Raw genomic sequence first — 72,089 nt, 5'->3', positions numbered from 1 at the left:
GAGGTGAAACTTGAAACACCATATAAAGACAAACACTGAAGTATTATAATGATATAATCTGGAATCTATATTACATGAATAGTTATTTCTTCCAGGAGAAATTAATGTTATTTTAACGTTCATTACAAAGTTACACTGTAGGAGCATGTGCTTTTAATGGTAGCTTACCGGATTCCCGGCGATCAGTTTATTAAGCTATACTATAGCATAGATTTATGCAATATATCCGTTATATATTTTATTAAATATGTTATGAAGGCTCAAACAGTGGACTTTCACGTAAATTACTTCGAAAAGGCAGCAAGTTCAGTGTTTAGTAGTTTGCGAAGTTCACGTATTTTTTGGTGTGTTATAAATCCAGCTGTCCTTTACTGGCCAATGTATTCTTATAAAATGAGAGTGGTCAAGTGTAAAACCAATACCCTGTGTCGCATAGCATGTTGAAAATGATCACTGATAATAATATATGGTTACTGCATGACCCTCCCGAATGACCACACCCAGATTCTTTGTTTTACTTATTTAATGTTGGGCCACTTGGAACAGATATGAGTAAATGACACGATAGCCCACGTGGATTTATTGAATATAACCCAGCCAGTATGAAGTTTGTTGATTAATAAGATATGTGGGTGTATGGTTATCAGGTAAAAGTGAGAATCTACACACATACACACACACACACAGAATATATATATATATATATATATATATATATATATATATATCTATCTATCTATATATATATATATATATATATATATATATATATATATATATATATAAAATCAGCCATTACAAGTCCACTGCTGAACAAAGGCCTCCCCCAGCCTTCTCCACGAATTCCTTGACTGAGCCAATCTTTGCCACATTTTCCCTGCAAATTTCTCTATCTCATCTCTCCACCTCCTGTCTGGCCTATTTCTGCTACGCTTACAATTTCTTGGTGTCCAGTCAGTCAACCTTTTGCTTCATCAATTATCCCTTATTCTTGCTACATGGCCTGCCCAACTCCATTTCTGTTCTTTTATATCATCATCATCATCATCCGGACCTCCTTTCCCACCCAAGAGCAAGGTGAGGAGTAGCAATGTCCAGACAGCCACAAATTGCCCAATCCAATGGGCCACGATTCCATTTACTTATCATTCAAGCCCCCGGAATCCTGGCTCTATCGGATACGCCAAAAACATTCACCACGTTCTGTAGCTTCACATAATCGTATCCGACAGAGTCAATCCAGACGCTGCCACGTTAAAAAGAGGTGCCAAAAATCCCTGATCATGCACTTCTCCTTACAAAATTCATCCAGCCAGCTCGATCTCCTGTCAGTTCCCTAGCGTTACCGACTTCCAAACCTCTCTTCCTCACACATTCATCCACCATATCTCTCCACCTTCTCCTTGGCGTACCTCGTCTCCTCTCTCCTTCGAATTCGCTCCGATATACCTTCTTCACCACTCTATTGTTATCCATTCTCAGTATACTCTCTTCAATTTTAGTGTCCACCGACTTCCTCACTCCGCATCTTTCACGAATCACATTATTTCGTATCCTACCCACCCTCTGTACTCCACATACATTCCTCAGCAGTCCCATCTCCACCGCTCTTACTCTTGACTTTTCATTTTCATGCCACACCATAGTCTCACATCCATATGTTAAAGTTGGCACTAACACTCCTTCATGTAAGCCTCGTGCAGCTGCAACACTCAAGCCTCTGTTTTTTATCAAGGCCTTCATTGCACCAACTACTTTTCTTCCTTGTGTCACTCTACTTTCAACTTCTTTTGCACATTTTCCTCTCTTTTCTATCACTGTACCCAGGTATTTTAACTCTCTCACCATTTCCAGTCTCTCTCCATTTACTATTACATTGCACTGGGAGTCACCCTCTCTCTCAAAAACCATCACTTCACTCTTTTCTACATTTATCTCAAGGAACGACGCTTGCAGACATCAGCAAAACTCTGCACTAGCCTACCAAGTTCTTGTCCGGTACTTGCAAGCAGTACTGCATCATCAGCATACAACAAAGTTGAGATATTCCATCCATCACCATTCATTACCAATCCCATCCCTCTCTCCATTACTCGTGTTTTCACTTCTCTCATCACCCCATCCATATATACATTGAACAACCATGGGGACATCACACAACCCTGTCGCACGCCCACATTGATCGTGAACCATTCACTTAGATGCCCATTAACCCTGACACATGCTTCACTACCATCATAAAAACTTTTGACGGCACCTAGCAGCTTACCCTTTACACCGTACATGCACAAAACTTTCCACAATCCTTCTCTGTCCATTTTGTCATATGTTTTTTCCAGATCCATGAATGCCATAAACACCTTATGGTCCTTCTCACAAGCCTTCTCTACTATCTGTCTCACTGCAAATATTTGGTCCACACATCCTCTGCCACTCCTAAAGCCACCCTGTTCATCACTCACTAGGACTTCTGATATCTCTCTTACTTTCTCTAGAATAATTCTTCCATATACCATCCCTATCACACTCAGTAAGCTTATGTCACGATAATTCTTGCACTCATTTCGTTCACCTTTGTTTTTGTACAGGGGTACAATCACAGCCTTTTTCTACACTGCAGGCACAGTTTCACTCATCCATGCCTTCTTACATATCTCCAACAAGCACTTCATTCCATTCTCACCACTACATTTAAGCATCTCTTCATACACCTCATCAACCCCAGCTGCTTTCCCATTTTTCAGCCGCTTCACAGCACACTTCACCCCTTCTTTTATAATTTCTATAATATCTTTGACTTTAGTCTGCTCTCTCACCCAAGTTGATCTTTTCCTGCCTCTTAAAGATATTCCCAACATTGACCTTTCCATTACTCTCTGAGAACGAATTTATTTATTTTCCATCGATTCTGTCAGTTTCCAAGTCTCACAACCATACGTCATAGCTGGAATTATACATTCGTTATATACTTTTCGTTTCATACAAACTGGCAAGCTACTTTTCATAATGTCCCTATGTTTACCGAAAGCTTTCCATCCAATTGTAATGCGTCTTTTTATTTCGCTATCATTATCTTTCGTTAATTTTAGTATTTGTCCCAGGTAATTGTACTCCTCGACTTCATCATGAATTTCTCCACTTATTCCGATGACGCTCTTTGGTGTTTGAAGATTAAACATTACTTTAGTTTTACTCCGGTTCCTCTTTAGCCCTACTTTGAGACTTTCTCTGTTCAGGTCATTTAACATTTCTTGCAGTGTCTCAACTGTTTCTGAGATTAGGACAATGTCTTCCTTAAATCTTAAACGGTTTAGCTTTTGTCCATCTATGTTCACTCCTTTGTTTTCCCAGTCTAGCTTTCTGAAAATACTTTCTAGGCATGCTGTAAATAACTTTGGTGAAATTGTATCTCCCTGACGCATGCTCTTCTCAATCTTAATTTTCTCTGAGTCCTTATGTAATTTAACTGTGGCAGTTCCCTCTATATATATGTTTTCGAGCAGTTTTATAATGTCCTCATCCACTCCTTGTTCTCGCAATGAATTTATAATTGCTATGTGCTCCACTGAGTCGAAAGCCTTTTCGTAATCAACAGAACCTAAGCACAGCGGTTCATCATATTCTGTAGTTTTCTCAATTAGCTGATTCATTGTGTGTAGATGATCAATAGTCGAATACCCGCTTCGGAATCCTGTCTGCTCACAAGGTAGGTGTTCCTCCAAATTTGTATTTATTCTGTTTGTAAGGACTTTAGTGAAGAGTTTGTAAATGACTGATAGCAAGCTAATAGGTCGATAGTTACTAAGATCTTTTGAGTCACCTTTTTGTAAAGTAAAATAACTATTGCATTACACCATGTTTTGGAAATTTTCTTCTTTTTCATACATTAAGTAAATAAGTGAGCAAGCCTATTTTGCAGCCTACTTCTACTCCTGCATCCAACAGTAAATCTACTACTATTCCATCTTCTCCCTGAGCTTTCCCTCTTTTCATACTGAGAGAATTATTTACTTCGTCTGGTGTTACCTCATGTAATTCACGTGTCAACTGAGAAGTTAGCTTTTGGTAGTACGGTCTTTGATGCATACTGTGCTTTGTAAAATTCTTCAACTCTTCAGTATCTTATCCCTGCATTTAATGACTTCACCGTTTTTGTCTTAAGTGGTGTAATTTGTTGCTTTCCAAGTGCCATTTTACTTCGGACCTATTTCAGACTTTTTCCTTTTTTGATAGTTTCTTTGACCTGATCCATATTTCTCTTTCTTTTTTCCTCTCTTTGTCTATTGTTGATAAGCTTATTTAATTCCGCTCGTTCTATTTCGTCTTTGTTTTTATTTTCATTTCCTTTCTTTTTTCATAAGCTCGAGTGTCTTTTCTGAATACTTCCCGGCTTTGGTTGTATTAGGGTTTTCAACTACCTCTGCTGGTTCTTTTAGCACTTTTGTTAGTCTGTCATTCAGCTCATCAATGTCACATTCAGCATTACTGACAGCCTGAAATCTGTTCCTTATTTCAACTGAAAGGTTGCTCTGTTTTCGTTTACTTTTATTGGGCATATCTTTTTGTCTTTAATCATCTTCATTCTTCACTTTTGAAATTGAATCTTGCTGTGCAACCCACCATTCTATGGTCACTTCCAATATTTACTTTGTTGATAACTGTGACGTTTGTGATTGTGTTATTCTTATCTGCTATAATGAAGTCGATTTCATTCTTTGTTTCTCCATTTGGGCTTCTCCAGGTCCACTTTCTCCCTGTTCTTTTGTGGAAGAATGTGTTCATTATTCTCATGTTAAACATTTCTGCAAAGTTTACCAGCATTTCTCCTCTTTCATTCCTTTCTCCAACTCCAAATTTTCCCATACATGCTTCTCCATTTTTTGATTTTCCAACTTTTGCTTTGAAGTCTCCCATGAGTATAGTATAGGTGGTGTTTTCCTCTTCCACAATCTAGGAGATGTCATCATAGAATACATATATATATATATATATATATATATATATATATATATATATATATATATATATATATATATATATATATATATATATATATATATATATATTATACTGTATATATGGTGGTGAATTGTAAGAATTATGGTAAACAGACAGGTTGAGGAAAAATTGGAGGGTGTGCAAGAGCAGTAGGTAGATAAAGGCCAGAGTATAGGTGACGTCATCAGGATAGAAGGGAGTTCCATTGCATAAAAATACATTGAAATTTTGCAGGATGTTTTCCTCCCCTCTCTTCAGGAGCGGAACTATCCGTTTCCTCCCGGCCCTATAATTTTTCTTCAGGACCGCTGCCCCATCCACACGGCGAGAAGAGTCTCGGAATGGTTTGGAGGTCGAGACGACATGCCGCTGCTCAACTGGCTCAGTAAGGGAGGAGATATGAACCCCATCGAAAATATATGGGGGAATATGGTTAACTGCTGGGAGCCTGAGAGTGAACAGACACCAGATGAACTACTGGCCCACATCCATGCCTAGTGGGAACAGTTCAGAAGCCATAAACAGCTCATACGGAACCATGTCGCCTCTATGCAAACAGACTGCAAGAGGTGATCGAGAAGGAGGGTGGGTTACTTCCTACTAATGAATGAGTTCCATAGAAATCTTATGTTTTTTTTTATTATCCTCTTATTATAATGGATATTATTCCATGCAGTATAACAATCTAACAGTAACTTTAATAACTTACTATAACTTACCTGACAATATAACTGATACGACATTATCTTATATATTTTGCTCACGAGTGGGAGTGGAAGAAAGGAATGACAGTGGTGAAATGATGGTAAATTTTGCAGAAATGTATGATATGAGAATAATGAACATTCTTTCACAAAAGAACAGGAAGAATGTGGGCCTGGAGAAGTCCAAATGGAGAAACACAGAATGAAATCGACTTCTTTACAGCAGATGTGAATAACACGATCAGAAATGTCACAGTTCTAAACAAAGTAAATACAGGAAGTGACCAAATAATGGTGGGTTGCACAACAAGATTCGATTTCAGAAATGAAAAAAAAAAAATGAATAAAAATCAAAACACATGCCCAATAACAGTAATAAAAATGCAGCCATTCAGGTTGAATTAACAGATTTCAGCCTCAAAGCTATGCTGAGTGTGACACTGATGAGTTGAATAATAGACTAACAAAAGTGCTAAGAGAATCGGCAGATGTAGTAGGGAAAGCTAATACAATCAAAGACAAGAAGTATTTAGAAAAGTCCCTAGAGCACATGAAAAGAAGAAATGAGATGAAAGCAAACATGAAGAGAGATCAAACAGAAAAAAACAGTTAAAAAGCTTATCAACAAGAGACAGAGAGAAGAAGAAGAAAAAAGAGATACATGGATCAGATCAAAGAAACCGTCAAGAAAGAAAAAGTCTGAATCACATCAGAAGTAAATAGGCGCTAGGAAAGCAACAAATTACATCACTGAAAAACAAAAACATTGGTCATTAAATGAGAGATAGAATGATGAAGTGAGCTGAAGAATTATACAAAGAACCATATGCATCAAAGACAACAGTACCAGTAGCTAACTTTTCAGTTGACACAAGTGACATCCCTGAGGCAACATTAGACGAAGTAAACATTTCTCTTAAAAGTGTGAAAAGAAGGAATAGTAGTAGATTTACTGTCGGATGAAGGAGTAGAAATACAAAACAGGCATGCTCACTTATTTACTCAGTGTATAGAGAAAAAGAAAATTCTCAAAACTTGGTGTAATGGAATACGGTAGTTGTTTTGCTTTACAAAAAAGGTGACTCAAAAGGACTCAGTAACTATCGACCCATTAGCTTATTACCAGTTATTTATAAACTCTTCACTAAAGTCCTTAAGACTGGAATAACAACAAATCTGGGAGAAAAACAACCTCGTGAGGAGGCAGGATTCCGAAGCGGGTATTCGACTGCTGATCATCTACACACAAAGAATCAGCTAATTGAGAAAACTACAGAATATAATAAATCACTGTGCTTAGGTGTTGCTGATTATGAAAAAGCTTTCGACTCAGAAGAACACAAACCAATTATAAATTCATCATGGGAACAAGGAGTAAATGAGAACATTGTAAAATTGCACGGAAACATATACAAGTATAAAGAAGAAACTGCTACAGATGAATTACATAAAGACTCTGGAAAAACCAAGATAGAGGGGAATACTTCAAGGAGATACAATTACACCCAAGCTATTTAGAGCATGCCTAGAAGGTAATTTCAGAAAGCTAGACTGGGAAAACAAAAGAGTAAATATAAGACAGAACCTAAACTGTTTAAGATTTGGAGATGGCATTGTCCTAATCTCAGGAACAGCAAAGACATTGCAAGAAGTGTTAAATGACCTCAGAGAAAACCTCAACTTAGGGATAGCTCAAGCAGAGAAAAACTAAAGTAATGTTTAATCCAAAACACCAAAGAGCGTCACCTAAATAAGCAAACAAATTCATGCAGAAGTCGAGATGTGCAAGTACTTGGGGCAGATACTAAGGCTAAAGAAAGACCATGACTGCAGAATAAAAAGATGCATTACAATTGTATGGAAAGTTTTCAGTAAACACAGACATCATCAGTAATACCCTGCCAATATGTATGAAATGAAAAGTATATGACGAATATATAATCCCGGCTATGACATACGGTTGTGAAGCCGGGAAACTGAAAAATGGATGGAAAATCAAATAATACGTTATCAAAGGGCAATGAAAATGTCAAGGTTAAGAACATTTTTAAGTGACAAGAAAAGATCGACCTGGGTGAGACAGCAGACAAAAGTTAATTTCAAAATAATAGTTATAAAATAGGAGAAATTGAGGTGGGCAGGTCATGCAGCAAAAACAAGGGATATCCGATGGAGAAAGAGGCTGAATGACTGGTCTCCAAGGACCGGAAACATAACAGAAAAACACCAGACAGGAGAGATGAGGTTGAGAAGTTTGCAGGCAAACCAGGGCAGATAATAGCTTAATGAAGGAATTCAAGGAAAAGGTTTAGGGAGGCCTTTGTTAGCAGTGTACTTGCAATGGCTGATGATGATGATTGTGTGTGTGTGTGTGTATATATATATAGGTAGAGTGTTATGGGTATATATTACGGTGCACTCCTACCACTTAATTAATCAACAACTAGGGTAAGGTAAAGCTCACAAGAAAACTAACTTTGCTTCACACGGAAACATGCACACCAAAACAAAATCAGGTTCGTATATCGAAAAGGTAGTCACACAGGCCTAACAATACAAATATAAAACAATAAATTATTTCTCTTACTCAACCAAGTTACAATATAGGGAAGCAAATTACTCACAGCTTGAGAGATTAGAACTCGGTGATAAAATCCGCACACCAACATGATATGCAGAGGTAAATCAAAAAGGGAAATGGTACACAAACAGTGTGTTATGTATTTAAAGTAACGTTTCTAGTGATAAACTGTGTGAAAATGTGTCTGGTGATGAAATATGACTCTCTCGCCAGTTCCTCAAGCTTATGTAACATTTTACTCTGTCTTCTTAGATTTAATAAGCCAATGTACGGTCTTAAGTATAATCTCCAGCCTATTACACATACAGAAAGCATGGGCTACCAATTACAAGCTAACTCCTCATAACTCCTAGCCAGTTAAGAGTCGTTAAGAAGGATATCTGGTCAGTTATTAGAAAACATTGTAATTTGCTCCTCTCACACGATATGTCACACACTCTTTTGGTCAAGGACAAAGTAATTCTGCGTAGTATATGAAAAACATTTAATTTTATTCTGCCCAGAAAGGTAAATACATGAAAAAGATTAAGTGAACTTCGTGACAGCTGGGCATATAGTGAAATGATATTTTTTTCCTCTCAGGTGAGGCTAAACAGATAAGAAAAAAGATTTGGTGTTCTTGACCGCTTTTTATCTCTCTCGTTTACCTGGTCACTTCTCATCATTTTTTCATCGAATCCTTTCTGCCCATCTTCAACATTGGGTAACCATGCTAATGACACCTCCTTTGCTGAGGAAAGAAATTTATCAAGGGGAAATTTCTGGATATTGTACAAAATTAAATCCTGGACAGGTAGTCTGCCAGAACATTAGTGACCCCTTTTACATGTCGAACCTCTAGGGAGTGTTCTTGGAGAAACAGGGCCCAGCGGGTTAGCCTAATATTTTTATTTTTAAATCAGGACAAAAATTTCAGAGGGTGGTGATCACAGTGTACACTAATACATCACCGGATCCTGGACCAACATAAAGTGAGAAGTGGTGCAGCGCACGTATTAGCGCAAGTTCTTCCTCAATAGTTGAATGATTTCTCTGGGCCTTATTGAATTTTTTGCTAAAACAGCACAAAGGCATCTCAAAACCTTGATCATTATCCTGAGGCAGAACTGCACCTACCCCTAAGCCACTGGCATCAACAGCTAATTTAAAGGGTTTTTCAAAATTTGGATCTTGAAGCACTAGGTGACATGATAGAATGACTTTGACATTAGAAAAGGCATCCTTATATTGACTTCCACTCCTACTTGACTTCTATCCTTAATAAATCAGTGAAGGGAAGTACAGAACCAGAGAAGTTCAGGACAAAACGTCTATAGTACCGTACCATACACAAAAATTGCTGCAATTCTCTCTTATTTTGGGGTTGGGGGGAATTGACTATGGCCTGAACTTCAACATCAGGTGGGTCCACATGGCCTAATTCTACCACATAGCCGATGTATTGTACATGAGTCTTACAAATTCACATTTAGTTAAATTAAGCACTAAATTAGTTGAGAACAGCCTCTGCAGCAAGGCATCTAGTTGTTTCAAGCATTCCTCCCAAGAGTTACTAAAAACATCACCGATATTAGTGACACATCCTTTAAGATCTCTTGTGAGATCATTCACCAGCCTCTGGATGGTGGCAGGAGCATTCTTCATACTAAAGGGCATGACCTTACATTTATCAGTATTGAGACTGACCACAAAACAGGAAACTTTGGGGGCATTTCCTGTCAGTGAGACTTGCCAATATCCCTTCATCAAATCTAGCTTTGTTATAAACTTTGCACTGCCTATAGCATCTACACGGTCATCCACTCTAGGAAGTGGGTAAGCGTAAGTCTTGGTAAAGGAGTTGATTACGATAATCAATTAAAAAACAATATCATCCACCAGGTTCTGGGACCACTATGACAGGGGAGCACCACTCGCTTTGACATGGCTTGATCAACCTCTGCTGCAGCAAGTAGGTCAGTTCTTCTTTGATTATGGACTGGTTCTGAGGATTAGACTTACAGGGCTAGTGTCTTCAGCATCCACGTCGTGCTGTGCTGCTTCTGTCCATCTTGGGGTGTCTCAGAAGACATCAGGGAACTTCCTGAGAAAGGCAACGAGTTCGGCACACCGCTTTGCTGTCAAATGGGAGAGATTATCAGTTCATGCATATCATGCTATCTGGTTCTCTCTCCAATTAGTCGTCTGGTCCAAAGTCAAAGGGTAGTCCCCGTACTCCACTAACTCGATAGCCAACTCCACACATGCAGCATTAGGGGGGGGGGGATGTCTCTCTTGTTGTACACCTTCAATATATTCAATTGGCACAACCTTCATTCCTTCCTCCGATCTTGGGTTAAGATGACATTATTAACTTCACCTACTCTCTTGTCTACTACATAAGGACCGGCAAACTTGCCAACAGAGGCTGACCATGAATGCAAAGCAAGACAAGAACTTGATCTCCTGGGTGAAACACTCTGTTCCTGACTTTCTTGGAGTGCTCATACCACATCTTCATCTTTTCCTGAGATGACTCCAAGTGTGCCCTGGCTACTTCCATACTGTAGGCCAGCCTTTCTTTAAATTTTGACACATACTCGAGCAAGTTAACTTGGTCATCATCCGTGTCCCATTGTTCTTTAACCCGCCCCGTCCCGTCGACGTATGGGTACATTGCAACGATTTGCATTTGCCAGTCCCGGCGATGTACCAGTACGCCGTGCAATTGCAATGTGCATAATTTCGACAATTTTCAAATTTCGCGCTTGATTTGCGTTACGTACCCTCACCTGACCTTCCCCTACCTGCCACCAGGCGGGGACACTCAGCGACCCCGCACGACCCGCGCTAGACCACCACTCGTCCACTCACCTGGTAGCCACGGTCCTGCTCAGACATGGCTAAGAGAGGTCTCTCAGACAGCGAGATTCAAGTCGCCCTGGACACCTTTACCGGCGACAGTGATTCCCCACTGGACGACGAGGAGATGGACAAAGATTATGTGCAGCCAGAGGAGGAAGAAACCACCAGCAGTGACGAGGAAGTTCTGTCACCCAGGAAGTGGCAGTACGTGACTTACCGTGCTGCTAGAGAGGGGCGGGAGGCAAAGAAGGCACGTGGTATATCCTATCCCTATCCCCAGCGTGATTTGGAAGAAGAATTCGAGGACGAGGACGAGGACGAGGATGGAGCCGTGGGACGTGCTGCCACGTGGTATGGAAGGGAGTTGATTACACATCATGGCCCAGAGCGCACACCACGTCATATGAGCAGGTATGGGCCTAGCATTCTGTTTGGGGAGCTAGGAAGTCAAGTGGAGGGAGTGGGGAGTGAAAGGGAAAGTCCAGGGATTAGGGAAAGTGAGAGTGACGTGAGTGAGTCATTGCTCTCCCTACGTAGTGTGAGGCGGCATAGTGGATCACGTGGGCCAGTGCGGGTGCGTTCCTTATCACGTGGGGTTGTGAGGGAGGGGGAAGGTGGGGAGGAACCACTCCAAAGCAAGTCTTATGCTCCCCAATATCCCCTAACACGTGGTCGAGCTAGGTTGCGTGAGAGAGCACGTGGTGTGGTAATGGAGGGGGAAGGTGGGGAGGAACCACTCCCCAGCACGTCTTCTGCTCCCCAATATTCTCCTATTTCATCCCCACAGCCCCCTAATGTTCCTCAAGGCCGTAAGGGTAAGGGAAAGGGAAAGGGTAAAGGCAGAGGGAAGAGGAGTGACAGTGGGGAAGCCCTCCGTACTCCTTCTTCCCCACCTACCCAACCAGGATCTCCTCCCCACCCAGACGAAGGCGGTGATGGGGCTGATGGGGACGAGGGATTTGTGTCGTGGGATTGGGAGGATGGGAGTGATTTTTCTCCCCTCATTCACCCCTTCACTGAGCAAGGGTGATCTGGCTGCATTGCACCAGGAATTCACAGTAATTCCACCAGGTTGGATTTTTTCCACCTGTTTTTCAGTGAGGCATTTGTTGAGCAGATTGTACACCAAGGAAACCTGTTTGCAAGTGCCCAGCGCCTAGAGAGTGAAAGATTGGGAACAAGGAGTAGGCATTCTATGATCTATGATTACCCTGTCTTCCTTCCAGAAATGTTCTTATTTTTTGCCCTGGTCCTTTTGATGGGTATTATAAGAAAGAATAGAATTCCTGCTTACTGGACTAGGGACCCTGTTATGTTTACCCCCATATTTGGTCAAGTGATGAGCCGTAATCGGTTTCAACAAATTCTAAGTCGCCTCCATTTTTATGATGCTCATGACCCTGCAAATGCAAACAACACTGACAAAATGAGGCGAATTCGGTTGGTCTTTGATCACCTCAGGCAAACCTTTCGTTCCTCATTCTATCCCTATAGAGATCTCGTCATAGACGAGAGTCTCGTGTTGTGGAGAGGCAATATTTCATTCAGACAGTATATACCCAGCAAAAGGCACTGTTTTGGGTTCAAGATCTTTGTTATGTGTGACTGTAGGACTGGATACGTGCAAGACATAGTCTTGTACACCGGTGCACAGACAGACATAATAGAAGATCGAAGTATTGGACTGTCGGGAGCAGTGGTAAAGACGATGATACAAGACTACCTTCATTGCGGTCACGTTCTCTACCTCGACAATTGGTACACTAGCCCTCTTCTCGCTCGTTATCTTCACACACATGAAACGGGAGTCTGTGGAACCGTAAAGGTGAACCTGCGTCGCATGGCCAAGGTAGGGCGGAAACTTGCAAGGAGTGAGGTTGTCTTCTTCAAAGCCAACAACATCCTTGCCACAATGTGGAACCACAACAGAGAAGTAAGCCTCTTGTCCACGGTTCACCGCCCCTTGATGCACCGTACTGATTCTGTAGATTACCGTAGCGAGAGCAGGTGTCGTGTTTGGAAACCTGAGTGTGTTATGGATTACAATATAAACATGCGCCTCGTGGACCAGTCAGACTCCATGATATCGACGGTAGAGTGTGCCAGGACAACGATGAAGTGGTATAAAAAACTGTTCTTTCACTTACTAGATATCACTGCTCTGAATTGCCACCACCTTCACGCCATGACCACAGGAGTTCAGGAAACATTTGAGGGGTTTGTGAGGGAGCTCACAAGAGAAATCTTTGCAAAGTATGCTGTTGAAAGGCCCCAACATCGCACCCGCACTGCCCCTATTGCCCAAACTCCCCAGAGAATATCCGGCCACCATTTCCCCACTCCTATCCCTCCCCAGCCAAACAGACCTAGGCCCCAACGCAGGTGTCACGTGTGCAGTAATTCCCAGGTGAGACTCACGACACAGAGGAAGGACACCCGCTATGAGTGCGTGCAGTGTGACTTGGGTCTCTGTATTCACCCATGTTTTAGTGAATATCACACGTTGATGCAATTTTAGTATGGTGTGAATGCGAAAGGACGCTGAAATTATGAGGTAAATACGACAGACAGACGCTCAGTGAAATTATCAGTCAAGCTGATCTCCAAATATTAGTATAAAGTGCATACGGGTCGAACATAAGTGAAAACATTGTGTGTAAGTATATAAATCTGCCCTAAGTTGAAACTTACATAGAGAGGGTTTTATGATGCGATATTCTGTCGCTCAGTGCAATAAATACGGCCTGTAATTATATAATTATTATTATGGGACATTCTTACGGGTATAATATAAGTTCAAATTATTGTATGTGATGATATATATTCTAAGTCAAATATTCATAGCGTGTGTATAAAGATAAGATTTCCTGATGCTCAGTTGAATGAATAAGGCACGTATTAGTCAAAATAAAAGTCAGCAAGTGATAAAGTGAATAATTAGTATATAAGTGTGTGAGTGAATTAGTATATAAGTGTGTGAGTATTATATATGACGAAACATTCCTTGCGAGGGTATTTTCAGGCGATATTCTCACGCTCACTTGAATAAATAATGGCAGTAAGTATGTACGGTGCATTCTAGGGGTGTAAACGTGTGTAATGTAAGTGGGAAATTATAATTGGAGTGAATAAATAAAGTAGATGATGAAACACGAGTGTTTGAGACCGTGGTTGCTACGTGAATATGCACTAGCATATCGCTAAATGCCCTCGTAATGAATGAAAATAATTTAAAACCTTTACAGTGGTGGAGGAAAGGTTCTATGTAAAGGGGAAAATAATTGGAAAGTGATAAAACAATTTGGTATGTTGAAATACGAGTCATAGCGAGTGCGCTTACTAAGCTGATGTGCGCTATACTTATGCTGCATGTCATCATAATGAATGAAAACACCTGAAAACACTTACAAACAGTTGTAATTGGTAAAATGTCATTGAAACAAAAGTATACAAGTAGAAAAAATGATAGGTTGACTCATACCAGAAACCTAGCATATAGCATGTTACGACTCGGACCAAACTCGCTATGCTCGCGCGATGGTACAATACTTATTTTTCATATATATGTGTCTGATATCCATTATATTGTTACTGTTATTGTTTATTAGTTCAAATTCAATAAATATAGAGGTGTTGTGTGTTGTTTTTCCCATTATTCCTTACCATAGAAAACGTAAACGCATATCCAGCCCATTAGAGAACACCATACCTGCGGGGGGGAACCGCACCTGTACGGACCACTTATAGACCGCAGGAACCACTCTCTTTGTGATTTTCCTTCGTTTCTAGACCTAAGCGGAGGTTTTAGCAAAAAAAAAAAAATTTCCAAAAAGGCTCGGGACTGGGGGATGTCATAGGTGCGGAAAACCTCGGGACTTGACGGGTTAAGTAGTTTAAGAGGACCTCTTACTTCATGTCCAAAGATTAACTGAAATGGGGAGTAGTCCAAGGACTTGCTCGGTGTCTCCCTGGTTGCAGAAAGTAGGAAGGGCAAACAATTGTCCCATTCATTTTCATTAACAAACTCCTTTTTAAGCATACTCTTCAGTATTTGGTGATACCTTTCTAATGCACCCTAATTCTGAGGATGATAAGCTGAGGAAGCTATCTGGGAGATTCCTAACTCCTTAAGCCCTTAACCGCGGGGCATCACTTTTGTGATTCTGTGTTATTTTGAATTCGCCCAGTCTTTCAAGTGGTGGCTTGTATCATCTATCAATACTGCCAATGTCCAACACTAGTCAGCACACCTAATCTCATCTGTACTCCCATCCATTGTTGACAATTTAGCCATTTCTCCCCGTTCTTGACTCCGCTTCCTACCTCCCCTCCATTACCCTCTCCTCTCACCTGCCTGGCCCCACTGCGCTAAGTAAATCTTCCCCAGAATTTTCCACCGATTTCATCCACTGAAATAAGCCCTATGCCCTATTCTTATAGCAAATAATATATACAAAAAAGAAATAAGGTAAGTGATAGTGCCATACACCTGGAATTGGCTAATTATCACCTGACAACACCTCACATGCACTTGTTCGCTAAATATCCCTGTTTATTTCCCCTTGAAATATGCCGTATAATCTAATCTCGTAATAAAAATATATATATAAGAAAGGAAGGGAGAAGCCTAAGTGATATTTACATTTACCTGGAACTGCCTAATATATTATGTATTGTCTAGATTTCCTGCCAATCATTTCATAGCGCATATATTAGCAGCTGTCACCATGCTGACATTGGCAGCCTTTCACTGCCCCTAGGCCACCACAGCATTCAGTTTACTGTCGTCTTTCAAGGTGAAACCACGTTGGATTCGCGCCTGTCCAATTCTGATGCTTTTTATCCCCATGCAAAGGGCCCTGTGACCTCTACCCCTACTAAACCTCGTGTGGAAAGGGGTAAAGGGCTAAATGACTGCAGTGGAAAGTGAACTGGCTAATTTATTAATGAAAATGATGGACAGTGACTACGATCTTTCTGGTGACTAAAACAGTGCAAGTGGAAATGTAAATAATGTGTAAATAATGTGTAAACAGCAAGTGAAAGCTATCTATCTATCTATCTATAGCCCGGCGCCCTAATCCCGCAAAGGGTGGCTGCAGACAAAACGCCTCCAAGTCGCTCTGTCACCCAACATTTGACTACCCTCCCCCCAACTCATCCCTCCCTCCTCATATGCCTCTCAACTCTATCCCTCCACCTCATCCTTGGTCTACCCCTCCCTCTCCCTCCCTCCACCTCACCTACTGTACATACACCCTCTTAGTCAGTCTTTCACTCTCCAGTCTCTCCACATGTCCATACCACCTCAGTGTATTTCTCCTAATCTTCTCAACCACATCCACATCCACCCTACATCGTTCCTTCACTTCTTCATTCTTCATCATGTCCCTCCATGTAACTCCACATGCTCCTCTCAAGTAACTCATTTCCACTGCTCTCACTCTTGACTTGTTCCCCTCTTGCAAGGTCCATGCCTCACTTCCATAAGTCAGGGTAGGGATCACAATACTATCATGCAGTGACTTCTTAACTTCCATACTCACCTCCCTATTTCTCATCACTGCTTTCAATGAACCAACAACCTTCCTTCCCAGGTGTACCCTGTCACGCATCCCACAAAGTTCCATCCTTACTCATCACACTACCCAAGTACTTGAATGCACTCACATTCTCCATATCCTCACCATCCAGCCTCACTGTACACTCTATGACTTCATTCCTCTCAAACACCATAACTTTACTCTTGTTTACATTAACTTTCAGCTTCCTCCTCCTACACACTGTTCGAAATTCATTCACCAAACCTTGCAACTCCCATTCATCTTCACTCAACAATACTGTATCATCAGCAAACAGCAGCACCAGAATCTTCCAAATCTCACCCTCATTCATTAGAGCCACCCCCACATCCATTGCCCTACCTTGCACCTCCTTTACAACCCCATCGATGTATATATTAAACAGCCATGGAGACATCACACAACCCTGTTTCAGTCCCACATTGAGATCAAAGAACTCACTCAACTCACCATCCACTCGCACCATAGCCCTAGCTCCCTTGTACATACTCTTCACAGCAATCAACAATTTCCCCTCCACTCCATATATTCTTAATACCTTCCACATACCTTGCCTATCTATTCTGTCATAAGCTTTCTCCAAGTCCATGAAGGCAGCATACACTTTTCTTCCCTTCTCTAGATACTTCTCCACTAAACATCTTAGAACAAATATCTGATCTACACACCCTTTTCCCTTCCTAAATCCCCCTTGTTCTTCTCCAACTAGCTCCTCTGTCATATGCCTAACCCTATCAATAAGTATTCTACCATATATTTTACCAGTCACACTAAGAAGGCAAATACCCCTATGGCTACCACATACTTCTCTCTCCCCTTTTCCTTTGTATAAAGGAACAATTATACCTGATTTCCAGTCCTCTGGAACCCTTCCCTCTTCCCAAGCCAATCTACACAACTTCCATATCCACTCAACAATCTTACCCCCATACCTAAGCATTTCACCACACACTCCATCAATTCCTGGGGCCTTTCCCAACTTAATCTTCTTCATCGCTTCCACTACTTCCGCCCTACTGATCTCTTCCTCCCTCCTCTCATATCTTCTTCTCCCAGCCATTCCCCAGCCACTTATACTCGCACTGCTCTCACTCTCTACATTCAACAAATCCTCAAAGTGCTCCTTCCATCTCAATTTCTCTCTCTTCTCCACCAACAATCTATTATTCCTATCTTTCACTCCCGTACTATTTCCCCTTTCACACTGCCTTACTTTCTTTACCTCCTTCCAAAACAATTTCTTACTTTCCCTTCATTTTACACTCAGATTCCTCCCAAACTCTTCATCCACTTTCTTCTTACTCTCCTTCACCAGTCTCTTAACCTCCCTTCTCCTGCTCACATATACCTCTCTCTCATCTTTTCCCCTTCCTCTACTCGCTAACCATTCACTATATGCCTTCTTCTTTTGTTCCACAGCTCGTTTCACCTCATCATTCCACCATGCTGTCCCTTGCACACCCTTGCATCTCCTCCTCACTCCACAAACCGCTTCACACGCTCCGCCTATATCTTCCATGAATATCTTACATACGTCTTCCACCCCTTCCATCTGCTCTAGCTCATACCTTCCCAATCTTTCTGCCACTATGCTCTTGTACTCTGTCATTTTCTCACTATCTTGCAATTTCTCCACTCTTCTCACCGGAGATGTTTCCTCCTGTCTTCCCCTTCGTCTCCTCAACCACTTTCTTTGCAGCTTTACCTTGGCCATCACCAAGTGATGGTCCGAGACTCCATTCCCCCACCCTCTCCACAGTCTTGCATCCAACACTTGTCTTCTCATTCGCTCATCCACACACACGTAGTCTATCATTGCCTTTCGTTCAACAAGTTCATCATCCATCCTCCTCATTACTCTCCATGTATACCGGTGTAACATCTTATGACAAAAGTAGGTGCTGGCTATTGCCAACCCCTTACAAGCACGGATGTCCAGCAAAGCACTACCATTCCCATCTACTTCAGGTGGCACACCCCACTGACCAACCACTCCATCCACTCGTACATTCCCAACTTTGCCATTCATGTCTCCAATCAAAAGCACTCTCTTGCTTCTCTCAAACTTGTCCATACACGCATCTACTCTCACCCAAAACTCATCTTTCACTCTTGCCACTCGGTCCTATGTCGGGGCATACACATATACAGTCGCCCACACTTGTATACCTACTTTCATCCTCACCCATACAATCCTTGCACCCACTGTTCCATACTCTCTTATATTATCCTTCCACTTCTTGCTTATCATCAGACATACTCCCTCTCTTGCCCTCTCATTCTCATTGACTCCCGCACATATACCTATACCATATACCCATTCTCTCACCCTTTCACCTTTCCATTTAGTTTCAGTCAATCCACATATATCCACTTTTGCATCCTCAAGCACTTGAACAATCTCTCTCTCTTTCACTTCATCATTCACTCCTCTCACATTCCATGTTCCCACCCTAAGAATGTCCTTTGTCAGTGTTCCTTAGTCGTGAAAACAATGAATGTAAATATAAGTGAACAGTAGAAAATAGTTTTATAAGTTACTGCAAGTGACAGTGCATAACACAGTGTAAATAAAACAGAAATGTAAATAATGTAAATAAAAGAGAATGTAAATAGAAATGTAAATGAGTAGTAATATAGGAATACGAGTATATATACTACGAGTAATGAAAGTGAAAGTTTCATTCTAGCATGTATGAATACTATGAGTTATGAAAATGAAAGTGAAAGTGACAGATATCCTGTCAACGCTAGTATACAGGACGAGAAAGTGAATGCTATGTATGAAAGAGAAATTGAATGCCTACAATGACAATAAACTACTATTACTGAAGGAAACTTATGGATAAAGACTGCAGATATATATAAGTGTTATATAGTAATAGAAATATAAAGTGTGAGTTTTTTATGAATAATAAATGACATAATACCAGCGGCGAACGAGCACAAGTGGGAAGCTGGTACGCGCTCATAATTTTCATTGCTTTCCCAGTGTGGGTTTTTTTTTTTTGGAGTATGGATTTCAAACTATTTCAAAATCATAGAACAGTGTTTCTAGTGATGATATCAGGCTGTGGTAATCATATTACGGGGTGTCGGGAAGTGTAAAGTGGAGACATCGTTACCCAACTTCAGAGGTCTCCACAAGTCCTACGGTACTCGACGATGGCTCAACAAACATCCCAGGAGAAAGCTGAAGTTATGTGCCATATGCATATGTAATTATAATACTCTATCTATCTATCTATTGCCAGACGCCTCAATCCCGTTTGGGGTGGCCACAAACAAATCGCCTCCACGTTGTCCTGTCCCCCGCAATTTCACTGCCCTTCTCCCAACTCACACACCCCTCTCTCATATACCTCTCCACCCCATCCCTCCATCTCATCTTCGGCCTCCCCCTCCCTCTTCCCCCCTCCACCTCACTCACATACACTCTCTTCGTCAGTCTTTCACCCTCCATCCTCTCCACATGACCAAACCACCTCAGTGTGTTCCTCATAACACTTCCTATCACATCCACATCCACACAACAACGCTCCTTTATATCCTCATTCGTCAGCCTATAATATTCTAGGACTAATAAATTATTTTTGGCAAAAATTTTTACAAAGTCTGTCGGAGTGCGAATATCCCCGCGGGACACGCAAGGAGCTCCAAAACAAGCCTGTGATTTAGGGGTTAAGGGTTTGTCTGAAAAGCCTGGAATTGGAATTACTGCCTTGATCTGACTGGACTTCCTTTGGGAGACCAAAACGGGTAAAGGTCAGCATCCTTTTTCAACCAATGTAGCCGAAATGTTTCTTAAGGGAATGGCTTCGGGATATCCTGTGGCCTTGTCTAACATCGTGAGGAAGTACTGGTAGCTGGAGGAGGTTTTAGGCAGTAGGCCAACAACATCCACAAGGACTCTAGTGAATGGGGCCTGAAACACAGGTAGAGAAATCACAGGAGCCGCAGGGATGGACTTATTGCTCTTACTGACTAGCTGATGGGTGTGACATTGCCTGCATAACTGGGAGATATCTCAACGGATTCCAGGCTAGTAAAAATGCTGCCAGATGTGGGGGAAAATCTCCCTCACCCCTAAGTGACCTGCTAAAGATGAGCCATGACCAATGGAATAATTCTTTGCTTATAAGGTTTTGGAAACACCACCTGATGTACAGTCTACAGCAGACGTTCGTCCCTCTCAGCGTGCATGATACGAGCTTGTTGGTCTGGGAACATTGTATGAGATAGAGTTGATAGGTATGGTTTAAATGGCTAATATTAAAGAAATTGTTCGTAAATAAGAACACATTCCCTAATGATAATATTAATTTCCAGGAGGTGGGATAATAACATTATTGTGAAATGTATGACATAAGTGTATGAAGATTCTTCATTACGGACACAGACGCACAGGATTATTTGGACTGACTGATGTTGCCAGCAAGTATTATATGAAATATTATATATGAGAGAGGGGGGTGTGAGTTGGGAGCAGGGCAGTGAAATGGCGGGGGACAGGACGACTTGGAGGCGATTTGTTTGTGGCCACCCCAAACGGGATTGAGGAGTCTGGCAATAGATAGATAGATAGATTATAGAACGTTTGCAGTCCTAGGAGTGAGGCTGCAAGATAAACATTAGTTACAATATCAGTTACACACTAAACAAGCATAGAAACTGAACGTGCATGTTTCGCGAGTATACGATTTTGTTACAAGTTAAGTCACTTCCCTTCCTGACCTCTCTCTCCCCACCCGTCTCCCCTCCTTCCAGTCATGCTCTGCCATCATCCACGTTTTATCGCTAATGCTGAAAATTGTAGGTCTGTAGGCAGAGTGAGGAAAGTAATCAATATAAAAGTATTAAATGAGCTTCTTTTTCTCCTCTATCGCTATGAAGTGTTATCCATGACTTGAATATAAATGTCAGTAACATTAAAAAATCGTCGCTGTGGTGGTTAGGGAACATTACTCGTCACCATTTATATAACACTTTTACATTTATATAACACTGGAAAAAGAAGGTATTGCCAAGCCCAATAACATCGTCAGCATAGTCATTGTCATTACATACAACATTATCATGGCTGGCCTTCACCGTCGTAACTCTAGTTACAGCACATGTGGGAAACAATTTAGGACATATATCTTCTAGTTCTTTAGTCCAATCCTCATTCAGGGGATTTTTTGACATGCAGGGAACAACACTCATTGTCCTCTTGCCAAGTCATTACCCAAAAGGAAAGTGACCCCTCGTACAGGTAGCTGGTCAACACACACACACTGAACCAGTAACTAAGTCTGACTGGAGCTTCACCTCAACTAGAGGACTAGATACAACCTCAGCTATACCCTGCAACTAGACACTTTCATTCGGGTAAGCTACATCAACTATCCCCTTCAACATTAGTGACTGTGAAGCTCTTATGTCTCTAAGTATAGTGACTTCCTTACCACCTTTCCCATTATGTAAAACTAACCCCTTAGATATTAAGGTAGCAAATAACTAATCTGGGGAGGAGTCACTTCGTGTACTGCTTGGGGGAGGACACCCTGACGGAGTCTTATTAACACTCTCATTTGATCATGACGGCTGCATTGCCCCAGTCTTACTATTGTCAAGCAACGGTTCTATAGAAGTCTGTCTGTCAACCAGTGACAGCTTCACTCTGGCCCTATCAACAATATGCACCTGCTGGGGAGGAATCTGATTACTGCTAAAACTATGTGTGGGTGGCTGCTCACTGTTGGTGTCAAAAGATCCCCAAGAGTTTACCAAAGTTAAAGGTTTAACTTTGAAAGTTTGCCCATGTTTTTTCCAGCACATATCCTCCAAATGTCCCGTTATTTGGCAACAGTGGCAAAATCTGACACTTTTCCCTGATCCTCTGGGAACACTGTCTTCACTTACTTTAGTGGAGCTAACATGCTCTGAGGTAACAATGTTCTCAGTAGCGTCATTTGACATTAACTTCCCTTTGTCCGAGGAAGGGCTCACAAGAACTGGGTTCACTCTCCTACTCTCAGCAAATGACTAAGGCTCACATTCAAGCTTGTGAATTGTAATTGTCTGCTACAACGGCAACCTCAGCTAGGGTATCTAAATCTTTCTCTACTAGGTGAGTAGCAACATCCTTATCCCATGATGCTAATTCCACATTGGGCCACATACAGGATTTCATTAAAGTCGGCATGGAAACATTCATTCCCCATCATAGTTACAGAAAAAAATGTATTTCTCCTTAATGGTTTGACCACAATTGTGCTAGAGCAGTGGTTCCCAAACTTTTTTTGGTCGTTACCCACTTTTCATACATGATCCTCGTCCATGGCCCCCCTTCCCCAACCATAACCCATGACTACAGTGACTGTCTATACTACAGTCCTACACTCATCATGTCCATGTAAAAATCACTCTAACAAATCCTGTAATTTTATTGATTCCATTTGTTATTTCTCTTTTGTCAAGTATTAATATAGAAATGTGTATTTTGTCTTAGCTGAATCTTATATAATTATTGAAATGGTACTAAAGGAATAATAAAATGCACATTAAAAATATCCATACTTAGAGTAATTAAAAACTGCATTATTGCGAAAAGCTGATTCAGCAATTAAAAAAAAATCACTGGCAGCAAGGCATTGCACAAACCTGTACTGAACCTGTGTAAGTTCTCTCCACTGACTACCTACTCGCTAAACTCCTTCGGTTCAGGTTATGGCCCCCTACATTCTGATATATGGCCCCCAAGGGGGCCATGGCCCCCAGTTTGGGAACCACTGTGCTAGAGTAACAGAACATAAAACAATAGCCTATAACACTTATACAAGGACCAAAAACAAAGAAGTCTTTAACTATTATAAAAATATCAGAAACCATGCCAAAACTATCAATCTTTCTAAATCAAACTTTCTACATAGACAAGCTGACAAACTACTAAACAATCCAAATGATAACAAAATATTCTGGTCAACGCTTAATTCATTTAAAACTAACTTCACTACCACCTCTTCCATTCCACAGTTACAGTCCCCCAATGGAAATCTAGTAAGTGACCCACGCGGAAAAGCCAGCCATCTTGTTGACATTTTTTCAACAAACTCAACCCTAAATTCAGAAAATCATAATATTCCTGTACTTGATTTTGATTCCCCACAAATATCTCCTTTCATGATTCACACCAGACATGTACAAGCAGTACTACAGAATCTATCAGCAGACAAAGCCACTGGTCCAGTTGAAATTCCTTCCATAGTACTTAGAAATTGCTCCTCAGTGTTGGCTCCTGTATTAGCAAAATTTTTCCGCTTATGCATCCGTTCCTCAGTTTTTCCAGCCTCTTGGAAAGAAGCAAATATTCATCCTGTTCCTAAAAAGGGGGCAACTTCTGATCCATCAAACTATAGACCAATCGCAATAACTCCGTTCTCGGTAAAGTTTTTGAGACACTAATTAACAAACACATAGTAAAGCATCTACAGTAGAAATCAATAAATTGATCAATGATCGGCAGTATGGATTTAGACAGGAACGTTCAGCTGTAGATATTCTTTGCCTTCTTACCCATCAGATTAACAAAACAAGACACCAACAAGGTGAAACACACACAATAGCACTTGATATTTGAAAAGCATATGACAGAGTATGGCACCAGGCCTTATTGTCTAAGATGTCACACTATGGTCTTGTATCACTGGTTCCTCTAATTTCTTCTTTCCTTCTTAGTAGAAAAATACGGGTCATGGTAGATGAAATTTATTCTCAGTTTCATTCCATAAATGTTGGCGTACCTTAAGGATCAGTTTTGGCACCAACTCTTTTTCTCATTCATATAAATGACCTCCTATCTGTCACGCACACTCTTATGCTGATGAGTCGACCCTTCATAGTTCTTTCACATTTAGTACCTCCTTTACACAATTTGATATTATAAATTCCCAGATAAACACAGCAATATCTTTGAACCAGGACCTTTCTAAAATTAATCAATGGGGACAAAAAAATCTGGTCTCAATGCTCAGAAAACTAAACACATTAATTTCTCCAATAGAAAGAATCCCTCAGACTCACACATAATTTTAAATGATGTCAGTATTCCCATATCCACTACAATTGATATCCTAGGTGTTACTCTAAACCCCAACCTAAGCTGGACAGGTTATGTTAAATCCCTTGCTAAAAATGCTTCTAAAAAACTGAGACTTATATACAGAGTTCGTGAGTTCTTCACTGACGAGCAGATGGCCACAATATACAAAAGTCATGTGCGTTCTCAGATCGAATACTGTTCACCACTGTGGAGTGGATGTGGAGCGGTTGCATTGAGGCAGTTGGACAAAATTCAAAATAAAACCATTAGATTAATCAATAATCCTACCATAACGCAGGACCTTCCTCCGTTATCAGTACGTAGAGATGTTGCTTCTTTAGCACTGTTTTATCGATATTTGTACAGTAAGTGTTCTAACGAACTGGCTTCACTTGTGCCTCCCCTTCACATTTTCTCCTGAAATACTCTGGCAGCTGGGAGCGCCCATAAACTGACACTCCCCCACAATGCAGAACCTCAGCTTATCAAAATTCATTTATCCCCAGAACTTCTACTCTCTGGAATTCACTTCCTGGGGGTTGCTTCCCACATACATTTAATCCACTCGATTTTAAATCCAATTGTTAAAAGTATTTTATGAATGGAGGATGCCTTTAGGCACATGGACTTATTTTTTTTCCTTTGTTTTTCCTCGATTCATTATAAAAAAAAAAAAAATGTTACTAGTCATGTTCTCCAAGAATATTAATCCCCTCAGTTTAGAGAAATTCTTAACTTTATTAGAATGTATCCTCTGATCAAATTAATTTGTGAGTACATTACTTTAGCATATTCGACGTCAGTCTTATCTTTCTGTTTAAAGTTGGATCTAAATTTAAGCCTATATGCCTCTGGCACAAGATCATATTCTTTGAGAATGGTATCTTTTACACAATTATAGTCAGGAGACTGGTCCACTGGTAAAAAAATATAAGCCTCTTGAGCCTTTCCCTTGAAAATACTCTGCAGCAATGTTGACCAAGAGTCTTCTGGCCAAGAAAGATGACCTGCCACCTTCTCAAACATTTGGAAGTACATAGCGACATCTTGCTCATTAAAGGGAGGTACAAACTTTATATATCTGACATGGGCGTCCGGAGGGGGAGGGGACAAGGGGGGGCAGTTGCCCCCCTTGGAATTCCAAAGTGTGTTTCAGTTCTTGTTCAAGGATGGTTGAGTGATATGAGTCGATTCATGCAATCTGTCACTGTATGCATTTGGTGTAAGTCATGTAACTCATATAAGTATATGCCTATGCCTATTTGGAGTGTGTGTGTGTTTTGATAAATTATAGCCGCACATGTATGTATAATTTCTTTTATTTTGCCCCCCCACCCCTTACAAAAAATCATGCGGACGTCCCTGATTTCTGGTAAGAACAAAAGATTCCCTGGCAGACGAATTATGAGCTCGAGGAAAACTACCAGTGTGCCTTTGTCTATATTCATGATCCAGTTCGCTTTGTCTCATTTGAGCTTGTATTTCTAGTTCTCTCATTTTAGCTTGCAATTTTTGTTCTCTCATTCGAGCTTGTATTTCCAGTTCTGTCATTCGAGCCTGCACTTCTAGTTCTCTCAACGTAATACTGGCTAGCTCAAGTCGCGAGTATCATGAGCAGAAGAATCACTGGGACCAGGTATCTCCGATGCCAAAACCTCAAGGTCAACACCTTGTGCAGTACAAAGTGGCTCAGGATGAGGGACTCATTGTGCTAAAATATGGTGTCCAAAATTAGATCAAGTAAATTAGTCTTGGCGATTATGACTGAATAATTCAACTGTAAGGCCTGGGCAAGCAATATGAGCTAGCGCCTAACGAGAGTTTTCACTTTGTTTGGGTAAGGCTAAGAATCTAAAAATGTTCTTGCCTCATCATCATTCGTTAGGCTTATGAATACTGATTATGGGCTAATTAGGTAAAAGTAAGCACTGTGTATCTAGCTAAAGTTCCCAATATCATGCCACAGAGTGTTCATTTCACAGTTCCCAAACTATTGCCGGTATATATTGTGGCGCACTTGTAACAATTGATTAATCACAAAAAGGGGTAAGGTAAAGCTCACAAGAAAACTAACTTACTTTACTCTACCCTCTAACAAGCACACAAATACAAAATCAGGTTCGTACATCAAAAGGGAAGCCACTTAGAGCTCACAATACTAATGTAAAACAAAAAATTATTTCTCTTATCTAAGTTACAATAAATGGAAGCTAAGTACTCACAACTTTAGGAATGAGGAGACCTTTTTGGTAATATAATCCACACACCTGTATGATATGGAGAGGAAAATCAAAGGGAGAAATAGTCCACAAACAATGTTTTATAGTCAAAGTAACATGTCTAGTAATAAACCGTGTGAAAATGTGTCTGGTGGTGAAATGACTCTCTTGCCAGTTCCTCAAGCTTATATAACAGTTTACTCAGCATTCTTAGATTTAAAAAGCCAATGTATGGTCTTAAGTATAATCTCCGCCTATTACACATACAGAAAGCATGGGCTACTAATTATAAGCTAACTCATCATAACTCTTAGCCAAGTAAGAGTCGTTAAGAAGGATATCTGGTCAGTTATTGGAAATCAATGTATTTTGCTCCTCTCACACAATATATCACAGCCACTTTTGGTCAAGGACAAAGTCATTCAGTGTAGTATATGAAAAACATTTAATGTTGTTCTGCCCAGAAACGTAAATACATGAAAAAAATTTAGTGATCTTTCTGACAGCTAGGCAAATAGTGAAGTAATGATTTTTCCTCGTGGGTGAGGCAAAACAGATAAGGAAAAAAGATTTAGTGTTCTTGACCGCGTCTTATCTCTCTCCTTTATCTGGTCACTTCTCATCTTTCAGCCCATCTTCTACACTGGGTGACTATATATATATATATATATATATATATATATATATATATATATATATATATATATATATATATATATATATATATATATATATATATATATATATCCAGGGGCAGGATCCCACTGCTACCTGGAGCGTCCCCGGGTGGCGGATAGGGGAAGGCCTTGTAGATATACAAGGTACCGTCTTAGAAGGCGCAGACCATGGGACCCCCTATAGATATATAGGGCTCCACCGAATATAACGAATAAGGTGGCAGAAAAAATTACATCTCACCAGAAACTATGTGGCAGGGAGGTGAGATTATTTGCCACAATCCTCCCAACCAAACATGAGTTCTATTGCAGTATTTGACGGGCGTTCCTGTTGGATCATCGTCTATTAAAAGTCCAACCGCACTGCCTCCTGTGCTTATGGGCAGTGTGCCACCGAAAGTGAGTAAGCACTGTGTTGACAAGATAGAGACTGGGATATTAAACACTCTTAAATCAATGAAGATCTATGAATACAATGTAAGAAGCCTCGCTGAAGATTACAAACTTGATAACTTAATGGCTGAACTGGAAAATATTAGTTGGGATATTGTAGGTTTGAGTGAGACCCACAGAAAAGAAGAAAAAGTAATTCAACTAAATGACAGTGGCCACCTATTTTACCACAGAGGAAAGGGAAATGAAAGAGTTAGTGGTGTAGGATTTCTAATTAACAGAAATCTTGCAGACAACAATGTTAAATTCAGCAGTGCATCTGACAGAGCAGCAGTGGTTGTAATTAGACTGTGTAAAAAATATACCCTGAAAGTGATACAAGTATATGCACCAACCTCTAAGAGCTGGGATGAAGAAATTGAAACATTCTATGATGACATCTCCAAGATTATGGAAGAAGAAAAGACCACCTATACTATACTCATGGGAGACTTCAAAGAAAAGGTTGGAAAATCAAAAAATGGAGAAGCATGTATGGGAAAATTTGGAGTGGGAGAAAGGAACGAAAGAGGAGAAATGCTGGTAAACTTTGCAGAAATGTTTAACATGAGAATGATGAACACATTCTCTCACAAAAGAACAGGGAGAAAGTGGACCTGGAGAAGCCCAAATGGAGAAACAAAGAATGAAATCGACTTCATTATAGCAAATAAGAATAACACAATGACAAACGTCACAGTTATCAACAAAGTAAATATTGGAAGTGACCATAGAATGGTGGGTTGCACAGCAAGATTCAATTTCAAAAGTGAAAGAAAGAAGATGATTAAAGACAAAAAGATATGCCCAATAAAAGTCAGCGAAAACAAAGCAGCTTTTCAGTCGGAAATAAGGAACAGATTTTAGGCTCTCAGTTATGCTGAATGTGACATTGATGAGTTGAATGACAGACTAACAAAAGTCCTAAAAGAACCATCAGAGGTAGCTGAAAAACCTAATACAACCAAAGCCGGGAAGTATTCAGAGAACACACTTGAGCTTATGAAAAAAAAGAAAGGTAATGAAAGTAAAAACAAAGAAAGATGAAATAAAACGAGCGGAATTAAATAAGCTTATCAACAAAAGACAAAGAGAAGAAAAAAGAAAGAGAAACATGGATCAAATCAAAGAAACCATTAAACAAGGAAAAAGTCTGAAACAGGTCCGAATGAAAGTGAAAGTGACAGATATCCTCTCAACGCTAGTATACAGGACGAGAAAGTGAATGCTATGTATGAAGGAGAAATTGAATGCCTACAATGACAATAAACTACTATTACTGAAGGAAACTTATGGATAAAGACTGCAGGTATATATAAGTGTTATATAGTAATAGAAATATAAAGTGTGAGTTTTTTATGAGTAATAAATGACAGAATACCAGCGGCGAACGAGCACAAGTGGGAAGCTGGTACGCGCTCATAATTTTCATTGCTTTCCCAGTGTGGGTTTTTTTTTGGAGTATGGATTCCAAACTATTTCAAAATCATAGAACAGTGTTTCTAGTGATGATATCAGGCTGTGGTAATCATATTACGGGGTGTCGGGAAGTGTAAAGTGGAGACATCGTTACCCAACTTCAGAAGTCTCCACAAGTCTTACGGTACTCAACGAAGGCTCAACAAACATCCCAGGAGAAAGCTGAAGGTATGTGCCATATGCATATGTAATTATAATACTCTATCTATCTATCTATTGCCAGACGCCTCAATCCCGTTTGGGGTGGCCACAAACAAATCGCCTCCACGTTGTCCTGTCCCCCGCAATTTCACTGCCCTTCTCCCAACTCACACACCCCTCTCTCATATACCTCTCCACCCCATCCCTCCATCTCATCTTCGGCCTCCCCCTCCCTCTTCCCCCCTCCATCTCACTCACATACACTCTCTTCGTCAGTCTTTCACCCTCCATCCTCTCCACATGACCAAACCACCTCAGTGTGTTCCTCATAACACTTCCTATCACATCCACATCCACACCACAACGCTCCTTTATATCCTCATTCGTCAGCCTATAATATTCTAGGACTAATAAATTATTTTTGGCAAAAATTTTTACAAAGTCTGTCGGAGTGCGAATATCCCCGCGGGACACGCAAGGAGCTCCAAAACAAGCCTGTGATTTAGGGGTTAAGGGTTTGTCTGAAAAGCCTGGAATTGGAATTACTGCCTTGATCTGACTGGACTTCCTTTGGGAGACCAAAACGGGTAAAGGTCAGCATCCTTGCTCAACCAATGTAGCCGAAATGTTTCTTAAGGGAATGGCTTCGGGATATCCTGTGGCCTTGTCTAACATCGTGAGGAAGTACTGGTGGCTGGAGGAGGGTTTAGGCAGTAGGCCAACAACATCCACAAGGACTCTAGTGAATGGGGCCTGAAACACAGGTAGAGAAATCACAGGAGCCGCAGGGATGGACTTATTGCTCTTACTGACTAGCTGACGGGTGTGACATTGCCTGCATAACTGGGAGATATCTCAACGGATTCCAGGCCAGTAAAAATGCTGCCAGATGTGGGGGAAAATCTTCCTCACCCCTAAGTGACCTGCTAAAGATGAGCCATGACCAATGGAATAATTCTTTGCCTATAAGGTTTTGGAACCACCACCTGATGTACAGTCGACAGCAGACGTTCGTCCCTCTCAGCGTGCATGATACGAGCTTGTTGGTCTGGGAACACTGTATGAGATAGAGTTGACAGGTATGGTTTAAATGGCTAATATTAAAGAAATTGTTCGTAAATAAGAACACATTCCCTAATGATAATATTAATTTGCAGGAGGTGGGATAATAACATTATTGTGAAATGTATGACATTGGTGTATGAAGATTCTTCGTTACGGACACAGACGCACAGGATTATTTGGACTGACTGATGTTGCCAGCAAGTATTATATGAAATATTATATATGAGAGAGGGGGGTGTGAGTTGGGAGCAGGGCAGTGAAATGGCGGGGGACAGGACGACTAGGAGGCGATTTGTTTGCGGCCACCCCAAACGGGATTGAGGAGTCTGGCAATAGATAGATAGATAGATTATAGAACGTTTGCAGTCCTAGGAGTGAGGCTGCAAGATAAACATTAGTTACAATATCAGTTACACACTAAACAAGCATAGAAACTGAACGTGCATGTTTCGCGAGTATACGATTTTGTTACAAGTTAAGTCACTTCCCTTCCTGACCTCTCTCTCCCCACCCGTCTCCCCTCCTTCCAGTCATGCTCTGCCATCATCCACGTTTTATCGCTAATGCTGAAAATTGTAGGTCTGTAGGCAGAGTGTGGAAAGTAATCAATATAAAAGTATTAAATGAGCTTCTTTTTCTCCTCTATCGCTATGAAGTGTTATCCATGACTTGAATATAAATGTCAGTAACATTAAAAAATCGTCGCTGTGGTGGTTAGGGAACATTACTCGTCACCATTTATATAACACTTTTACATTTATATAACACTGGAAAAAGAAGGTATTGCCAAGCCCAATAACATCGTCAGCATAGTCATTGTCATTACATACAACATTATCATGGCTGGCCTTCACCGTCGTAACTCTAGTTACAGCACATGTGGGAAACAATTTAGGACATATAACTTCTAGTTCTTTAGTCCAATCCTCATTCAGGGGATTTTTTGACATGCAGGGAACAACACTCATTGTCCTCTTGCCAAGTCATTACCCAAAAGGAAAGTGACCCCTCGTACAGGTAGCTGGTCAACACACACACACTGAACCAGTAACTAAGTCTGACTGGAGCTTCACCTCAACTAGAGGACTAGATACAACCTCAGCTATACCCTGCAACTAGACACTTTCATTCGGGTAAGCTACATCAACTATCCCCTTCAACATTAGTGACTGTGAAGCTCCTATGTCTCTAAGTATAGTGACTTCCTTACCACCTTTCCCATTATGTAAAACTAACCTCTTAGATATTAAGGTAGCAAATAACTAATCTGGGGAGGAGTCACTTCGTGTACTGCTTGGGGAGGACACCCTGACGGAGTCTTATTAACACTCTCATTTGATCATGACGGCTGCATTGCCCCAGTCTTACTATTGTCAAGCAACGGTTCTATAGAAGTCTGTCTGTCAACCAGTGACAGCTTCACTCTGGCCCTATCAACAATATGCACCTGCTGGGGAGGAATCTGATTACTGCTAAAACTATGTGTGGGTGGCTGCTCACTGTTGGTGTCAAAAGATCCCCAAGAGTTTACCAAAGTTAAAGGTTTAACTTTGAAAGTTTGCCCATGTTTTTTCCAGCACATATCCTCCAAATGTCCCGTTATTTGGCAACAGTGGCAAAATCTGACACTTTTCCCTGATCCTCTGGGAACACTGTCTTCACTTACTTTAGTGGAGCTAACATGCTCTGAGGTAACAATGTTCTCAGTAGCGTCATTTGACATTAACTTGCCTTTGTCCGAGGAAGGGCTCACAAGAACTGGGTTCACTCTCCTACTCTCAACAAATGACTAAGGCTCACATTCAAGCTTGTGAATTGTAAATGTCTGCTACAACGGCAACCTCAACTAGGGTATCTAAATCTTTCTCTACTAGGTGAGTAGCAACATCCTTATCCCATGATGCTAATTCCACATTGGGCCACATACAGGATTTCATTAAAGTCGGCATGGAAACATTAATTCCCCATCATAGTTACACAAAAAGATGTATTTCTCCTTAATGGTTTGACCACAATTGTGCTAGAGCAGTGGTTCCCAAACTTTTTTTGGTCGTTACCCACTTTTCATACATGATCCTCGTCCATGGCCCCCCCTTCCCCAACCATAACCCATGACTACAGTGACTGTCTACACTACAGTCCTACACTCATCATGTCCATGTAAAAATCACTCTAGCAAATCCTGTAATTCTATTGATTCCATTTGTTATTTCTCTTTTGTCAAGTATTAATATAGAAATGTGTATTTTGTCTTAGCTGAATCTTATATAATTATTGAAATGGTACTAAAGGAATAATAAAATGCACATTAAAAAAATCCATACTTAGAGTAATTAAAAATTGCATTATTGCGAAAAGCTGATTCAGCAATAAAAAAAAAAATCACTGGCAGCAAGGCATTGCACAAACCTGTACTGAACCTGTGTAAGTTCTCTCCACTGACTACCTACTCGCTAAACTCCTTCGGTTCAGGTTATGGTCCCCTACATTCTGATATATGGCCCTCAGTTTGGGAACCACTGTGCTAGAGTAACAGAACATAAAACAATAGCCTATAACACTTATACAAGGACCAAAAACAAAGAAGTCTTTAACTATTATAAAAACATCAGAAACCATGCCAAAACTATCAATCTTTCTAAATCAAACTTTCTACATAGACAAGCTGACAAACTACTAAACAATCCAAATGATAACAAAATATTCTGGTCAACGCTTAATTCATTTAAAACTAACTTCACTACCACCTCTTCCATTCCACAGTTACAGTCCCCCAATGGAAATCTAGTAAGTGACCCACGCGGAAAAGCCAGCCTTCTTGTTGACATTTTTTCAACAAACTCAACCCTAAATTCAGAAAATCATAATATTCCTGTACTTGATTTTGATTCCCCACAAATATCTCCTTTCATGATTCACACCAGACATGTACAAGCAGTACTACAGAATCTATCAGCAGACAAAGCCACTGATCCAGTTGAAATTCCTTCCATAGTTCTTAGAAATTGCTCCGCAGTGTTGGCTCCTGTATTAGCAAAATTTTTCCGCTTATACATCCGTTCCTCAATTTTTCCAGCCTCTTGGAAAGAAGCAAATATTCATCCTGTTCCTAAAATGGGGGCAACTTCTGATCCATCAAACTATAGACCAATCGCAATAACTCCGTTCTCGGCAGTTTTTGAGACACTAATTAACAAACACATAGTAAAGCATCTAGAAATCAATAAATTGATCAATGATCGGCAGTATGGATTTAGACAGGAACGTTCAGCTGTAGATATTCTTTGCCTTCTTACCCATCAGATTAACAAGAGACCAACATGGTGAAACACACACAATAGCACTTGATATTTGAAAAGCATTTGACAGAGTATGGCATCAGGCCTTATTGTCTAAGATGTCACACTATGGTCTTGTATCACTGGTTCCTCTAATTTCTTCTTACCTTCTTAGGAGAAAAATAAGGGTCATGGTAGATGAAATTTATTCTCAGTTTCATTCCATAAATGCTGGCGTACCTTAGGGATCAGTTTTGGCACCAACTCTTTTTCTCATTCATATAAATGACCTCCTATCTGTCACGCACACTGTTATGCTGATGAGTCGACCCTTCATAGTTCTTTCACATTTAGTACCTCCTTTACACAATTTGATAATATAAATTCCCAGATAAACACAGCAATTTCTTTGAACCAGGACCTTTCTAAAATTAATCAATGGGGACAAAAATCTGGTCTCAATGCTCAGAAAACTAAACACATTAATTTCTCCAATAGAAAGAATCCCTCAGACTCACACATAATTTTAAATGATGTCAGTATTCCCATATCCACTACAATTGATATCCTAGGTGTTACTCTAAACCCCAACCTAAGCTGGACAGGTTATGTTAAATCCCTTGCTAAAAATGCTTCTAAAAAACTGAGACTTATGTACAGAGTTCGTGAGTTCTTCACTGACGAGCAGATGGCCACAATATACAAAAGTCATGTGCGTTCTCAGATCGAATACTGTTCACCACTGTGGAGTGGATGTGGAGCGGTTGCATTGAGGCAGTTGGACAAAATTCAAAATAAAGCCATTAGATTAATCAATAATCCTACCATAACGCAGGATCTTCCTCCGTTATCAGTACGTAGAGATGTTGCTTCTTTAGCACTGTTTTATCGATATTTGTACCGTAAGTGCTCTAACGAACTGGCTTCACTTGTGCCTCCCCTTCACATTTTCTCCCGAAATACTCTGGCAGCTGGGAGCGCCCATAAACTGACACTCCCCCACAATGCAGAACCTCAGCTTATCAAAATTCATTTATCCCCAGAACTTCTACTCTCTGGAATTCACTTCCTGGGGGTTGCTTCCCACATACATTTAATCCACTCGATTTTAAATCCAACTGTTATAAGTATTTTATGAATGGAGGATGCCTTTAGGCACGTGGACTTATTTTTGTTCCTTTGTTTTTCCTCCATTCATTATAAAAAAAAAAAAAATGTTACTAGTCATGTTCTCCAAGAATATTAATCCCCTCAGTTTAGAGAAATTCTTAACTTTATTAGAATGTATCCTCTGATCAAACTAATTTGTGAGTACATTACTTTAGCATATTCGACGTCAGTCTTATCTTTCTGTTTAAAGTTGGATCTAAATTTAAGCCTATATGCCTCTGGCACAAGATCATATTCTTTGAGAATGGTATCTTTTACACAATCATAGTCAGGAGACTGGTCAACTGGTAAAAAAATATAAGCCTCTTGAGCCTTTCCCTTGAAAATACTCTGCAGCAATGTTGACCAAGAGTCTTCTGGCCAAGAAAGATGACCTGCCACCTTCTCAAACATTTGGAAGTACATAGCGACATCTTGCTCATTAAAGGGAGGTACAAACTTTATATATCTGACATGGGCGTCCGGAGGGGGAGGGGACAAGGGGGGGCAGTTGCCCCCCTTGGAATTCCAAAGTGTGTTTCAGTTCTTGTTCAAGGATGGTTGAGTGATATGAGTCGATTCATGCAATCTGTCACTGTATGCATTTGATGTAAGTCATGTAACTCATATAAGTATATGCCTATGCCTATTTGGAGTGTGTGTGTGTTTTGATACATTATAGCCGCACATGTATGTATAATTTCTTTTATTTTGCCCCCCCACCCCTTACAAAAAATCATGCGGACGTCCCTGATTTCTGGTAAGAACAAAAGATTCCCTGGCAGACGAATTATGAGCTCGAGGAAAACTACCAGTGTGCCTTTGTCTATATTCATGATCCAGTTCGCTTTGTCTCATTTGAGCTTGTATTTCTAGTTCTCTCATTTTAGCTTGCAATTTTTGTTCTCTCATTCGAGCTTGTATTTCCAGTTCTGTCATTCGAGCCTGCACTTCTAGTTCTCTCAACGTAATACTGGCTTGCTCAAGTCGCGAGTATCATGAGCAGAAGAAGAACTGGGACCAAGTATCTCCAATGCCAAAACCTCAAGGTCAACACCTTGTGCAGTACAAAGTGGCTCAGGATGAGGGACTCATTGTGCTAAAATATGGTGTCCAAAATTAGATCAAGTAAATTAGTCTTAGCGATTATGACTGAATAATTCAACTGCAAGGCCTGGGCAAGCAATATGAGCTCACGCTTAGTGAGAGTTTTTACTTTGTTTGGGTAAGGCTAAGAATCTAAAAATGTTCTTGCCTCATCATCATTCGTTAGGCTTATGAATACTGATTATGGGCTAATTAGGTAAAAGTAAGCACTATGTATCTAGCTAAAGTTGCCAATATCATGCCACAGAGTGTTCATGTCACAGTTCCCAAACTATTGCCGGTATATATTGTGGCGCACTTGTAACAACTGATTAATCACAAAAAGGGGTAAGGTAAAGCTCACAAGAAAACTAACTTACTTTACTCTACCCTCTAACAAGCACACAAATACAAAATCAGGTTCGTACATCAAAAGGGAAGCCACTTAGAGCTCACAATACTAATGTAAAACAAAAAATTATTTCTCTTATCTAAGTTACAATAAATGGAAGCTAAGTACTCACAACTTTAGGAATGAGGAGACCTTTTTGGTAATATAATCCACACACCAGTATGATATGGAGAGGAAAATCAAAGGGAGAAATAGTCCACAAACAATGTCTTATAGTCAAAGTAACATGTCTAGTAATAAACCGTGTGAAAATGTGTCTGGTGGTGAAATGACTCTCTTGCCAGTTCCTCAAGCTTATATAACAGTTTACTCAGCATTCTTAGATTTAAAAAGCCAATGTATGGTCTTAAGTATAATCTCCGCCTATTACACATACAGAAAGAATGGGCTACTAATTATAAGCTAACTCATCATAACTCTTAGACAAGTAAGAGTCGTTAAGAAGGATATCTGGTCAGTTATTGGAAATCAATGTATTTTCCTCCTCTCACACAATATGTCACAGCCACTTTTGGTCAAGGACAAAGTCATTCAGTGTAGTATATGAAAAACATTTAATGTTGTTCTGCCCAGAAACGCAAATACATGAAAAAAATTTAGTGATCTTTCTGACAGCTAGGCAAATAGTGAAGTAATGATTTTTCCTCGTGGGTGAGGCAAAACAGATAAGGAAAAAAGATTTAGTGTTCTTGACCGCGTCTTATCTCTCTCCTTTATCTGGTTACTTCTCGTCTTTCAGCCCATCTTCTACACTGGGTGACTATATATATATATATATATATATATATATATATATATATTCAGGGGCAGGATCCCACTGCTACCTGGAGCGTCCCCGGGTGGCGGATAGGGGAAGGCCTTGTAGATATACAAGGTACCGTCTTAGAAGGCGCAGACCATGGGACCCCCTATAGATATATAGGGCTCCACCGAATATAACGAATAAGGTGGCAGAAAAAATTACATCTCACCAGAAACTATGTGGCAGGGAGGTGAAATTATTTGCCACAATCCTCCCAACCAAACATGAGTTCTATTGCAGTAATTGTCGGGCGTTCCTGTTGGATCATCGTGTATTAAAGGTCCAACCGCACTGCCTCCTGTGCTTATGGGCAGTGTGCCACCGAAAGTGAGTAAGCACTGTGTTGACAAGATAGAGACTGGGTTATTAAACACTCTTAAATCAATGAAGATCTATGCATACAATGTAAGAAGCCTTGCTGAAGATTACAAACTTGATAACTTAATGGCTGAACTGGAAAACATTAGTTGGGATATTGTAGGTTTGAGTGAGACCCACAGAAAAGAAGAAAAAGTAATTCAACTAAATGACAGTGGCCACCTATTTTACCACAGAGGAAAGGAAAATGAAAGAGTTAGTGGTGTAGGATTTCTAATTAACAGAAATCTTGCAGACAACAATGTTAAATTCAGCAGTGCATCTGACAGAGCAGCAGTGGTTGTAATTAGACTGTGTAAAAATATACCCTGAAAGTGATACAAGTATATGCACCAACTTCTAAGAGCTCAGATGAAGAAATTGAAACATTCTATGATGACATCTCCAAGATTATGGAAGAAGAAAAGACCACCTATACTATACTCATGGGAGACTTCAAAGAAAAGGTTGGAAAATCAAAAAATGGAGAAGCATGCATGGGAAAATTTGGAGCGGGAGAAAGGAACGAAAGAGGAGAAATGCTGGTAAACTTTGCAGAAATGTTTAACATGAGAATGATGAACACATTCTCTCACAAAAGAACAGGGAGAAAGTGGACCTGGAAAGCCCAAATGGAGAAACAAAGAATGAAATCGACTTCATTATAGCAAATAAGAATAACACAATGACAAACGTCACAGTTATCAACAAAGTAAATATTGGAAGTGACCATAGAATGGTGGGTTGCACAGCAAGATTCAATTTCAAAAGTGAAAGAAAGAAGATGATTAAAGACAAAAAGATATGCCCAATAAAAGTCAGCGAAAACAAAGCAGCTTTTCAGTCGGAAATAAGGAACAGATTTCAGGCTCTCAGTTATGCTGAATGTGACATTGATGAGTTGAATGACAGACTAACAAAAAGTCCTAAAAGAACCAGCAGAGGTAGCTGAAAAACCTAATACAACCAAAGCCGGGAAGTATTCAGAGAACACACTTGAGCTTATGAAAAAAGAAAGGTAATGAAAGTAAAAACAAAGAAAGATGAAATAGAACGAGCGGAATTAAATAAGCTTATCAACAAAAGACAAAGAGAAGAAAGAAGAAAGAGAAACATGGATCAAATCAAAGAAACCATCAAACAAGGAAAAAGTCTGAAACAGGTCCGAATGAAAGTGAAAGTGACAGATATCCTCTCAACGCTAGTATACAGGACGAGAAAGTGAATGCTATGTATGAAAGAGAAATTGAACGCCTACAATGACAATAAACTACTATTACTGAAGGAAACTTATGGATAAAGACTGCAGATATATATAAGTGTTATATAGTAATAGAAATATAAAGTGTGAGTTTTTTATGAATAATAAATGACAGAATACCAGCGGCGAACGAGCACAAGTGGGAAGCTGGTACGCGCTCATAATTTTCATTGCTTTCCCAGTGTGGGTTTTTTTTTGGAGTATGGATTCCAAACTATTTCAAAATCATAGAACAGTGTTTCTAGTTATGATATCAGGCTATGGTAATCATATTACGGGGTGTCGGGAAGTGTAAAGTGGAGACATCGTTACCCAACTTCAGAAGTCTCCACAAGTCTTACGGTACTCGACGAAGGCTCAACAAACATCCCAGGAGAAAGCTGAAGGTATGTGCCATATGCATATGTAATTATAAATCTCTATCTATCTATCTATTGCCAGACGCCTCAATCCCGTTTGGGGTGGCCACAAACAAATCGCCTCCACGTTGTCCTGTCCCCCGCAATTTCACTGCCCTTCTCCCAACTCACACCCCCTCTCTCATATACCTCTCCACCCCATCCCTCCATCTCATCTTCGGCCTCCCCTCCCTCTTCCCCCTCCATCTCACTCACATACACTCTCTTCGTCAGTCTTTCACCCTCCATCCTCTCCACATGACCAAACCACCTCAGTGTGTTCCTCATAACACTTCCTATCACATCCACATCCACACCACAACGCTCCTTTATATCCTCATTCGTCAGCCTATAATATTCTAGGACTAATAAATTATTTTTGGCAAAAATTTTTACAAAGTCTGTCGGAGTGCGAATATCCCCGCGGGACACGCAAGGAGCTCCAAAACAAGCCTGTGATTTAGGGGTTAAGGGTTTGTCTGAAAAGCCTGGAATTGGAATTACTGCCTTGATCTGACTGGACTTCTTTTGAGAGACCAAAACGGGTAAAGGTCAGCATCCTTTTTCAACCAATGTAGCCGAAATGTTTCTTAAGGGAATGGCTTCGGGATATCCTGTGGCCTTGTCTAACATCGTGAGGAAGTACTGGTGGCTGGAGGAGGTTTTAGGCAGTAGGCCAACAATATCCACAAGGACTCTAGTGAATGGGGCCTGAAACACAGGTAGAGAAATCACAGGAGCCGCAGGGATGGGCTTATTGCTCTTACTGACTAGCTGACGGGTGTGACATTGCCTGCATAACTGGGAGATATCTCAACGGATTCCAGGCCAGTAAAAATGCTGCCAGATGTGGGGGAAAATCTTCCTCACCCCTAAGTGACCTGCTAAAGATGAGCCATGACCAATGGAATAATTCTTTGCCTATAAGGTTTTGGAACCACCACCTGATGTACAGTCAACAGCAGACGTTCGTCCCTCTCAGCGTCCATGATACGAGCTTGTTGGTCTGGGAACACTGTATGAGATAGAGTTGATAGGTATGGTTTAAATGGCTAATATTAAAGAAATTGTTCGTAAATAAGAACACATTCCCTAATGATAATATTAATTTGCAGGAGGTGGGATAATAACATTATTGTGAAATGTATGACATTGGTGTATGAAGATTCTTCGTTACGGACACAGACGCACAGGATTATTTGGACTGACTGATGTTGCCAGCAAGTATTATATGAAATATTATATATGAGAGAGGGGGGTGTGAGTTGGGAGCAGGGCAGTGAAATGGCGGGGGACAGGACGACTTGGAGGCGATTTGTTTGTGGCCACCCCAAACGGGATTGAGGAGTCTGGCAATAGATAGATAGATAGATTATAGAACGTTTGCAGTCCTAGGAGTGAGGCTGCAAGATAAACATTAGTTACAATATCAGTTACACACTAAACAAGCATGGAAACTGAACGTGCATGTTTCGCGAGTATACGATTTTGTTACAAGTTAAGTCACTTCCCTTCCTGACCTCTCTCTCCCCACCCGTCTCCCCTCCTTCCAGTCATGCTCTGCCATCATCCACGTTTTATCGCTAATGCTGAAAATTGTAGGTCTGTAGGCAGAGTGTGGAAAGTAATCAATATAAAAGTATTAAATGAGCTTCTTTTTCTCCTCTATCGCTATGAAGTGTTATCCATGACTTGAATATAAATGTCAGTAACATTAAAAAATCGTCGCTGTGGTGGTTAGGGAACATTACTCGTCACCATTTATATAACACTTTTACATTTATATAACACTGGAAAAAGAAGGTATTGCCAAGCCCAATAACATCGTCAGCATAGTCATTGTCATTACATACAACATTATCATGGCTGGCCTTCACCGTCGTAACTCTAGTTACAGCACATGTGGGAAACAATTTAGGACATATAACTTCTAGTTCTTTAGTCCAATCCTCATTCAGGGGATTTTTTGACATGCAGGGAACAACACTCATTGTCCTCTTGCCAAGTCATTACCCAAAAGGAAAGTGACCCCTCGTACAGGTAGCTGGTCAACACACACACACTGAACCAGTAACTAAGTCTGACTGGAGCTTCACCTCAACTAGAGGACTAGATACAACCTCAGCTATACCCTGCAACTAGACACTTTCATTCGGGTAAGCTACATCAACTATCCCCTTCAACATTAGTGACTGTGAAGCTCCTATGTCTCTAAGTATAGTGACTTCCCTACCACCTTTCCCATTATGTAAAACTAACCTCTTAGATATTAAGGTAGCAAATAACTAATCTGGGGAGGAGTCACTTCGTGTACTGCTTGGGGGAGGACACCCTGACGGAGTCTTATTAACACTCTCATTTGATCATGACGGCTGCATTGCCCCAGTCTTACTATTGTCAAGCAACGGTTCTATAGAAGTCTGTCTGTCAACCAGTGACAGCTTCACTCTGGCCCTATCAACAATATGCACCTGCTGGGGAGGAATCTGATTACTGCTAAAACTATGTGTGGGTGGCTGCTCACTGTTGGTGTCAAAAGATCCCCAAGAGTTTACCAAAGTTAAAGGTTTAACTTTGAAAGTTTGCCCATGTTTTTTCCAGCACATATCCTCCAAATGTCCCGTTATTTGGCAACAGTGGCAAAATCTGACACTTTTCCCTGATCCTCTGGGAACACTGTCTTCACTTACTTTAGTGGAGCTAACATGCTCTGAGGTAACAATGTTCTCAGTAGCGTCATTTGACATTAACTTGCCTTTGTCCGAGGAAGGGCTCACAAGAACTGGGTTCACTCTCCTACTCTCAACAAATGACTAAGGCTCACATTCAAGCTTGTGAATTGTAAATGTCTGCTACAACGGCAACCTCAACTAGGGTATCTAAATCTTTCTCTACTAGGTGAGTAGCAACATCCTTATCCCATGATGCTAATTCCACATTGGGCCACATACAGGATTTCATTAAAGTCGGCATGGAAACATTAATTCCCCATCATAGTTACACAAAAAGATGTATTTCTCCTTAATGGTTTGACCACAATTGTGCTAGAGCAGTGGTTCCCAAACTTTTTTTGGTCGTTACCCACTTTTCATACATGATCCTCGTCCATGGCCCCCCTTCCCCAACCATAACCCATGACTACAGTGACTGTCTATACTACAGTCCTACACTCATCATGTCCATGTAAAAATCACTCTAGCAAATCCTGTAATTCTATTGATTCCATTTGTTATTTCTCTTTTGTCAAGTATTAATATAGAAATGTGTATTTTGTCTTAGCTGAATCTTATATAATTACTGAAATGGTACTAAAGGAATAATAAAATGCACATTAAAAAAATCCATACTTAGAGTAATTAAAAATTGCATTATTGCGAAAAGCTGATTCAGGAATAAAAAAAAAATCACTGGCAGCAAGGCATTGCACAAACCTGTACTGAACCTGTGTAAGTTCTCTCCACTGACTACCTACTCGCTAAACTCCTTCGGTTCAGGTTATGGCCCCCTACATTCTGATATATGGCCCCCAAGGGGGCCATGGCCCCCAGTTTGGGAACCACTGTGCTAGAGTAACAGAACATAAAACAATAGCCTATAACACTTATACAAGGACCAAAAACAAAGAAGTCTTTAACTATTATAAAAATATCAGAAACCATGCCAAAACTATCAATCTTTCTAAATCAAACTTTCTACATAGACAAGCTGACAAACTACTAAACAATCCAAATGATAACAAAATATTCTGGTCAACGCTTAATTCATTTAAAACTAACTTCACTACCACCTCTTCCATTCCACAGTTACAGTCCCCCAATGGAAATCTAGTAAGTGACCCACGCGGAAAAGCCAGCCTTCTTGTTGACATTTTTTCAACAAACTCAACCCTAAATTCAGAAAATCATAATATTCCTGTACTTGATTTTGATTCCCCACAAATATCTCCTTTCATGATTCACACCAGACATGTACAAGCAGTACTACAGAATCTATCAGCAGACAAAGCCACTGATCCAGTTGAAATTCCTTCCATAGTTCTTAGAAATTGCTCCGCAGTGTTGGTTCCTGTATTAGCAAAATTTTTCCGCTTATACATCCGTTCCTCAATTTTTCCAGCCTCTTGGAAAGAAGCAAATATTCATCCTGTTCCTAAAATGGGGGCAACTTCTGATCCATCAAACTATAGACCAATCGCAATAACTCCGTTCTCGGCAGTTTTTGAGACACTAATTAACAAACACATAGTAAAGCATCTAGAAATCAATAAATTGATCAATGATCGGCAGTATGGATTTAGACAGGAACGTTCAGCTGTAGATATTCTTTGCCTTCTTACCCATCAGATTAACAAGAGACCAACATGGTGAAACACACACAATAGCACTTGATATTTGAAAAGCATTTGACAGAGTATGGCATCAGGCCTTATTGTCTAAGATGTCACACTATGGTCTTGTATCACTGGTTCCTCTAATTTCTTCTTACCTTCTTAGGAGAAAAATAAGGGTCATGGTAGATGAAATTTATTCTCAGTTTCATTCCATAAATGCTGGCGTACCTTAGGGATCAGTTTTGGCACCAACTCTTTTTCTCATTCATATAAATGACCTCCTATCTGTCACGCACACTGTTATGCTGATGAGTCGACCCTTCATAGTTCTTTCACATTTAGTACCTCCTTTACACAATTTGATAATATAAATTCCCAGATAAACACAGCAATTTCTTTGAACCAGGACCTTTCTAAAATTAATCAATGGGGACAAAAAAATCTGGTCTCAATGCTCAGAAAACTAAACACATTAATTTCTCCAATAGAAAGAATCCCTCAGACTCACACATAATTTTAAATGATGTCAGTATTCCCATATCCACTACAATTGATATCCTAGGTGTTACTCTAAACCCCAACCTAAGCTGGACAGGTTATGTTAAATCCCTTGCTAAAAATGCTTCTAAAAAACTGAGACTTATGTACAGAGTTCGTGAGTTCTTCACTGACGAGCAGATGGCCACAATATACAAAAGTCATGTGCGTTCTCAGATCGAATACTGTTCACCACTGTGGAGTGGATGTGGAGCGGTTGCATTGAGGCAGTTGGACAAAATTCAAAATAAAGCCATTAGATTAATCAATAATCCTACCATAACGCAGGATCTTCCTCCGTTATCAGTACGTAGAGATGTTGCTTCTTTAGCACTGTTTTATCGATATTTGTACCGTAAGTGCTCTAACGAACTGGCTTCACTTGTGCCTCCCCTTCACATTTTCTCCCGAAATACTCTGGCAGCTGGGAGCGCCCATAAACTGACACTCCCCCACAATGCAGAACCTCAGCTTATCAAAATTCATTTATCCCCAGAACTTCTACTCTCTGGAATTCACTTCCTGGGGGTTGCTTCCCACATACATTTAATCCACTCGATTTTAAATCCAACTGTTATAAGTATTTTATGAATGGAGGATGCCTTTAGGCACGTGGACTTATTTTTGTTCCTTTGTTTTTCCTCCATTCATTATAAAAAAAAAAAAATGTTACTAGTCATGTTCTCCAAGAATATTAATCCCCTCAGTTTAGAGAAATTCTTAACTTTATTAGAATGTATCCTCTGATCAAACTAATTTGTGAGTACATTACTTTAGCATATTCGACGTCAGTCTTATCTTTCTGTTTAAAGTTGGATCTAAATTTAAGCCTATATGCCTCTGGCACAAGATCATATTCTTTGAGAATGGTATCTTTTACACAATCATAGTCAGGAGACTGGTCAACTGGTAAAAAAATATAAGCCTCTTGAGCCTTTCCCTTGAAAATACTCTGCAGCAATGTTGACCAAGAGTCTTCTGGCCAAGAAAGATGACCTGCCACCTTCTCAAACATTTGGAAGTACATAGCGACATCTTGCTCATTAAAGGGAGGTACAAACTTTATATATCTGACATGGGCGTCCGGAGGGGGAGGGGACAAGGGGGGGCAGTTGCCCCCCCCTTGGAATTCCAAAGTGTGTTTCAGTTCTTGTTCAAGGATGGTTGAGTGATATGAGTCGATTCATGCAATCTGTCACTGTATGCATTTGATGTAAGTCATGTAACTCATATAAGTATATGCCTATGCCTATTTGGAGTGTGTGTGTGTTTTGATACATTATAGCCGCACATGTATGTATAATTTCTTTTATTTTGCCCCCCCCACCCCTTACAAAAAATCATGCGGACGTCCCTGATTTCTGGTAAGAACAAAAGATTCCCTGGCAGACGAATTATGAGCTCGAGGAAAACTACCAGTGTGCCTTTGTCTATATTCATGATCCAGTTCGCTTTGTCTCATTTGAGCTTGTATTTCTAGTTCTCTCATTTTAGCTTGCAATTTTTGTTCTCTCATTCGAGCTTGTATTTCCAGTTCTGTCATTCGAGCCTGCACTTCTAGTTCTCTCAACGTAATACTGGCTTGCTCAAGTCGCGAGTATCATGAGCAGAAGAAGAACTGGGACCAAGTATCTCCAATGCCAAAACCTCAAGGTCAACACCTTGTGCAGTACAAAGTGGCTCAGGATGAGGGACTCATTGTGCTAAAATATGGTGTCCAAAATTAGATCAAGTAAATTAGTCTTAGCGATTATGACTGAATAATTCAACTGCAAGGCCTGGGCAAGCAATATGAGCTCACGCTTAGTGAGAGTTTTTACTTTGTTTGGGTAAGGCTAAGAATCTAAAAATGTTCTTGCCTCATCATCATTCGTTAGGCTTATGAATACTGATTATGGGCTAATTAGGTAAAAGTAAGCACTATGTATCTAGCTAAAGTTGCCAATATCATGCCACAGAGTGTTCATGTCACAGTTCCCAAACTATTGCCGGTATATATTGTGGCGCACTTGTAACAACTGATTAATCACAAAAAGGGGTAAGGTAAAGCTCACAAGAAAACTAACTTACTTTACTCTACCCTCTAACAAGCACACAAATACAAAATCAGGTTCGTACATCAAAAGGGAAGCCACTTAGAGCTCACAATACTAATGTAAAACAAAAAATTATTTCTCTTATCTAAGTTACAATAAATGGAAGCTAAGTACTCACAACTTTAGGAATGAGGAGACCTTTTTGGTAATATAATCCACACACCAGTATGATATGGAGAGGAAAATCAAAGGGAGAAATAGTCCACAAACAATGTCTTATAGTCAAAGTAACATGTCTAGTAATAAACCGTGTGAAAATGTGTCTGGTGGTGAAATGACTCTCTTGCCAGTTCCTCAAGCTTATATAACAGTTTACTCAGCATTCTTAGATTTAAAAAGCCAATGTATGGTCTTAAGTATAATCTCCGCCTATTACACATACAGAAAGAATGGGCTACTAATTATAAGCTAACTCATCATAACTCTTAGACAAGTAAGAGTCGTTAAGAAGGATATCTGGTCAGTTATTGGAAATCAATGTATTTTCCTCCTCTCACACAATATGTCACAGCCACTTTTGGTCAAGGACAAAGTCATTCAGTGTAGTATATGAAAAACATTTAATGTTGTTCTGCCCAGAAACGCAAATACATGAAAAAAATTTAGTGATCTTTCTGACAGCTAGGCAAATAGTGAAGTAATGATTTTTCCTCCTGGGTGAGGCAAAACAGATAAGGAAAAAAGATTTAGTGTTCTTGACCGCGTCTTATCTCTCTCCTTTATCTGGTCACTTCTCGTCTTTCAGCCCATCTTCTACACTGGGTGACTATATATATATATATATATATATATATATATATATATATATATATATATATATATATATATATATATTCAGGGGCAGGATCCCACTGCTACCTGGAGCGTCCCCGGGTGGCGGATAGGGGAAGGCCTTGTAGATATACAAGGTACCGTCTTAGAAGGCGCAGACCATGGGACCCCCTATAGATATATAGGGCTCCACCGAATATAACGAATAAGGTGGCAGAAAAAATTACATCTCACCAGAAACTATGTGGCAGGGAGGTGAAATTATTTGCCACAATCCTCCCAACCAAACATGAGTTCTATTGCAGTAATTGTCGGGCGTTCCTGTTGGATCATCGTGTATTAAAGGTCCAACCGCACTGCCTCCTGTGCTTATGGGCAGTGTGCCACCGAAAGTGAGTAAGCACTGTGTTGACAAGATAGAGACTGGGTTATTAAACACTCTTAAATCAATGAAGATCTATGCATACAATGTAAGAAGCCTTGCTGAAGATTACAAACTTGATAACTTAATGGCTGAACTGGAAAACATTAGTTGGGATATTGTAGGTTTGAGTGAGACCCACAGAAAAGAAGAAAAAGTAATTCAACTAAATGACAGTGGCCACCTATTTTACCACAGAGGAAAGGAAAATGAAAGAGTTAGTGGTGTAGGATTTCTAATTAACAGAAATCTTGCAGACAACAATGTTAAATTCAGCAGTGCATCTGACAGAGCAGCAGTGGTTGTAATTAGACTGTGTAAAAAATATACCCTGAAAGTGATACAAGTATATGCACCAACTTCTAAGAGCTCAGATGAAGAAATTGAAACATTCTATGATGACATCTCCAAGATTATGGAAGAAGAAAAGACCACCTATACTATACTCATGGGAGACTTCAAAGAAAAGGTTGGAAAATCAAAAAATGGAGAAGCATGCATGGGAAAATTTGGAGCGGGAGAAAGGAACGAAAGAGGAGAAATGCTGGTAAACTTTGCAGAAATGTTTAACATGAGAATGATGAACACATTCTCTCACAAAAGAACAGGGAGAAAGTGGACCTGGAAAGCCCAAATGGAGAAACAAAGAATGAAATCGACTTCATTATAGCAAATAAGAATAACACAATGACAAACGTCACAGTTATCAACAAAGTAAATATTGGAAGTGACCATAGAATGGTGGGTTGCACAGCAAGATTCAATTTCAAAAGTGAAAGAAAGAAGATGATTAAAGACAAAAAGATATGCCCAATAAAAGTCAGCGAAAACAAAGCAGCTTTTCAGTCGGAAATAAGGAACAGATTTCAGGCTCTCAGTTATGCTGAATGTGACATTGATGAGTTGAATGACAGACTAACAAAAGTCCTAAAAGAACCAGCAGAGGTAGCTGAAAAACCTAATACAACCAAAGCCGGGAAGTATTCAGAGAACACACTTGAGCTTATGAAAAAAAGAAAGGTAATGAAAGTAAAAACAAAGAAAGATGAAATAGAACGAGCGGAATTAAATAAGCTTATCAACAAAAGACAAAGAGAAGAAAGAAGAAAGAGAAACATGGATCAAATCAAAGAAACCATCAAACAAGGAAAAAGTCTGAAACAGGTCCGAATGAAAGTGAAAGTGACAGATATCCTCTCAACGCTAGTATACAGGACGAGAAAGTGAATGCTATGTATGAAAGAGAAATTGAACGCCTACAATGACAATAAACTACTATTACTGAAGGAAACTTATGGATAAAGACTGCAGATATATATAAGTGTTATATAGTAATAGAAATATAAAGTGTGAGTTTTTTATGAATAATAAATGACAGAATACCAGCGGCGAACGAGCACAAGTGGGAAGCTGGTACGCGCTCATAATTTTCATTGCTTTCCCAGTGTGGGTTTTTTTTGGAGTATGGATTCCAAACTATTTCAAAATCATAGAACAGTGTTTCTAGTTATGATATCAGGCTATGGTAATCATATTACGGGGTGTCGGGAAGTGTAAAGTGGAGACATCGTTACCCAACTTCAGAAGTCTCCACAAGTCTTACGGTACTCGACGAAGGCTCAACAAACATCCCAGGAGAAAGCTGAAGGTATGTGCCATATGCATATGTAATTATAAATCTCTATCTATCTATCTATTGCCAGACGCCTCAATCCCGTTTGGGGTGGCCACAAACAAATCGCCTCCACGTTGTCCTGTCCCCCGCAATTTCACTGCCCTTCTCCCAACTCACACCCCCCTCTCTCATATACCTCTCCACCCCATCCCTCCATCTCATCTTCGGCCTCCCCCTCCCTCTTCCCCCCTCCATCTCACTCACATACACTCTCTTCGTCAGTCTTTCACCCTCCATCCTCTCCACATGACCAAACCACCTCAGTGTGTTCCTCATAACACTTCCTATCACATCCACATCCACACCACAACGCTCCTTTATATCCTCATTCGTCAGCCTATAATATTCTAGGACTAATAAATTATTTTTGGCAAAAATTTTTACAAAGTCTGTCGGAGTGCGAATATCCCCGCGGGACACGCAAGGAGCTCCAAAACAAGCCTGTGATTTAGGGGTTAAGGGTTTGTCTGAAAAGCCTGGAATTGGAATTACTGCCTTGATCTGACTGGACTTCTTTTGAGAGACCAAAACGGGTAAAGGTCAGCATCCTTTTTCAACCAATGTAGCCGAAATGTTTCTTAAGGGAATGGCTTCGGGATATCCTGTGGCCTTGTCTAACATCGTGAGGAAGTACTGGTGGCTGGAGGAGGTTTTAGGCAGTAGGCCAACAATATCCACAAGGACTCTAGTGAATGGGGCCTGAAACACAGGTAGAGAAATCACAGGAGCCGCAGGGATGGGCTTATTGCTCTTACTGACTAGCTGACGGGTGTGACATTGCCTGCATAACTGGGAGATATCTCAACGGATTCCAGGCCAGTAAAAATGCTGCCAGATGTGGGGGAAAATCTTCCTCACCCCTAAGTGACCTGCTAAAGATGAGCCATGACCAATGGAATAATTCTTTGCCTATAAGGTTTTGGAACCACCACCTGATGTACAGTCAACAGCAGACGTTCGTCCCTCTCAGCGTCCATGATACGAGCTTGTTGGTCTGGGAACACTGTATGAGATAGAGTTGATAGGTATGGTTTAAATGGCTAATATTAAAGAAATTGTTCGTAAATAAGAACACATTCCCTAATGATAATATTAATTTGCAGGAGGTGGGATAATAACATTATTGTGAAATGTATGACATTGGTGTATGAAGATTCTTCGTTACGGACACAGACGCACAGGATTATTTGGACTGACTGATGTTGCCAGCAAGTATTATATGAAATATTATATATGAGAGAGGGGGGTGTGAGTTGGGAGCAGGGCAGTGAAATGGCGGGGGACAGGACGACTTGGAGGCGATTTGTTTGTGGCCACCCCAAACGGGATTGAGGAGTCTGGCAATAGATAGATAGATAGATTATAGAACGTTTGCAGTCCTAGGAGTGAGGCTGCAAGATAAACATTAGTTACAATATCAGTTACACACTAAACAAGCATGGAAACTGAACGTGCATGTTTCGCGAGTATACGATTTTGTTACAAGTTAAGTCACTTCCCTTCCTGACCTCTCTCTCCCCACCCGTCTCCCCTCCTTCCAGTCATGCTCTGCCATCATCCACGTTTTATCGCTAATGCTGAAAATTGTAGGTCTGTAGGCAGAGTGTGGAAAGTAATCAATATAAAAGTATTAAATGAGCTTCTTTTTCTCCTCTATCGCTATGAAGTGTTATCCATGACTTGAATATAAATGTCAGTAACATTAAAAAATCGTCGCTGTGGTGGTTAGGGAACATTACTCGTCACCATTTATATAACACTTTTACATTTATATAACACTGGAAAAAGAAGGTATTGCCAAGCCCAATAACATCGTCAGCATAGTCATTGTCATTACATACAACATTATCATGGCTGGCCTTCACCGTCGTAACTCTAGTTACAGCACATGTGGGAAACAATTTAGGACATATAACTTCTAGTTCTTTAGTCCAATCCTCATTCAGGGGATTTTTTTGACATGCAGGGAACAACACTCATTGTCCTCTTGCCAAGTCATTACCCAAAAGGAAAGTGACCCCTCGTACAGGTAGCTGGTCAACACACACACACACTGAACCAGTAACTAAGTCTGACTGGAGCTTCACCTCAACTAGAGGACTAGATACAACCTCAGCTATACCCTGCAACTAGACACTTTCATTCGGGTAAGCTACATCAACTATCCCCTTCAACATTAGTGACTGTGAAGCTCCTATGTCTCTAAGTATAGTGACTTCCTTACCACCTTTCCCATTATGTAAAACTAACCCCTTAGATATTAAGGTAGCAAATAACTAATCTGGGGAGGAGTCACTTCGTGTACTGCTTGGGGGAGGACACCCTGACGGAGTCTTATTAACACTCTCATTTGATCATGACGGCTGCATTGCCCCAGTCTTACTATTGTCAAGCAACGGTTCTATAGAAGTCTGTCTGTCAACCAGTGACAGCTTCACTCTGGCCCTATCAACAATATGCACCTGCTGGGGAGGAATCTGATTACTGCTAAAACTATGTGTGGGTGGCTGCTCACTGTTGGTGTCAAAAGATCCCCAAGAGTTTACCAAAGTTAAAGGTTTAACTTTGAAAGTTTGCCCATGTTTTTTCCAGCACATATCCTCCAAATGTCCCGTTATTTGGCAACAGTGGCAAAATCTGACACTTTTCCCTGATCCTCTGGGAACACTGTCTTCACTTACTTTAGTGGAGCTAACATGCTCTGAGGTAACAATGTTCTCAGTAGCGTCATTTGACATTAACTTGCCTTTGTCCGAGGAAGGGCTCACAAGAACTGGGTTCACTCTCCTACTCTCAACAAATGACTAAGGCTCACATTCAAGCTTGTGAATTGTAATTGTCTGCTACAACGGCAACCTCAACTAGGGTATCTAAATCTTTCTCTACTAGGTGAGTAGCAACATCCTTATCCCATGATGCTAATTCCACATTGGGCCACATACAGGATTTCATTAAAGTCGGCATGGAAACATTCATTCCCCATCATAGTTACAGAAAAAGATGTATTTCTCCTTAATGGTTTGACCACAATTGTGCTAGAGCAGTGGTTCCCAAACTTTTTTTGGTCGTTACCCACTTTTCATACATGATCCTCGTCCATGGCCCCCCTTCCCCAACCATAACCCATGACTACAGTGACTGTCTATACTACAGTCCTACACTCATCATGTCCATGTAAAAATCACTCTAGCAAATCCTGTAATTTTATTGATTCCATTTGTTATTTCTCTTTTGTCAAGTATTAATATAGAAATGTGTATTTTGTCTTAGCTGAATCTTATATAATTACTGAAATGGTACTAAAGGAATAATAAAATGCACATTAAAAAATCCATACTTAGAGTAATTAAAAATTGCATTATTGCGAAAAGCTGATTCAGGAATAAAAAAAAAATCACTGGCAGCAAGGCATTGCACAAACCTGTACTGAACCTGTGTAAGTTCTCTCCACTGACTACCTACTCGCTAAACTCCTTCGGTTCAGGTTATGGCCCCCTACATTCTGATATATGGCCCCCAAGGGGGCCATGGCCCCCAGTTTGGGAACCACTGTGCTAGAGTAACAGAACATAAAACAATAGCCTATAACACTTATACAAGGACCAAAAACAAAGAAGTCTTTAACTACTATAAAAATATCAGAAACCATGCCAAAACTATCAATCTTTCTAAATCAAACTTTCTACATAGACAAGCTGACAAACTACTAAACAATCCAAATGATAACAAAATATTCTGGTCAACGCTTAATTCATTTAAAACTAACTTCACTACCACCTCTTCCATTCCACAGTTACAGTCCCCCAATGGAAATCTAGTAAGTGACCCACGCGGAAAAGCCAGCCTTCTTGTTGACATTTTTTCAACAAACTCAACCCTAAATTCAGAAAATCATAATATTCCTGTACTTGATTTTGATTCCCTACAAATATCTCCTTTCATGATTCACACCAGACATGTACAAGCCGTACTACAGAATCTATCAGCAGACAAAGCCACTGGTCCAGTTGAAATTCCTTCCATAGTACTTAGAAATTGCTCCTCAGTGTTGGCTCCTGTATTAGCAAAATTTTTCCGCTTATGCATCCGTTCCTCAATTTTTCCAGCCTCTTGGAAAGAAGCAAATATTCATCCTGTTCCTAAAATGGGGGCAACTTCTGATCCATCAAACTATAGACCAATAGCAATAACTCCGTTCTCGGTAAAGTTTTTGAGACACTAATTAACAAACACATAGTAAAGCATCTAGAAATCAATAAATTGATCAATGATCGGCAGTATGGATTTAGACAGGAACGTTCAGCTGTAGATATTCTTTGCCTTCTTACCCATCAGATTAACAAGAGACCAACATGGTGAAACACACACAATAGCACTTGATATTTGAAAAGCATTTGACAGAGTATGGCATCAGGCCTTTTTGTCTAAGATGTCACACTATGGTCTTGTATCACTGGTTCCTGTAATTTCTTCTTACCTTCTTAGGAGAAAAATACGGGTCATGGTAGATGAAATTTATTCTCAGTTTCATTCCATAAATGCTGGCGTACCTTAGGGATCAGTTTTGGCACCAACTCTTTTTCTCATTCATATAAATGACCTCCTATCTGTCACGCACACTCTTATGCTGATGAGTCGACCCTTCATAGTTCTTTCACATTTAGTACCTCCTTTACACAATTTGATATTATAAATTCCCAAATAAACACAGCAATTTCTTTGAACCAGGACCTTTCTAAAATTAATCAATGGGGACAAAAAAATCTGGTCTCAATGCTCAGAAAACTAAACACATTAATTTCTCCAATAGAAAGAATCCCTCAGACTCACACATAATTTTAAATGATGTCAGTATTCCCATATCCACTACAATTGATATCCTAGGTGTTACTCTAAACCCCAACCTAAGCTGGACAGGTTATGTTAAATCCCTTGCTAAAAATGCTTCAAAAAAACTGAGACTTATGTACAGAGTTCGTGAGTTCTTCACTGACGAGCAGATGGCCACAATATACAAAAGTCATGTGCGTTCTCAGATCGAATACTGTTCACCACTGTGGAGTGGATGTGGAGCGGTTGCATTGAGGCAGTTGGACAAAATTCAAAATAAAGCCATTAGATTAATCAATAATCCTACCATAACGCAGGACCTTCCTCCGTTATCAGTACGTAGAGATGTTGCTTCTTTAGCACTGTTTTATCGATATTTGTACCGTAAGTGCTCTAACGAACTGGCTTCACTTGTGCCTCCCCTTCACATTTTCTCCCGAAATACTCTGGCAGCTGGGAGCGCCCATAAACTGACACTCCCCCACAATGCAGAACCTCAGCTTATCAAAATTCATTTATCCCCAGAACTTCTACTCTCTGGAATTCACTTCCTGGGGGTTGCTTCCCACATACATTTAATCCACTCGATTTTAAATCCAACTGTTATAAGTATTTTATGAATGGAGGATGCCTTTAGGCACGTGGACTTATTTTTGTTCCTTTGTTTTTCCTCCATTCATTATAAAAAAAAAAAAAAAAAAAAAAATGTTACTAGTCATGTTCTCCAAGAATATTAATCCCCTCAGTTTAGAGAAATTCTTAACTTTATTAGAATGTATCCTCTGATCAAACTAATTTGTGAGTACATTACTTTAGCATATTCGACGTCAGTCTTATCTTTCTGTTTAAAGTTGGATCTAAATTTAAGCCTATATGCCTCTGGCACAAGATCATATTCTTTGAGAATGGTATCTTTTACACAATCATAGTCAGGAGACTGGTCAACTGGTAAAAAAATATAAGCCTCTTGAGCCTTTCCCTTGAAAATACTCTGCAGCAATGTTGACCAAGAGTCTTCTGGCCAAGAAAGATGACCTGCCACCTTCTCAAACATTTGGAAGTACATAGCGACATCTTGCTCATTAAAGGGAGGTACAAACTTTATATATCTGACATGGGCGTCCGGAGGGGGAGGGGACAAGGGGGGGCAGTTGCCCCCCCCTTGGAATTCCAAAGTGTGTTTCAGTTCTTGTTCAAGGATGGTTGAGTGATATGAGTCGATTCATGCAATCTGTCACTGTATGCTTTTGATGTAAGTCATGTAACTCATATAAGTATATGCCTATGCCTATTTGGAGTGTGTGTGTGTTTTGATACATTATAGCCGCACATGTATGTATAATTTCTTTTATTTTGCCCCCCCCACCCCTTACAAAAAATCATGCGGACGTCCCTGATTTCTGGTAAGAACAAAAGATTCCCTGGCAGACGAATTATGAGCTCGAGGAAAACTACCAGTGTGCCTTTGTCTATATTCATGATCCAGTTCGCTTTGTCTTATTTGAGCTTGTATTTCTAGTTCTCTCATTTTAGCTTGCAATTTTTGTTCTCTCATTCGAGCTTGTATTTCCAGTTCTGTCATTCGAGCCTGCACTTCTAGTTCTCTCAACGTAATACTGGCTAGCTCAAGTCGCGAGTATCGTGAGCAGAAGAATCACTGGGACCAGGTATCTCCGATGCCAAAACCTCAAGGTCAACACCTTGTGCAGTACAAAGTGGCTCAGGATGAGGGACTCATTGTGCTAAAATATGGTGTCCAAAATTAGATCAAGTAAATTAGTCTTAGCGATTATGACTGAATAATTCAACTGCAAGGCCTGGGCAAGCAATATGAGCTCACGCCTAGTGAGAGTTTTTACTTTGTTTGGGTAAGGCTAAGAATCTAAAAATGTTCTTGCCTCATCATCATTCGTTAGGCTTATGAATACTGATTATGGGCTAATTAGGTAAAAGTAAGCACTATGTATCTAGCTAAAGTTGCCAATATCATGCCACAGAGTGTTCATGTCACAGTTCCCAAACTATTGCCGGTATATATTGTGGCGCACTTGTAACAACTGATTAATCACAAAAAGGGGTAAGGTAAAGCTCACAAGAAAACTAACTTACTTTACTCTACCCTCTAACAAGCACACAAATACAAAATCAGGTTCGTACATCAAAAGGGAAGCCACTTAGAGCTCACAATACTAATGTAAAACAAAAAATTATTTCTCTTATCTAAGTTACAATAAATGGAAGCTAAGTACTCACAACTTTAGGAATGAGGAGACCTTTTTGGTAATATAATCCACACACCAGTATGATATGGAGAGGAAAATCAAAGGGAGAAATAGTCCACAAACAATGTCTTATAGTCAAAGTAACATGTCTAGTAATAAACCGTGTGAAAATGTGTCTGGTGGTGAAATGACTCTCTTGCCAGTTCCTCAAGCTTATATAACAGTTTACTCAGCATTCTTAGATTTAAAAAGCCAATGTATGGTCTTAAGTATAATCTCCGCCTATTACACATACAGAAAGCATGGGCTACTAATTATAAGCTAACTCATCATAACTCTTAGACAAGTAAGAGTCGTTAAGAAGGATATCTGGTCAGTTATTGGAAATCAATGTATTTTCCTCCTCTCACACAATATGTCACAGCCACTTTTGGTCAAGGACAAAGTCATTCAGTGTAGTATATGAAAAACATTTAATGTTGTTCTGCCCAGAAACGTAAATACATGAAAAAAATTTAGTGATCTTTCTGACAGCTAGGCAAATAGTGAAGTAATGATTTTTCCTCGTGGATGAGGCAAAACAGATAAGGAAAAAAGATTTAGTGTTCTTGACCGCGTCTTATCTCTCTCCTTTATCTGGTCACTTCTCGTCTTTCAGCCCATCTTCTACACTGGGTGACTATATATATATATATATATATATATATATATATATATATATATATATATATATATATATATATATATATCCAGGGGCAGGATCCCACTGCTACCTGGAGCGTCCCCGGGTGGCGGATAGGGGAAGGCCTTGTAGATATACAAGGTACCGTCTTAGAAGGCGCAGACCATGGGACCCCCTATAGATATATAGGGCTCCACCGAATATAACGAATAAGGTGGCAGAAAAAATTACATCTCACCAGAAACTATGTGGCAGGGAGGTGAGATTATTTGCCACAATCCTCCCAACCAAACATGAGTTCTATTGCAGTAATTGTCGGGCGTTCCTGTTGGATCATCGTCTATTAAAGGTCCAACCGCACTGCCTCCTGTGCTTATGGGCAGTGTGCCACCGAAAGTGAGTAAGCACTGTGTTGACAAGATAGAGACTGGGATATTAAACACTCTTAAATCAATGAAGATCTATGCATACAATGTAAGAAGCCTTGCTGAAGATTACAAACTTGATAACTTAATGGCTGAACTGGAAAACATTAGTTGGGATATTGTAGGTTTGAGTGAGACCCACAGAAAAGAAGAAAAAGTAATTCAACTAAATGACAGTGGCCACCTATTTTACCACAGAGGAAAGGAAAATGAAAGAGTTAGTGGTGTAGGATTTCTAATTAACAGAAATCTTGCAGACAACAATGTTAAATTCAGCAGTGCTTCTGACAGAGCAGCAGTGGTTGTAATTAGACTGTGTAAAAAATATACCCTGAAAGTGATACAAGTATATGCACCAACTTCTAAGAGCTCAGATGAAGAAATTGAAACATTCTATGATGACATCTCCAAGATTATGGAAGAAGAAAAGACCACCTATACTATACTCATGGGAGACTTCAAAGAAAAAGTTGGAAAATCAAAAAATGGAGAAGCATGCATGGGAAAATTTGGAGTGGGAGAAAGGAACGAAAGAGGAGAAATGCTGGTAAACTTTGCAGAAATGTTTAACATGAGAATGATGAACACATTCTCTCACAAAAGAACAGGGAGAAAGTGGACCTGGAGAAGCCCAAATGTAGAAACAAAGAATGAAATCGACTTCCTTATATAGAGCAGCTTGTACAGCACCCTACCCGTATCCCTGACCGCCTTGGAGAGAGCTCCAACATACTTGACCTCTTCCTCACAACTAATCCTTCTGCTTACTCTGTTAATCTTTTCTCTCCGTTGGGCTCCTCCGATCACAACCTTATTACCTTAACCTGTCCTATCACTCCGGTACGGCCTGTGGACCCTCCAGGGAAACGTCGTCTGTGGCATTTTGAAGCCGCAGACTGGGAGGCCCTCAGGCAGTACTTCTTTGATTTTCCCTGGAATGATTATTGCTTCCATGGCCGTGAGCCATCTGAGTGTGCCTTGCGCATTACGGAGGTTATTCTCTCGGGCATGGAAGCATACATTCCTTTCTCATATACTTTGACTAACGCAAGAAACCCTTGGTTTAATCACGCTTGTTCTAATGCTGTCCGCAACAAGGAGAGGGCCTACAAAAGGTACCGGAGCCAACCCACCCCTGAATCACATCATCTTTACGTTTCTGCCCGGAATCGTGCTAAGTCTGTTCTTCGCTCTACTAAAAATAATTTCATCCATACTAAATGCTCTCAACTCTCCAACTCGAATTCTTCCCGCTCCTTCTGGCATCTTGCCAAAAATCTTTCTAACAACTTTACCTCATCATCCTTCCCTCCTCTTTTCTACTCTGATGGTTCTGTAGCTATTTCTTCTACTGATAAAGCAGATCTCTTCGCACAGACTTTCTCCTCCAATTCTACCTTCGACGATTCCGGTGCTGTTCCTCCATCACTTCCCCCTCTGACTTCCTCATGGCTGACATTAAAATTTCTTCAGTTGATGTATTTTCTGCCATCACTGGCCTCAGTACTAACAAGGCATATGGGCCTGATGGGGTCCCTCCTGTTGTTCTCAAGAACTGTGCTTCTGTGCTTACACCCTGCCTAGGCAAACTCTTTCGTCTTTGTCTGTCAACTTGTACCTTTCCTTCTTGCTGGAAGTTTGCTCTCATTCAGCCAGTCCCAAAGAAGGGTGACCACTCCCAACCCTCCAACTATCGTCCAATTGCTTTAACGTCCTGTATTTCAAAAGTTTTCGAGTCAATTCTTAATAGAAAAATTTTAAGGCATCTTTCCTATCACAACCTTCTTTCCGATCGTCAGTATGGGTTCCGTCAGGGACGCTCCACTGGCGATCTTCTCACCTACCTTTCAGACTCCTGGTCATCCTCCTTTCGGGACTTTGGCGAAAGCTTTGCCATTGCACTTGACATCTCAAAGGCTTTCGATCGAGTCTGGCATAAATCTTTAATTTCCAAACTGCCCTCCTACGGTTTCTATCCTTCTATCTGTGCCTTCATCGCTAGCTTCCTTTCTGGTCGTTCTATAGCCGCTGTTGTAGACGGCCATCGTTCTTCTCCTAGATCTACCAACAGTGGTGTTCCTCAGGGCTCTGTCCTATCACCAACTCTCTTCCTTTTATTCATCAATGATCTTCTAAGCTGAACATCTAACCATATCCACTCATACGCTGATGACTCCACCCTTCACCTTTCCATTCGGTTCCCGCAACGCCCATCTCAACAGTTACTTCAACAAACAAGGGATGAGGCTATGGCACACCTAATGTCTGACTTGGCTCGTATCTCTGACTGGGGTAAAAATAATATGGTTGTTTTTAATGCATCTAAGACTCAGTTCTTACACCTATCAACCCGACAAAATCTTCCACAGGTATACCCACTAATGTTTAATAATATTCAGCTTAATCCTGCATCATCCTTGAACATGCTTGGGGTTTCATTTACTCGGGACTTATCTTGGAAAGATCATATTACATCTCTTGTAAAATCTGCTTCCAAGAGATTGGGTGTGCTAAGCCGACTCCGCTCTTTCTTTACCCCTGCGCAATTGTTGACTCTATACAGGGGTTTTATCCGCCCCTGTGTGGAGTACAACTCTCATGTGTGGGGTGGCTCCCCACATACAGCTCTTCTCAATAGGGTGGAGTCAAAGGCTTTTCGTCTCATTAACTCTCCTCCTCTTACTGACTCCCTTCAACCTCTGTCTCTTCGCCGCACTGTTGCATCTTTATCTCTTTTCTATCGCTACTTTAATGGTCACTGCTCCTCTGAACTGTATGCTTGCATTCCTCCACCTCTACGACGGGCGCGTAGCACCCGTCTGGCAGCAAACTCTCATCCTTTTTCTGTCCAACTCTCTAATGCAAGAGTTAACCGTTACTCCCAGTCTTTCATTTATGCAACAGGTCAGCTCTGGAACTGTCTCCCTCTGTCTGTATTTCCTGCTGCCTATGATCTCCAGTCTTTCAAACGCAGTGTGTCCAGGCATCTCAAAATGATCGGATCTTGAATTTGGCTCTATATTGTATTTTGTTTTTCTCTTGGAGGGAACTGTTACTGCGGGCTCATGGCCTTTGGTTCCTTCTTCCTCGCATTAAAAAAAAAAAAAAAAAAAAAAAAATAAGAATAACACAATGACAAACGTCACAGTTATCAACAAAGTAAATATTGGAAGTGACCATAGAATGGTGGGTTGCACAGCAAGATTCAATTTCAAAAGTGAAAGAAAGAAGATGATTAAAGACAAAAAGATATGCCCAATAAAAGTCAGCGAAAACAAAGCAGCTTTTCAGTCGGAAATAAGGAACAGATTTTAGGCTCTCAGTTATGCTGAATGTGACATTGATGAGTTGAATGACAGACTAACAAAAGTCCTAAAAGAACCAGCAGAGGTAGCTGAAAAACCTAATACAACCAAAGCCGGGAAGTATTCAGAGAACACACTTGAGCTTATGAAAAAAAGAAAGGTAATGAAAGTAAAAACAAAGAAAGATGAAATAGAACGAGCGGAATTAAATAAGCTTATCAACAAAAGACAAAGAGAAGAAAGAAGAAAGAGAAACATGGATCAAATCAAAGAAACCATCAAACAAGGAAAAAGTCTGAAACAGGTCCGAATGAAAGTGAAAGTGACAGATATCCTCTCAACGCTAGTATACAGGACGAGAAAGTGAATGCTATGTATGAAAGAGAAATTGAATGCCTACAATGACAATAAACTACTATTACTGAAGGAAACTTATGGATAAAGACTGCAGATATATATAAGTGTTATATAGTAACAGAAATATAAAGTGTGAGTTTTTTATGAATAATAAATGACAGAATACCAGCGGCGAACGAGCACAAGTGGGAAGCTGGTACGCGCTCATAATTTTCATTGCTTTCCCAGTGTGGGTTTTTTTTTGGAGTATGGATTCCAAACTATTTCAAAATCATAGAACAGTGTTTCTAGTTATGATATCAGGCTATGGTAATCATATTACGGGGTGTCGGGAAGTGTAAAGTGGAGACATCGTTACCCAACTTCAGAAGTCTCCACAAGTCTTACGGTACTCGACGAAGGCTCAACAAACATCCCAGGAGAAAGCTGAAGGTATGTGCCATATGCATATGTAATTATAAATCTCTATCTATCTATCTATTGCCAGACGCCTCAATCCCGTTTGGGGTAGCCACAAACAAATCGCCTCCACGTTGTCCTGTCCCCCGCAATTTCACTGCCCTTCTCCCAACTCACACCCCCCTCTCTCATATACCTCTCCACCCCATCCCTCCATCTCATCTTCGGCCTCCCCCTCCCTCTTCCCCCCTCCATCTCACTCACATACACTCTCTTCGTCAGTCTTTCACCCTCCATCCTCTCCACATGACCAAACCACCTCAGTGTGTTCCTCATAACACTTCCTATCACATCCACATCCACACCACAACGCTCCTTTATATCCTCATTCGTCATCCTATAATATTCTAGGACTAATAAATTATTTTTGGCAAAAATTTTTACAAAGTCTGTCGGAGTGCGAATATCCCCGCGGGACACGCAAGGAGCTCCAAAACAAGCCTGTGATTTAGGGGTTAAGGGTTTGTCTGAAAAGCCTGGAATTGGAATTACTGCCTTGATCTGACTGGACTTCCTTTGGGAGACCAAAACGGGTAAAGGTCAGCATCCTTTTTCAACCAATGTAGCCGAAATGTTTCTTAAGGGAATGGCTTCGGGATATCCTGTGGCCTTGTCTAACATCGTGAGGAAGTACTGGTGGCTGGAGGAGGTTTTAGGCAGTAGGCCAACAATATCCACAAGGACTCTAGTGAATGGGGCCTGAAACACAGGTAGAGAAATCACAGGAGCCGCAGGGATGGGCTTATTGCTCTTACTGACTAGCTGACGGGTGTGACATTGCCTGCATAACTGGGAGATATCTCAACGGATTCCAGGCCTGTAAAAATGCTGCCAGATGTGGGGGAAAATCTTCCTCACCCCTAAGTGACCTGCTAAAGATGAGCCATGACCAATGGAATAATTCTTTGCCTATAAGGTTTTGGAACCACCACCTGATGTACAGTCAACAGCAGACGTTCGTCCCTCTCAGCGTCCATGATACGAGCTTGTTGGTCTGGGAACGCTGTATGAGATAGAGTTGATAGGTATGGTTTAAATGGCTAATATTAAAGAAATTGTTCGTAAATAAGAACACATTCCCTAATGATAATATTAATTTGCAGGAGGTGGGATAATAACATTATTGTGAAATGTATGACATTGGTGTATGAAGATTCTTCGTTACGGACACAGACGCACAGGATTATTTGGACTGACTGATGTTGCCAGCAAGTATTATATGAAATATTATATATGAGAGAGGGGGGTGTGAGTTGGGAGCAGGGCAGTGAAATGGCGGGGGACAGGACGACTTGGAGGCGATTTGTTTGTGGCCACCCCAAACGGGATTGAGGAGTCTGGCAATAGATAGATAGATAGATTATAGAACGTTTGCAGTCCTAGGAGTGAGGCTGCAAGATAAACATTAGTTACAATATCAGTTACACACTAAACAAGCATGGAAACTGAACGTGCATGTTTCGCGAGTATACGATTTTGTTACAAGTTAAGTCACTTCCCTTCCTGACCTCTCTCTCCCCACCCGTCTCCCCTCCTTCCAGTCATGCTCTGCCATCATCCACGTTTTATCGCTAATGCTGAAAATTGTAGGCCTGTAGGCAGAGTGTGGAAAGTAATCAATATAAAAGTATTAAATGAGCTTCTTTTTCTCCTCTATCGCTATGAAGTGTTATCCATGACTTGAATATAAATGTCAGTAACATTAAAAAATCGTCGCTGTGGTGGTTAGGGAACATTACTCGTCACCATTTATATAACACTTTTACATTTATATAACACTGGAAAAAGAAGGTATTGCCAAGCCCAATAACATCGTCAGCATAGTCATTGTCATTACATACAACATTATCATGGCTGGCCTTCACCGTCGTAACTCTAGTTACAGCACATGTGGGAAACAATTTAGGACATATAACTTCTAGTTCTTTAGTCCAATCCTCATTCAGGGGATTTTTTGACATGCAGGGAACAACACTCATTGTCCTCTTGCCAAGTCATTACCCAAAAGGAAAGTGACCCCTCGTACAGGTAGCTGGTCAACACACACACACTGAACCAGTAACTAAGTCTGACTGGAGCTTCACCTCAACTAGAGGACTAGATACAACCTCAGCTATACCCTGCAACTAGACACTTTCATTCGGGTAAGCTACATCAACTATCCCCTTCAACATTAGTGACTGTGAAGCTCCTATGTCTCTAAGTATAGTGACTTCCTTACCACCTTTCCCATTATGTAAAACTAACCCCTTAGATATTATGGTAGCAAATAACTAATCTGGGGAGGAGTCACTTCGTGTACTGCTTGGGGGAGGACACCCTGACGGAGTCTTATTAACACTCTCATTTGATCATGACGGCTGCATTGCCCCAGTCTTACTATTGTCAAGCAACGGTTCTATAGAAGTCTGTCTGTCAACCAGTGACAGCTTCACTCTGGCCCTATCAACAATATGCACCTGCTGGAGAGGAATCTGATTACTGCTAAAACTATGTGTGGGTGGCTGCTCACTGTTGGTGTCAAAAGATCCCCAAGAGTTTACCAAAGTTAAAGGTTTAACTTTGAAAGTTTGCCCATGTTTTTTCCATCACATATCCTCCAAATGTCCCGTTATTTGGCAACAGTGGCAAAATCTGACACTTTTCCCTGATCCTCTGGCAACACTGACTTCACTTACTTTAGTGGAGCTAACATGCTCTGAGGTAACAATGTTCTTAGTAGCGTCATTTGACATTAACTTGCCTTTGCCCGAGGAAGGGCTCACAAGAACTGGGTTCACTCTTCTACTCTCAACAAATGACTAAGGCTCACTTTCAAGCTTGTGAATTGTAATTGTCTGCTACAACGGCAACCTCAGCTAGGGTATCTAAATCTTTCTCTACTAGGTGAGTAGCAACATCCTTATCCCATGATGCTAATTCCACATTGGGCCACATACAGGATTTCATTAAAGTCGGCATGGAAACATTCATTCCCCATCATAGTTACAGAAAAAGATGTATTTCTCCTTAATGGTTTGACCACAATTGTGCTAGAGCAGTGGTTCCCAAACTTTTTTTGGTCGTTACCCACTTTTCATACATGATCCTCGTCCATGGCCCCCCTTCCCCAACCATAACCCATGACTACAGTGACTGTCTATACTACAGTCCTACACTCATCATGTCCATGTAAAAATCACTCTAGCAAATCCTGTAATTTTATTGATTCCATTTGTTATTTCTCTTTTGTCAAGTATTAATATAGAAATGTGTATTTTGTCTTAGCTGAATCTTATATAATTACTGAAATGGTACTAAAGGAATAATAAAATGCACATTAAAAAAATCCATACTTAGAGTAATTAAAAATTGCATTATTGCGAAAAGCTGATTCAGGAATTTAAAAAAAATCACTGGCAGCAAGGCATTGCACAAACCTGTACTGAACCTGTGTAAGTTCTCTCCACTGACTACCTACTCGCTAAACTCCTTCGGTTCAGGTTATGGCCCCCTACATTCTGATATATGGCCCCCAAGGGGGCCATGGCCCCCAGTTTGGGAACCACTGTGCTAGAGTAACAGAACATAAAACAATAGCCTATAACACTTATACAAGGACCAAAAACAAAGAAGTCTTTAACTATTATAAAAATATCAGAAACCATGCCAAAACTATCAATCTTTCTAAATCAAACTTTCTACATAGACAAGCTGACAAACTACTAAACAATCCAAATGATAACAAAATATTCTGGTCAACGCTTAATTCATTTAAAACTAACTTCACTACCACCTCTTCCATTCCACAGTTACAGTCCCCCAATGGAAATCTAGTAAGTGACCCACGCGGAAAAGCCTGCCTTCTTGTTGACATTTTTTCAACAATCTCAACCCTAAACTCAGAAAATCATAATATTCCTGTACTTGATTTTGATTCCCCACAAATATCTCCTTTCATGATTCACACCAGACATGTACAAGCCGTACTACAGAATCTATCAGCAGACAAAGCCACTGGTCCAGTTGAAATTCCTTCCATAGTACTTAGAAATTGCTCCTCAGTGTTGGCTCCTGTATTAGCAAAATTTTTCCGCTTATGCATCCGTTCCTCAATTTTTCCAGCCTCTTGGAAAGAAGCAAATATTCATCCTGTTCCTAAAATGGGGGCAACTTCTGATCCATCAAACTATAGACCAATCGCAATAACTCCGTTCTCGGTAAAGTTTTTGAGACACTAATTAACAAACACATAGTAAAGCATCTAGAAATCAATAAATTGATCAATGATCGGCAGTATGGATTTAGACAGGAACGTTCAGCTGTAGATATTCTTTGCCTTCTTACCCATCAGATTAACAAGAGACCAACATGGTGAAACACACACAATAGCACTTGATATTTGAAAAGCATTTGACAGAGTGTGGCATCAGGCCTTATTGTCTAAGATGTCACACTATGTTCTTGTATCACTGGTTCCTCTAATTTCTTCTTACCTTCTTAGGAGAAAAATACGGGTCATGGTAGATGAAATTTATTCTGTTTCATTCCATAAATGCTGGCGTACCTTAGGGATCAGTTTTGGCACCAACTCTTTTTCTCATTCATATAAATGACCTCCTATCTGTCACGCACACTCTTATACTGATGAGTCGACCCTTCATAGTTCTTTCACATTTAGTACCTCCTTTACACAATTTGATATTATAAATTCCCAGATAAACACAGCAATTTCTTTGAACCAGGACCTTTCTAAAATTAATCAATGGGGACAAAAAAATCTGGTCTCAATGCTCAGAAAACTAAACACATTAATTTCTCCAATAGAAAGAATCCCTCAGACTCACACATAATTTTAAATGATGTCAGTATTCCCATATCCACTACAATTGATATCCTAGGTGTTACTCTAAACCCCAACCTAAGCTGGACAGGTTATGTTAAATCCCTTGCTAAAAATGCTTCTAAAAAACTGAGACTTATGTACAGAGTTCGTGAGTTCTTCACTGACGAGGAGATGGCCACAATATACAAAAGTCATGTGCGTTCTCAGATCGAATACTGTTCACCACTGTGGAGTGGATGTGGAGCGGTTGCATTGAGGCAGTTGGACAAAATTCAAAATAAAACCATTAGATTAATCAATAATCCTACCATAACGCAGGACCTTCCTCCGTTATCAGTACGTAGAGATGTTGCTTCTTTAGCACTGTTTTATCGATATTTGTACCGTAAGTGCTCTAACGAACTGGCTTCACTTGTGCCTCCCCTTCACATTTTCTCCCGAAATACTCTGGCAGCTGGGAGCGCCCATAAACTGACACTCCCCCACAATGCAGAACCTCAGCTTATCAAAATTCATTTATCCCCAGAACTTCTACTCTCTGGAATTCACTTCCTGGGGGTTGCTTCCCACATACATTTAATCCACTCGATTTTAAATCCAATTGTTATAAGTATTTTATGAATGGAGGATGCCTTTAGGCACATGGACTTATTTTTTTTCCTTTGTTTTTCCTCCATTCATTAAAAAAAAAAAAAAAAAATGTTACTAGTCATGTTCTCCAAGAATATTAATCCCCTCAGTTTAGAGAAATTCTTAAATTTAGTAGAATGTATCCTCTGATCAAACTAATTTGTGAGTACATTACTTTAGCATATTCGACGTCAGTCTTATCTTTCTGTTTAAAGTTGGATCTAAATTTAAGCCTATATGCCTCTGGCACAAGATCATATTCTTTGAGAATGGTATCTTTTACACAATCATAGTCAGGAGACTGGTCAACTGGTAAAAAAATATAAGCCTCTTGAGCCTTTCCCTTGAAAATACTCTGCAGCAATGTTGACCAAGAGTCTTCTGGCCAAGAAAGATGACCTGCCACCTTCTCAAACATTTGGAAGTACATAGCGACATCTTGCTCATTAAAGGGAGGTACAAACTTTATATATCTGACATGGGCGTCCGGAGGAGGGGACAAGGGGGGCAGTTGCCCCCCTTGGAATTCCAAAGTGTGTTTCAGTTCTTGTTCAAGGATGGTTGAGTGATATGAGTCGATTCATGCAATCTGTCACTGTATGCATTTGATGTAAGTCATGTAACTCATATAAGTATATGCCTATGCCTATTTGGAGTGTGTGTGTGTTTTGATACATTATAGCCGCACATGTATGTATAATTTCTTTTATTTTGCCCCCCCACCCCTTACAAAAAATCATGCGGACGTCCCTGATTTCTGGTAAGAACAAAAGATTCCCTGGCAGACGAATTATGAGCTCGAGGAAAACTACCAGTGTGCCTTTGTCTATATTCATGATCCAGTTCGCTTTGTCTCATCTGAGCTTGTATTTCTAGTTCTCTCATTTTAGCTTGCAATTTTTGTTCTCTCATTCGAGCTTGTATTTCCAGTTCTGTCATTCGAGCCTGCACTTCTAGTTCTCTCAACGTAATACTGGCTAGCTCAAGTCGCGAGTATCGTGAGCAGAAGAATCACTGGGACCAGGTATCTCCAATGCCAAAACCTCAAGGTCAACACCTTGTGCAGTACAAAGTGGCTCAGGATGAGGGACTCATTGTGCTAAAATATGGTGTCCAAAATTAGATCAAGTAAATTAGTCTTAGCGATTATGACTGAATAATTCAACTGCAAGGCCTGGGCAAGCAATATGAGCTCACGCTTAGTGAGAGTTTTTACTTTGTTTGGGTAAGGCTAAGAATCTAAAAATGTTCTTGCCTCATCATCATTCGTTAGGCTTATGAATACTGATTATGGGCTAATTAGGTAAAAGTAAGCACTATGTATCTAGCTAAAGTTGCCAATATCATGCCACAGAGTGTTCATGTCACAGTTCCCAAACCATTGCCGGTATATATTGTGGCGCACTTGTAACAATTGATTAATCACAAAAAGGGGTAAGGTAAAGCTCACAAGAAAACTAACTTACTTTACTCTACCCTCTAACAAGCACACAAATACAAAATCAGGTTCGTACATCAAAAGGGAAGCCACTTAGAGCTCACAATACTAATGTAAAACAAAAAATTATTTCTCTTATCTAAGTTACAATAAATGGAAGCTAAGTACTCACAACTTTAGGAATGAGGAGACCTTTTTGGTAATATAATCCACACACCAGTATGATATGGAGAGGAAAATCAAAGGGAGAAATAGTCCACAAACAATGTCTTATAGTCAAAGTAACATGTCTAGTAATAAACCGTGTGAAAATGTGTCTGGTGGTGAAATGACTCTCTTGCCAGTTCCTCAAGCTTATATAACAGTTTACTCAGCATTCTTATATTTAAAAAGCCAATGTATGGTCTTAAGTATAATCTCCGCCTATTACACATACAGAAAGCATGGGCTACTAATTATAAGCTAACTCATCATAACTCTTAGCCAAGTAAGAGTCGTTAAGAAGGATATCTGGTCAGTTATTGGAAATCAATGTATTTTCCTCCTCTCACACAATATGTCACAGCCACTTTTGGTCAAGGACAAAGTCATTCAGTGTAGTATATGAAAAACATTTAATGTTGTTCTGCCCAGAAACGTAAATACATGAAAAAAATTTAGTGATCTTTCTGACAGCTAGGCAAATAGTGAAGTAATGATTTTTCCTCGTGGGTGAGGCAAAACAGATAAGGAAAAAAGATTTAGTGTTCTTGACCGCGTCTTATCTCTCTCCTTTATCTGGTCACTTCTCGTCTTTCAGCCCATCTTCTACACTGGGTGACTATATATATATATATATATATATATATATATATATATATATATATATATATATATATATATATTCAGGGGCAGCATCCCACTGCTACCTGGAGCGTCCCCGGGTGGCGGATAGGGGAAGGCCTTGTAGATATACAAGGTACCGTCTTAGAAGGCGCAGACCATGGGACCCCCTATAGATATATAGGGCTCCACCGAATATAACGAATAAGGTGGTAGGAAAAATTACATCTCACCAGAAACTATGTGGCAGGGAGGTGAGATTATTTGCCACAATCCTCCCAACCAAACATGAATTCTATTGCAGTATTTGACGGGCGTTCCTGTTGGATCATCGTCTATTAAAGGTCCAACCGCACTGCCTCCTGTGCTTATGGGCAGTGTGCCACCGAAAGTGAGTAAGCACTGTGTTGACAAGATAGAGACTGGGATATTAAATACTCTTAAATCAATGAAGATCTATGCATACAATGTAAGAAGCCTCGCTGAAGATTACAAACTTGATAACTTAATGGCTGAACTGGAAAACATTAGTTGGGATATTGTAGGTTTGAGTGAGACCCACAGAAAAGAAGAAAAAGTAATTCAACTAAATGACAGTGGCCACCTATTTTACCACAGAGGAAAGGAAAATGAAAGAGTTAGTGGTGTAGGATTTCTAATTAACAGAAATCTTGCTGACAACAATGTTAAATTCAGCAGTGCATCTGACAGAGCAGCAGTGGTTGTAATTAGACTGTGTAAAAAATATACCCTGAAAGTGATACAAGTATATGCACCAACTTCTAAGAGCTCAGATGAAGAAATTGAAACATTCTATGATGACATCTCCAAGATTATGGAAGAAGAAAAGACCACCTATACTATACTCATGGGAGACTTCAAAGCAAAAGTTGGAAAATCAAAAAATGGAGAAGCATGTATGGGAAAATTTGGAGTGGGAGAAAGGAACGAAAGAGGAGAAATGCTGGTAAACTTTGCAGAAATGTTTAACATGAGAATGATGAACACATTCTCTCACAAAAGAACAGGGAGAAAGTGGACCTGGAGAAGCCCAAATGGAGAAACAAAGAATGAAATCGACTTCATTATAGCAGATAAGAATAACACAATCACCAACGTCACAGTTATCAACAAAGTAAATATTGGAAGTGACCATAGAATGGTGGGTTGCACAGCAAGATTCAATTTCAAAAGTGAAAGAAAGAAGATGATTAAAGACAAAAAGATATGCCCAATAAAAGTCAGCGAAAACAAAGCAGCTTTTCAGTCGGAAATAAGGAACAGATTTCAGGCTCTCAGTTATGCTGAATGTGACATTGATGAGTTGAATGACAGACTAACAAAAGTCCTAAAAGAACCAGCAGAGGTAGCTGAAAAACCTAATACAACCAAAGCCGGGAAGTATTCAGAGAACACACTTGAGCTTATGAAAAAAAGAAAGGTAATGAAAGTAAAAACAAAGAAAGATGAAATAGAACGAGCGGAATTAAATAAGCTTATCAACAAAAGACAAAGAGAAAAAAAAGAAAGAGAAACATGGATCAAATCAAAGAAACCATCAAACAAGGAAAAAGTCTGAAACAGGTCCGAAATAAAATGGCACTTGGAAAGCAACAAATTACAGCATTAAAAGACAAAAACGGTGAAGCCATTAAATGCAGAGATATGATGCTGAAGAGAGTTGAAGAATTTTACAAAGAACTGTATGCATCAAAGACAGTAGTACCAATAGCTAATTTTTCTGTTGACACAAGTGAAATACTTGAGATAACACCAGACGAAGTAAATATTTCTCTTAAAAATATGAAAAGAGAGAAGGCTCTGGGAGAAGATGGAATAGTAGCGGATTTACTGTTGGATGCAGGAGCAGAAGTACAAAATAGGCTTGTTCACTTATTTACCCAATGTATAAAACAGAAGAAAATTCCCAAAACATGATGTAATGCAATTGTTATTCTACTTTATAAAAAAGGCGACTCAAAAGACCTTAGTAACTATCGACCCATTAGCTTGCTATCAGTCATTTACAGACTTTTCACTAAAATCCTCACAAACAGAATAGCTACAGATTTGGAGGAAAACCAACCTCGTGAACAGGCAGGATTCCGATGCGGGTATTCGACCACTGATCATCTGCACACAATGAATCAGCTAATTTAGAAAACTACAGAATATAATAAACCACTGTGCTTAGGTTTTGTTGATTACGAAAAGGCTTTCGACTCAGTGGAGCACATAGCAATTATAAATTCATTGCGAGAACAAGGAGTGAATGAGAACATTGTAAAACTGCTCGAAAACATATATAAAGAGGGAACTGCTACTGTTAAATTACGTAAGGACTCATAGAAAATTAAGATTGAGAAGGGCGTGCGTCAGGGAGATACAATTTCACCAAAGTTATTTACAGCATGCCTAGAAAGTATTTTCAGAAAGCTAGACTGGGAAAACAAAGGAGTAAACATAGATGGAGAAAAGCTAAACCATTTAAGATTTGTAGATGACATTGTCCTAATCTCAGAAAAAGCAGAGACGTTGCAAGAAATGTTAAATGACCTGAACAGAAAGTCTCAAAGTAGGGATAAAGATGAACCGGAGTAAAACTAAAGTAATGTTTAATCCTGAAACACCAAAGAGCGACATAAGAATAAGTGGAGAAATTCTTGAAGAAGTTGAGGAGTACAATTACCTGGGACAAATACTAAAATTAACGAAA

Source organism: Coenobita brevimanus, chromosome 33, assembly GCF_032717465.1.
Source record: "Coenobita brevimanus isolate Jiangsu-jjx chromosome 33, ASM3271746v2, whole genome shotgun sequence".
Taxonomy (NCBI): Eukaryota; Metazoa; Arthropoda; class Malacostraca; order Decapoda; family Coenobitidae; genus Coenobita; species Coenobita brevimanus.
This window is presented reverse-complemented; position numbering follows the sequence as displayed.